The 72089-nt window shown below is 42.0% G+C and overlaps 1 protein-coding gene across 1 annotated transcript; it reads right to left on the minus strand.

Moving 5' to 3' along the window:
* Positions 1-4132: 4132 nt before the first annotated feature.
* On the minus strand, positions 4133-33255 carry LOC117045768 (amine oxidase [flavin-containing] A-like). Its single transcript, XM_033147134.1, has 15 exons — positions 33142-33255; positions 21193-21287; positions 20787-20924; positions 17485-17589; positions 16099-16190; positions 14197-14338; positions 13150-13299; positions 12523-12682; positions 11661-11757; positions 11183-11236; positions 10680-10737; positions 8192-8289; positions 6815-6926; positions 5824-5886; positions 4133-5291 (listed from the first exon to the last, which is right to left on the minus strand). The coding sequence occupies exons 1-15, from the start codon at positions 33185-33187 to the stop codon at positions 5130-5132; spliced, it is 1572 nt and encodes a 523-aa protein (XP_033003025.1). The 5' UTR covers positions 33188-33255; the 3' UTR covers positions 4133-5129.
* Between the last annotated feature and the right edge of the window lie 38834 nt (positions 33256-72089).

Consider the following 72089-nt stretch of genomic DNA (forward strand, 5'->3'; position numbering starts at 1 on the left):
ATAGTTATAGATATATAGATATCATCACCACAAAAATCAGTGGTGTCCTAGATAGGACAGAAAAACCTGCAACCAATCTGACCCTTCCCTCCCAGATTAATGTGTGGATTGGGACTAAGTTGTCCCCTGACTTTTCTACAGAATGTTCTGATGCAGTTCTCTGCTCAAAAGAGAGACTATCAAAATAAGTTTAGAAACGTGTATGTGCAAAAATATGTGTTTAAAATGTTTTAAAGCATGTATTTAAAACACGGTTTACTGTAGAAAAGGGACAACACAGATTTATGCATCAACAAATGTGAAAGATGCACGAACTGGAACAGACTGATTTGCCTACCCCTTTTCACAGTGTTGACAGAGTAAACACTCAGCCATGCCTATCAAGAAGCTGACTCTGGGAACATGAACTATGAACAGATGCCACCAGCCCGTCTGTAAATATGCAAAACAAATAGGCCAAACCTGCATCAGAGTCTTAGTACTGTATTGGCCTCTATGAGAAACAAGCCTTCTTGGTGGCTTTCCAATCCCTTTGGACGACAGTTCTCACCCCACCCCAGTCAGCACTGCTATTCGGTAACAAAGAATTTTGTAAAAGCTTGACAGCTTGTTCTTGCAATGCAAAGTGGAGAAGAGGTGGGTGGTGGCGGGTGAGAACCCTTCCCTCGCCTGTTGCTGAGGCAAGTCCCTTCCTGCAAAACTATAATTCCCCTAGTTCATGCATGTTTAGTTCACAAAGTTGCCTTTTTCTAAATGAAAGATCCCTGGATATCATAACTTTTCCTCTTAGAGCAGATGCTACATCTGCCTGATTTTTTAAGATGCTTGTAGCGGATGCCATAGTGGGGTGATGCCACTCATTTCACCTCCGGTTGGTTGCATCACTGCTACATAATGGGATGGAAAGGTGGCAGCAAGGTCAGCATGGTACAGACCATTGCTGTGTTCCAGGCACAGCATGCTTACTACTGATGGTTGCCAATATTTTTGCAACTTTTCTAGTTCTTTGATATCCTAATGTGCGTGAGGAGCCCTGCAATGTCACTGTAGAGTATTTTTAAAGCCAAAATTTACTATGCAACACAATGGGCTGCAACCAATTGTATATCTAGTAACCAATATGCTACACAACGACCTTGGAATTGTAATGTTTACACCTGTTCATAACCTGGTTTCAGCAAAAACAGAACCAGTCAACAGAATTAATGAAATAATTCCTTGGCTATTTATATCCCTATTTGCAGAGATAAACAATATGCAATTGAGCTGTTCCAGCTTATACTGCTGGCTTTTCAAACAACAGATCCATAATGTCACATCTTCTCTGACTCAGGGCACTTGTTCACACAGAGCAGTTCTATGGCAACAGTACTTGGATTCAGCCCAGTGTTCTGAGAAGCATGGTTTTGTCCTTGCAGCTAAAGCTCAGCATGTTCTTCACTGTATCTACTTTACAGAAAGATTTTAGTTTACTTCTGTAAGTTTGAGCTGGTTGTCAGAAACATCAAAAAGTAGAAAGAAATTGGATGTATAAATTTATTCCACAGCAAAAGAAAGATGTTGCTTCCAGCAGGAGCATCATGTCAGCAAGCAGCAGGACACTGCCAATTTTAATGAAAGTATTTTAGTCGAAATCCCATTTGCAGCTCCCACAGTCATGAGAAGTGCTTTTCTCTGTGTGAAGTTTTGGAACACAGCACAAGGCAATGTTAAGTGATTGAAGATAGCAGCTGCAGAACAATACAACCACTTCGCAAGCCAATAAAAGGTTCCCCCTAAATGCCCAAACCAGCAAGCCTAATCCACTTGCAGAAGAAGTGGGATGCACAATGCAAAAGGCCATTCTGCATTGGATCCACAACACACAAAAGGAACTTCAACCTGAGGTACTTCTTTCTGCACCAAAGAGAGAGATTTTGAAATGGATACTAATGTTGGGCATACAAAGTCATGTCTTCTCTGCAATGATTCTTGGAGCCAGAGCCAGCCCACCCATGAGTCGAGGTGAAGCACCCACCTCAGGCAGAAGCACAAGAGGCAGTGCTCCACCCACCCCACCACTTCCACTGTCGAGAGGAAGGCTCTCCAGCATGCGTCATAATAAATCTTTATTACGGTCATAGACCAGCAAAAGAGAAAATAAAATGATAGTACATAGTATAAATATTTCTTAAATATCATCTTTTAACAATACTATTTCAAATCCCGAATTAGATTAAAATTAAGCTAAAATTTAATGGGAGATAATTCCATTTAAGTATTATCCAGTATGGCTTTGGTAGACAGCTTTAACGCTGTTGTTAGTTGATGTCACGATGCGTCTCAGTCTTGTCGCATGGTAACAAAATTTGGCTACAGTCATAGTTCGCTCTGGGTTGGTGTCCTCAATTAAATATCTAGTCAGCATTTCAATTGAACGGCCTAGTAGATTTTTTTAACAGGGGTTCGATTAACTCTTTCCTCGAATCTCGATACAGAGTGCAGTGTAGGAGAACGTGGCTAATAGATTTGATTTCCTTGTAATCGCAAGGCCATAGTCTCTGTTCTATCGGGATCTGAAGATATCTACCAGTTAGTAACGCCGTGGGTAATGCATTAAAACGAGCCCTAGTAAAGGCCCATCGGTGTCTCGGGTTTTCTAACGTCTTTAGATAGATAGCTGGGTGGTTTGGGCGGTGCTCATACAGTTGTCTGTACGTTGAGGGAAGACGAGTTAAGGTGTTTTGGTGGTCGATATCTGCGATTCTTTCCCTAATAAGCTTTTTCGCCCTTTCGCTTCCCATAAAGCATGCGTCATAGATGTTCATCTTCCCTGCCCCTGGTGGACAAGCCAGGTAAGCAGCATTGTTTTGAGGAACACCCTGGCTCCTGCTGAGTTCAGAGAGAGCAGGGGCATAACAGTCAACTTTCCCTTTTTTTGCGGGAAATTCCCTTATTCCAGCACCATTTCCATTGCAAAAAAAAAGGGAAAGTTGACAGCTATGGCTGTTTCCCAATGAAAAAAAAAAGGAAGGTTGACAGCTCTGGGCTGGGACATTCCTGAGTGCCACAACATTCCTGAGTGCCACATTGCCACTTAGCTGTTCCTCCTCAAACACCCGACCCCAAGAAAGAATCTGGGCACCCAACTTCCCCAGAGTTGTGCACATATCATGCTTGCTTCAATTCAGAGAGCCATAAACACAGCAAAAGTCTTTGTGCACCCATTGCTGCACTTATGAGCGCTTCAGCCTTCTGTCCAAACGCCTCCCTCCCCCTCTCCCTGTGCCAAGGTCATTAGCATCTAGAGCTGTCACAACGTCCTCCTTTACAGAGCTCTGAAATGTTTCCTAAAAGCTGTGCGTATGTGTATTTGCAGAGAGGGTGTAATTTGCAGCAGGCAAATTGCCCTTCAATAGACATAAAAATGACACCGCTTGAATGATCTAGAGTGTTTTAAATGGATACTTTAATGGAGATTCAAGGAATGTTCAAAGGCACATTTCACTAAATTACACAGATAAGAGGCACAAATCATATCCACCATTTTATAAAGGTAGTTAATGATGAGAGCACCAACAGACTTGGATACCCTTATCACCAAATTGTCAGTTATCTACATACCTGTATAACATTACCTGAAGTAAATTGTCTTTTCCGGGAACCATTGGTCACATTGTCATTGGACATTAACAACATAAGAAAAAGCTGCTGGGTCAGGGCAGTGGCCATCTAGTTCAGCAACATATTCTCACAGCGGCTAATCAGATGCCTGTGGGAAACCTCAAGCAGGACCTGAACACAAGATAACTCTCCCTTTCCAGCAACTGGTATTCAGAAGCATCATGGTGGAGGCAGAGTATAACCATCGTGGCTAGTAGCCACTGATTACCCGTAGAGTACTGTGTAAGGCTGAGGAGAACAGGGTTCATTTGCCTGTCCAGCCACTATGCTCACTAGATGACCATCAGTCAGTTTCTGGGGGGTAGTCAACTAAGTTTTACTCAATTGAAAGTAATGGATCTAACTCAGTCATGCCCATCAATTTCAATGGGTCTACTCTGAGAAACTTAGTTTAATTCCACTCACTGTCTGTCAGCTTAAACTATCCCACAGTTATGAGAAATAAGGATGCTTAGCAGAATACAACCTATTTTCATTTAGCTGATTTATTTTTATTTGTTTGTGTCAGAAGGGAAGCATTTTGTCTAGCTTTCTACACAAATGTGACTCTACTTCCCTAGTTTCTATTTTTAATTAAGGGCTTTGTAAGTTACTCCTATTTCAAAAATGGCAAAGCAACATCTTATGTGTTCAGAACATAGTGAGGGATTCTACACTTGTTTCCTGTAAAATAGTACATGTAAAATAATTACCGGTTCGTATCATAACCCCACTTTTATTTATAGAGCCTTGGGAACCCTAAATTATCTCTCTTGCTAACTTTATTACCTTGCTTTTGTACTTAATGCTAGTTATTTATCTTTAGTCAAATCCATGCTGAACCTCATTTCTTATAATAGCTGAAACTACATTTACAGTTACAAAATTCACAAAATTACAGTTTTGTCATTTTAAATGGCAGTAGACTAAATACAACAGGCACTTGACAGCATAAACATCTAGTTTAATGAGCCACTAGAGTAAGCCTTTAACATTGATTTGTTCACTGTGAGATTTAAAAAAATTAAGACAGAATTTTTCCAAAGGCATTGTGAAATGTGCAAAGTATCTGTTCCGGCTTGTTCTCAAAAGGCATAAGGGATAAAAGGCCACTGACTTTAATCAATAAAAGAAAGTGAGGAATCATAGAATTCTGGAGTTGGAAGGGACCACGTGAGTCATCTAGTCCAACCCCCAGCAATACAGGATCCTTTTGCCCAAAATGGGGCTTGAACTAGAAAATAGAACCTTTGCTTCACTACTACTTGATTTTTAAATGGACACTAAAACTATTTTTGATGTGTTGATTCAGGTGTCCAAAAATACTTCTTTCCCAGAACAACATTTGTTCATTAAAAATATTTATAGGCAACCTTTATGGGTAAAACTCACCCACTCAAGGCCACTTATACAGCAACAGATAAAAATACAGTTCCCACGATAAAAATACAATACCCAGCATGAAGGGCGAAATTGAAACATTTTCTTCAGAAGCATTCTCGGAAGATAAGTCCCTTTTTATATGCAAGAAGTCCAGCTGCAACCACTGAGGTGAAGAAAGCAGAACATCCAAGGAAGCTCAAGAGGCCTGGGACAGATGGCAAGTTCCTCTCCAAAAACGTGGTATTGATTGGGAAAGCCGGGACATCCTAGGTAGAATGTGCAGTCATTTTAGAGCATGACAATTTCAACAACAAAGAAAGCAACTGTACAATGCAGTTAAACAGGGTCCCAGAAAATAACTTTTGCTAGATGAAAGCTAGAAGAACCCCTATCTGATGGTATCTCAGCAAATGAGTGAGACTACAAGACTATCGGGAACTAGAAGGAGGTGGAGACAGGTACTATGGGATAGAGATGGACAATTTGAGGAGCAGAACGAGAGACTTGCCAAGCATGGAAATAACTTTTCCCTCTGGACTTAACTAACTAGAAACTATTTATGTGCAATTTCCCAGTGGGAGACTGCATGGCTGTTTGGGCTTCTATTGATGAAATGTGCCCACCTTGAATGCACACACTAGAAACTAGGTCAATATTTCCATTTTAAGTTCATGGCTATTTTTCTATTAGGTATCCTCATAATCATATGGCAATAAATTATAGTGATGCAGTCATATAAGCTAGACAATGAAATGTTGGGTTCAGCCCTACAAAAAGAGCATGAGAAATCATACTTGCCTTTGATTCTGGTTCTGTTGCCCAAATTTCATTTTTTGAAATCCTTCCCATACTGCACAGTATCTGGAAGACAGAAAATGATACCCCACTAACAGTAATTCTTTTCATCACCATGCAAGCCATGAAGGCACAGATGAGATAAAGACAACTGAGGGCCAATTCTTGCATTGCACATGGTGGTCAGACACTGTTTCCACATACTAGAATCCCACAATGCAAGAGTGATGTCTAAGATCAGAGACAGATCATACACTTAGCTTCCATGCTTCCCAGAAGGTACACCACTGATGTGGTAAGCCCCACATTATCTGACCGTCCCAAATGATTCCAATTTCAAACATTACCAGTATGTTGGTGGTGCAAACCCAGACCATGTGGAAAAATAAACACACCACAAGGGCAACTCATAATTCAGTAGGACAATGAGGTGAGATATGAATTGGTTCCATGTTTACTTCCCACAAATACTGCAACCTAGGAAGATTCATAGATCCAAGTCCTCAGTATCTAGCCTATACAGAAAATACCGCAACATGTTTACAAAGGAGGTTCAGATGTCACAAGGAAGTTAACTGACACACACCTAATACCTTTATCGGTTGAGCCATCTGTAGTGGTTTACTTGATAGCTGAATGGTGCACATTTGACTACTAAGGCCTATTGTGTAAATTAAAGCAGCTGCTCCACGCCATTCAAGTTTATTCTGGCTTAATTAGCATTCAGTTTGAAAAAATCCTATTGTACATGAAAACTTTGATTCAGGCATTTCAAGGATACATTAAACAACAATAAGCTGGGATTCATTAGCAGCTGATTGTTATAAAAGAATGTTAGTTTATATTGTTCTTCTTTGGTCCTTCTGATTTGCTGAGAATTCTTTCTTTAGCACAGTGACATTGAGCTCTGAATACCAAGAAGACCCAAAATCTCACTGTTACAGCTATATTAGGTCTTTAATGAAGATGCCCAGTGAGTTCTGGCTCTCTTTACCTCTCTGGCCGCTCTCTCTCCAGCTTGCACTGCACCTTCCATGTAGCCACTCCATTGAGTAGCTGTCTCTGTGCCAGCAAAGTAGACCCTACCTACTGGCTGACGAATGACCCTGTAAAACAAACATCGCAACACATAAGTCCCACTTGGTAGGCACTGAGAGCAAAGAGCTTTAGGCTACTGAACAGTAGCTGGCAGTATAGCTTCAAATATTCATGATGTTCAACTTTTGCTATTGTTACAGATCTGGTATAAATATGTGTAAGCATGTGTAAAAAAAAATCATATTTCAAAGATATTGCAGACTCGACTGTGTCTCATTTTCTCCAAAGGAACATAACCCTGGTTGAGCGCCAAGACCCTCTTTGAAATCTCATGCACTGCTTGGCAGAGATTGGGGTGGCTAGTAACACTGTGGAAGTTGTTTCAGGGAAGGTGCAAATGTTTAGAAAACTCACAGAACCTTCCACTGCACTGTTCATTTTTTTCTCCTATTCATGATTACATCATTACCCTAATTGGCTATTGTTTCACATGGAAAGGAAAAGTAACTCTGCTTCCCAACTGTGCCACCCTTGACTGTTCTGTTGACAGCATCATTGTCAATTTGTGCAGTAAGACTCTGCCCTGCCTCCAATTATCACATTTAATTATGCAGTACTAATCGTTGCAGGATGTGGACTTGGTTGCACATTCAAATGTGCACCTCTGTCCACATTGTAGCCAAAATATTCTGCTACTGTAATTGTGACCGGAACTGGAGGAGAGAACATTGGGTCCAGTTGCCTAACAATGGAAAGATGCCATCTAACCTAACATAGTAAAAAATTACCAAGGGAATGAGTGGATGATGTGTTCTGCAAGAAACAAAAACGCTGTATGAAATTAAGCCTTCTCAGTTTGCCTCAGCACTAGTAATCCCCAGTTTCAGAAGTTTAAATATATCCAACATCTATTAAGAGGAATCAAACAAAGGGAAAAGGAAATATGTGGGCCATTTCGGGGGTGGGAATCTCCAAACTGCATCCCCCTGCCCCCCACAACTGTCTTCTTCTCCACAGGTCCCAAGCCACATATTTGCTAGTAATCTGCAGTTAAGCCCTATGGCTGTAATTGAACTGTTTCTTCTCAATGATGCCTAAATCAGGAGCATGTTATCTACAACCTTAAAATAGATTATTATGCTTTTACAGAGTGCTTTACAGCATATTATTATTTTGCCTACTGGCAATAGCTTCAGTTTTCTGGCATTTTTCTCACTTGGATAGTGTATTAGTATGCCTAAGTGCAGGCAGGCTTCATATCTAGAAGGTTTTATAGTTCAACAAATTTCAGCTAGCAACAATGAAACAAGAGTACATTATTAGCTAGTTTTACCTTCCATATTGGCAAATAATGCCTGGTGGCAAATAGGCTGAATAGCATCCACCAGAATATTGTTCGGCACCCCAGTTCTTTTCTTCATAATGCACTGGCTGCAGGAATAAATCAAACAAAGTGTTGTTGTTTTTAAGGCATTGATTCATGGCAGAACTAACATTGTAAATGTTTTCCAGGTTTCCATTACTGGATTACAGGGAGGTGTGTTAATTTACAAATGGAATACTATTCATATAAATCAGAGAAGGAGGTTATGATCCTACACAGTGCTGACTCAATACTTTGGACTGAGCTGGGTTTCACTGTTACGGGCTATGAACAAGGCTGTGATTTTTCAAGCATTTCTCTAACACAAAGCCTGATTCATATCAGAGTACTTTGAGGATTGATAGGTAAGAGAAATGATTATTCCTGCAGTATGTCTATGAAGAAATGGTAATAATGGAGCAGAACTTTAATTTCCAGAACTTGCATTATTTTCACATGTTGCAATCCCGTGGTATGGACTCATAGGTTATGCTTTTCAACCCCAGGGGTGGGGTCCTTGGTAGGAGTGATCCCCCTCTGCAATTCCCCCCCCCCAGGAAAAAGTGAGAGTCTTCATTCAAATGGGGAAAGTCTGCATTAATTTGCTCCTATCAGCATTGAACAGAATCTACTTTTTTCTAAACTTTATTGATTTGGCTTATTTTTATTTATTTAAATGATTTCTCTACTGCTTAACTATAATCATCTCTAAGATGTGTACAAGAAATACAGTACAGAAAATATAAAATGTGCTCAGGGCTATCTTAAAGGGATCGGCCGCCATGGCGCAATGATCCCTCGGCGCCCCTGGCGTGCCGCCTCTCCGCCCGCCTCCCTCCCGCGCTGGCCGCCCCTCGGGAGGGGGGGGTGGGCGAGCGGGGGATGGGGGCGTGGTGCTGGAGTGGCGCGGGGCTTTGCGCTCCAGCTGGGGCTCCAGAGGGCGGCTGGCTTGCAGCTCACCCGCCGGCGTGCGAGTGCCCGCCCGCCCATGGGGGCGGGGGCGGGTTGGGGCGGGGGCGCCTGGTATACTGGCAGGCTCGCGGGGGCGCCCCTGGGGGGCCCGGTGCCCTGGCGTGCCGCACCACCCAGCATCTATGACGAGATGGCCCTGAATGTGCTACAACTATAAAATCAGACTCCAATTAAAATGTCTTTTGGAACAACAACAACAAAAAAGTCTTCAACAGGTATTGGAAGTTCAATGGGGGAGGGGGGCCTGCCTGACCTCATCTGAAAGGGAATTTCATAAGATTGGAACCACAATGCTGAGTGCACAGCTCTTGGTGGATATGAGCTGTTTTCATCCAAGCCATAGGCAGTCGTTAATCTCCTCTGAAGATTTCAGTGATGGAGCAGAGATGCAAGGGATTAGGCAATACTTTGTAAACAGAGTGTTTTAACAGCACAAAATAATATGGCAGTTGCCTTCTGAAACAATTTTCTAAAAGTAATGGTTAACATGTTTTAAGAAAGCATAATTCCATCTCTCAGGATTGCCTTTGGATAGTCTATAAAATAGGCAAACAAGCTCTGATCATCTTTAGATGTATAGAGATTGGTATGATTGCCATTGAGATTATGGTTGCTTCCACATAGATCCAAAGTAAAAGTAAGTTTTACCAACTAAGTATTTGAAATTAATAAACTTAATTTAGCTTTGTTCTTATGTAAATATCAATGGAGGAGCTTTGATTAAGAAGTAGTTGACTACATGGTTCTTCCTGCATCAGATCCAAAAACAACATTCCTCAAAGATGCCTGCCTCTTTCTCCCTCTGAGATTCTAAGTAATTAAAGACAATCAAGCTTTTTTGCTAATCACCCATTTGATGCAATATAGGCCCATAAACATTAATCAAAACCATTCACATTAATCAAAACCATTAACAAGATTGCTGTCGTATTAGATAAATTACATTTCCCTATAACAGAAGCACTGCTTTCAAGTTAGATTTGTATTTTGCTTTACAAGGAAAAATAAACAAAAGAAGACCACATTAATCAATTACATGCTGTAAAATATATATTTTCAGTTAAAAAGAAAAGAATGCTTTCACAAAAAGGGGGAGTTTCCCAGCACCTTATTTTGTCTTGCATTCTAATATAATATAAAAGGATCTTCATTCGTTTTCAAAAAGATTGTTATCACATACCCTACTCCACCTGTAATGATTGTGCTAATTTACTTAACACACCTGTATCTCCTAATTTGTGGCATGCAATTCTGCATTTTCCCTTATTGATTCTGAGGGGTCTGCTTTGAATATGACTGGATATCACCTGGTATTTACATTTAAGGATTTCATTCAGATGGCAAGGGATAAAATAGTTGTCATCTATTACCTTTTCACCTAAGAACCAAATAATAATATGAACACAGACCCCAAATGTTCATATAGCTAAACCATAAAGTTGTAATAAGTAATACTCCACCAATTTTAGATGCTCTTCTTCCTTACATGTAAAGCTTCTTCTGATCCAAAGACTTTTGCATAGAGTTCACAGATTTTTCTCTTCCTGCATGAAGAAGGAAAAGGTACAGAGAAAATGTGAAAGGACCCAAATCCATAATCATTAGGTTTTTGAAACTAATAGGACAGCAAAATAAGATTTCAAACAACTATCAAAACCACTGAACAACTCAAATCTTCCAGTGAGTGTATTTACTCAAAAGACTACAATTTTTGTACTAAACTGAAGTTCATACACAAAGATGGCAGACTTTCACCTCTTCTAGAGAGTTGGAGCAAGCTTTTTAGTTGTTGCTCAGCTTGTTAAGTGACCTTGTCCAAGCTACTATCTCATAACAACCATGAAGTTAGGTTTGATTGTATATATCTTAAAAATCTGACTTCTGCATCTTAAAAATGCACCACTATACAATGATAAAGAATTAATTATTGTTAGGGAATACAAACAGACTTTTAAATCAGAGATATGTTTAGGAGTTGCTTATTCTTACCTCTCCTCTTTGCTAAGATCTGCTAGTCTAAATGCCTTTCTTGTAAGGATAAAGCTAAACAGGGAAGAAAGTACATGTCAATATTGCATACACAAAATGGGGGGAGGGGGGGATGCATGCCACCAAAATGTAAAAAAAAAGAACAGCAATACATAAGAGCTACATGCAACTGGTCTTATACTTCAGAAATTGTTAATTTCAATAATGGATTCCTGCAATGGCATGTAGATTCCCTTGTGGTATGTGGGGATTTGTGAGCACAGCAACAAGTGCTAAAAGTTAATGTTTACATGTGTGTGAAACAAAGGACAGAGCTCAGGACATGCATGATGGAACTAATAGCAAGGCAAAATACATTTTTCTATAGGGTTCTCTTATGTTACCTAGCATACATTCCATAACTTCACACCAGCTGGTCTTGCACAAGTCTTTCAGTCAATATTCTTTGCATCTAATATATAAACGCAGGCTTCATTACCCCATAATAGCAGGTACAGAGTCATCAGGTTTAGTATCATCTAAGGTGATTGAAATTGGAGCCTCTTCATCCAAAATCATTGCACAGCCACAAAAATCTGAAAGGAAAAATAGAATGGCCGCCAGAAATACTCAGTGTGGAGTACTATTTCCATGCACAAATGTACATTTATTTTAACATTAAATATCTTGTTAGCCGTTGCACATTTAGAACTCTTGTGCTGCATAAATCTTCCTGTTCAAACTTCCAAGGAATGCACTTTCTAATCTTATATGTTGTTCTTATATTCAACAAATAAAATATTTTTAAAAAAAAAATAAATATTTTTGCTCATTGCAATACTCAAAAACTCTTTGATATGCCTCCCTGTCTCCCATTTTCATATACAATGATATTTCTATTAAACACAGTTTTGAAGATAATACACTGCATATCTATGTTGTGATTAATATGTGTTTGAAAGGGAAAGTGCATCAACACTAGTGATTGTACATATTGACAGGATTACATAACTTGTGTACCCATCAGACGAGACTTAGAAGCTTGATAACTCCACCCTTATCACAGTTTTACTTTGAATGTTGTTCGCTTTCTTGAGCTCTGCCAGAGGCAGATTTAGGGCAGCATAACTGGTTCTGCTACACTAGATGGATAGGCTAGGGTGTGCCGCATGGCGCCACAACTATGACGTAGTAAATTGAGCAGAACGGAAGGTGAGAGGTGGTGGGACGACGATGACAAGATTTTGACCTTGCACAGTGTGCTACTCAAATTTGAAAGGCCAAAGTCCACTGTTTTCATAAGCAGAAAGTGGGATATAAATGAATCAATTCTTAATCGTGCCAGACTGAGGCACACATACCTGACTCCTTCCAAAAGGCTTCTTTGTAGTACATCATGCATTTGATAACAAAGCCCATGGGAATGCGCTGGATTAACTGGTTTCTTTTTGTTGGTAGTTCTGGCTTGAAATGGATCTTTGTGGTTAAGGCTGGTGGGATGGCACTAATCACGTACTTGCTCTGTAAAATGTAAAGAGGAAAACATAAGACACATATCCCAGAAGAGCAACCATGGCAGTTAAAGGCTAACGTTGCTTTGTTAAATGTTGAAAGAGTAACATTTATCGTGGCATAAGCTTTTCATACAGATTTGTATGAGGAAATGTTACACACTTTCGAGAGATGTTCTCTCAGTACTTCAATCATTCTGACATTTACATTTGTACAGATTAAAAGCTGTGGGCACTGTAGTGGCAGTCCAGTGACATAGATATAAAAGGTAGGAAGGAAGTGACAGCGAGGACAGGAAAATGTCAGAGTCTGATGAAGCTCTCATAAATAGATCAATAAAATAGATTTCAAAGATTTCCTCAGTACTGAGAGAAGCAGAGTAACACACAAGGGTGGGGCTGATTACATTGGCTTAAAAGCTATAGCGGACATGCCTCCTATTAAATGCATACTATGTTTTATTCTTATTGGATTACCTTATATGTCTCATGGTTCAGTGTCTCCACAATGACACTATCACCTGAGTGATCAATGTGGATTACAGGCCTCTCCAGTTTCACAGTGCCTTTGAGTAGTGCCATTATCTTCTCTGTTATCTGTCCAGAACCCCCGACAAACTTCCTCTCCTGGGAACACCAGCACCATCAGAGAAATAAGATAATGTTATTTTTATATATATTTAAAAAATGGTGTAGTCCATCTTTAATTAAGCTTGAGAGAAAATGACATTGAAAGCTGGATTTCCCAAGTAATCAAAATCAGCAAACATCTTCAGCATGTGCTTGACCTGGCTGACTACTGGCATAAGCCCTGAACCAGAACCATATGTGGAAAAAAGCATATTAGTTTTCTTCTATGGGATATGGTATCTCTCATACATTTAGTATAATTATGAAAGATGTGTCATAGACAGTCTTTTGCTATCATTTCTAGGTCAGAAGAATTCACAATTGGTACGAGCACAGGAAAAGCATAAAACTTCCAACTTATGAAGTATTGCTTTCACAGGGGACTGCAGTGTTCCCGACAAAGTATTCCTTGAAATAGTGTCTCTTTATTACTTTCATGTTCTCAGAAATAATAAAAACTGTTTTCTAAATTCTGCTCTAATTGAGGGACCTCTCCAAAGACCCTTGTGATTACGACAGGCAATAAGTAGTACTGTACTTTGGGTGCATGTTTATTAAACTAGAGACTCTGGGCAGGGTGGTGGTGGTGATGAGATACAGAATTCTTAAGAACACAGTAACTGGCTAGTAACCATAGAAACTAAACTGGATCATTATCGCAATAGCACAGTAAATCCTCTATAGTATGGGGTGTGTGAAAGTGGGAGAGGAAATAATATTAATCTAATTTCAACAGGAGTCTAAAATGTTCAAAAAACATGGTCTTCTATTTGTTTATTCCAGGACTGTAAAAGCACATTGAGTTCTTGTCCAATGCTCTTCCTCCATCAGTTAGAGAAGATGCAACAGCTACATTCCTCTCACAAGGAAGAATCCATGTATGATTTCACATACCTGCCCTCCATTGGTTACGGAAAATATCCTGGTTGTTCCTCCACACAGCTTCACATACCACAGGAACCAGAGAGCAGAGACCATGTGTGACTCTGAAGTGACGTTGATATCAACAAAGAGTGTAGCAAAATCCCTAGTGGTTCTTTATACAATGAAGAGGTACAGACAACAAAGATTGAGAGCTATTGATATTAATTTGCTATTATCAACAGTATTTTTCTCTACAATTTTTAAAATATATTATTATTAGGAAACCGAACAAATATTCTATTTAATTGGCCTTCTTGGTAGTTCTGTCACCCTCAGAAGCTTGAGGGGTGGTAATGTGAGATAAGAATAACCAACCACACAGAGGTGTGTCTCCAGCAGCATCATTCTTTGCCTTTCATCATGCATTGAAGATGTACTTATTTATCCAGGGCTTTGATAACTGAATAGCATTATTGTGGCCTACTTGAAAATTGTAAATTAATGTAATGATTTTAAAATATTATTATTGATTGTTGGTTTTCTTTTGTTTTAAACTCTATTGTTTCTGCCATTATAACCTGCCCTGGGACCTTATGGTGAAGGGTAGGTAAGAAATCTAATAAATAATAATAGAAGAGAGTGCAGTGTTTTCTTAATCTGATGAGGAAAGCTCATTTGAATGAGTGACAGCTCCTCCTTTGTTCATTAATTTTGTAGTGCTATTGATTTGTTCAGAATTTATTGCCTTTATTACATTCCTAGATGTTATCACTTCCACTAAAAATAAATTGCCCAAAATCTCTGTTAATTGCAAAGACCTTAAAACTGCAAATAGCATATTAATAGGTATTGGTCTAGACCAGAATTGAACAGCTGATGATCTGAGGCAGCTCCCAACTAGGCTGTTAGTCTACAAAAGCAATATGGATGTACAAATTCTATGGATTCAATGTACTGTAGACTTATTTATTTAATGGTTGCAGTCAATGATTGATATTTGCTTTGGGGAAAACTATATTTCATATTTAGTGGTGATGTTTACCTCTGCCCTCCAAGGAAGCCTCATTAAGCTCATCATTTATGTAGTTGAAAAGGTTTTCAGCATCTATTTGAAATTCTCTGTACTGGTGTGTGTGGTGAGGCATGGCATGGCTGGGGCGTCATGGCTTCTTGTCTGGACATGGTTGGGCTGGGGTGAGGCCGGGAGCATGCAGCAGCAGCTCTGTCCCAAATCCAACAGCTCTGCCAGTGCAACCCCGCAGTCTCAACCTCACCATGGCCCTGCCAAGATAGGCAGCAATGATGTCAATGTGAGGAGTCTTCCCTTGAAGTCCACCAAAGTTCTCCCTATTCCTGTCTCTCAATGCCTGCATACATTGAGATGTGGGGAAACAAGTGGAACTACCTATTAAACTGTGGGGAATGGTAATTGGTACTATAATACCATATCCCAAAGCCCCTCCTTTCACCTTCAGAATCAGGAACGTGTTTTCTATACATCTTCCAGTATTCATGTTTATTATTCATTGATGCAATGAATGAATTTAAAAAAACCAGATTTTACGGAAGTGATGGGGAAAGCACTGAAATGTGTGAGATGGGCCATTGTTTACCGGGAAGAAGTGTGAAAACCCGATGCTTAAGGTCACCTGGGGGTGCCCAAAGTGTTTGCATTCATAACATATGGATCTTCCAGCACATAAAATCTGTCAAGCATGTTCCTCACTTTAAGTATATTCTACATTTTTTACTTTCTGCTGCCAAATGTATTTCTCTAGCAACACTGTATATGTATGATTGGTTATTCTATGACTTGAGGAGAGAGGCAACATGAATAAGGGTTTGATGTATGTGGCCTGAATATGGCATGTAGCAAGCAAAGAAGCAAGTATCACATTAAGGTAAAATTTCAAAATGAATCAAATCACCTACTTGGTCCAGCAGTGTTTGTCAATGAATTCTTTCATTGTCATTTTGTCCCATTCTGCAGCATGTGGTGCATCCCAGGGAGCGTCAGCTGGAATCTGAAGACCAGGGGTGGGAGGTGGGGAAATAAGTCACTCTCCTTACTCACCAGACTACATATATCACAGTCAAAAGTCAACTTCCATCCATGTACCAAAACAGCATTCAGGCAATAGGTTCACTCCACAGCCCCAAATGCACACTAATGCAATTACGTGTGTGTGTGTGTGTGTGTGTGTGTGTGTTTGTGTGCGCATGTGCACATATATATGTATGTACACACACACACACACACACACACACACATATATATGTTCATGCTTCATAGATGCAGAACACTCCATATGGAATAAAATTAAATAGGTGAATTCTTCTATTCAGAACCAGTAGAACATTGTTTTAATCAGTCAGAACAACTGGAGATAGGACAGCTATTTGGAGCTTTTTTCCAATGTTCACTATATGTACATTTAAAACTTGCTAAGATTTCTAGTGCAATCCTACACATGTCTACTCAGATAGCACCACTGAGTTCAATAGGACTTATACCCAGGTACCCAGTGGAGGCTAATCCTTTTTGGCCTGAGGGTCCCATTCAACCATAACCAACCATCCAGGGGCTGCACATGACCAACTCTCCAGGGGCTGCACATGCATCTTGTCCATACACACAGAGAGAGAGAGACCACTGAAAGGCAGATGTACAGGTGCAAAGTCTCCTTCTCTCAGCTGATCCATGCAGATCAACTGAGAAGAAACCTTTCTTGTCCCATCTCTGCCCCTCAGATGATCCACCTGATCACTGAGGAGGGGGCAATTTGCATCCCTCTCAAGGCACTGGGCTCCACCCACTCCAACATTACGTCTGTTTTATTTTCCCCTTCTTTGCTGCTGTTGCCAAAAACTCTCAGGTGGAGGGAAAGAAGAAAAATTGGCTTGGACAAAATATAAACCACTAACTATGCTTCTGGGCAAAATAGAGTGAAGCTAGGCTGGGTCACGTCTAACAGAGCCAGCAAAGCTGAACACACAAGAGATTTCCACTATCTGTATTTCATTATTAAGATAGTGCCGGAAAGGCAGGTCTGTGCCTCTGGCACAATTTATTTTCCTAAAGTAAAACACACTTGGTTGTTAATCATGCCAGATGATACAAACTCATTTGGCCAATACATTTCACAACTGAAGATTTCAATGTCTACACAATGATTATACAGTATAAAGAACTCTTTTTGATTATTGATGGATTCTTACTGAATGCTATCTTCGTGTAGCCCTAATAATTTTCCATATGAGCTTTTAGAAATATTGCAGATATTGATACATAGTATCCCTTCATTGCTTCTAACATACCTCTTTTCCCAGTTCATCCATTGTCCTCCAAAAATTGTTAAAATCAAGATATACGATAGGATTCCACACTGGAGGAAACGCACCACGAAATGGATAGGACTTTCCCTGAAACAAATAAATATATGGAACAACGGATTTGTTTCCTGGCATGGATCTGAGGTCTCCATAGCAGCTATATCACTTACAATCCACCTACAAAGTTGGAAATGAATCCATAAAACAAAGTATAGAAAAGATGGATTTTTCTGAAGACATCAGCCAATAAGCAAAGCTAGTTAAGGTAGCTTTCATACACAGAAGATTCCAAAATGTAATGTCCACTTCCAGGGTGTGGGTGTGTGGGATTAATCTTTCTACATGTTCTTATACCACAGTCAAAACCAAAGGAAATGTATTCCTTTTAGTGAGAATATAATATAATGTTCAAATATAAGCCAGACAGATCCCAAAACAAACCTTTTACACTACATACAGATTAATCAGTAAATATTTAACTGGATACAAATATTGCTACATCATATGTCATTTATGTGATTTTATGAACGTTCTTAAGTGAATGCCACCTTTCTTACTTTAGGACTATAGGGCTCAGGACCACAAGGGAGTGGAAGGGTTAAGGTCTGCTATTTCCTTTTGCTGACTGCATAAGTGCTCTCATTTCTCATGAGAAGAAAATTAATTTTTTGCTGCTGAATCTACTGCCAATTGATTTAATTTTGTGTCCCCAAGTTGTGATATGGGCGTGTGTGTCCTGAATGTCAGCAAAATACATTGCAAAAGCTGGGTTGAGGCTATGGCAAGAAAAAGCTTTGTCCTGATTTGCATGCTTGTTTGAGTAAACCCTTTTACATTCATGCCATGTAGCTCATAAGATTGAAACGGCTCTTGAAACGGCTCTAAAAAGCAACATTTAAAAGTGTGCTCTAGGTTAGCAGTACGTTTCAAATATTCAAAAAGCAACAGCTAACAACCCCATTTATGCATTCCAACAAACTGAAATCAAAGAACACATAATAAATGCAATAAACAAAGCTCAAGTTCATTGTCCAACAGCCTCAGAAATGATGGTTAATGATTACTATGGGATGTGTATTCTGACCTCTAGGTATTGCAGAAACAAAATCTCCTACAGAGTTTCTTCTTCTTCTCTTCCTTCAGCTGTTCTCACAGTTCTGCTTTTGCAAACTGTCCTCAATTTGGTCTTTAGGACAGAAACCCAAAATTGAAAACTTCATCTCCTAAGCAAATAGAATTGCTTTCTTATACTACAGAGACCTGCCCCACCCATCCTGCCAATTGCTAAACTTCTACCCTTCAGAGAGCAGGGTCACTACAACACTGGTCTCAGGAGGATGGGTCTGATTAGGTACATAGGGACCTGCCTTATATCAAGTCTGACTATTGCTCTATTTAGTTTAGTAGTGTCCTCACAGGTTAGTAGCATCTCTCTAGGATCACAGGCAGGGGGAATTCTCAGCCCTACCTGCAGATCCGGAGGATTAAACCTGGAACCATCTGCATGTAAGGCAGATGCTGCTATGGCCCTTCTAGATCTCTGCTCTCCTATTGCATGGATGTAAAATGCAGTGTTTGAATAGGCACCTAAACTACTGTTGTAACTAAATAAACATAGTGTGAGGAAACCAAATAAGAAAACTGCAGAAGACTTTTGGGATATAGATACACCTCACTTAATCCTGTGTTGCTGCTCAGAGTGACAGGGAGATAAATGTGAGTGGCAGTGCTCTAATGCAAGTTTTTATCCAAAGTAACTCAGCAGATTTGAAGCTATAAATCCAATTGGATTTACAGAAACATGAGAAAACTTGTCCAGTTATCATAGCCAAGTAGGAAATGTTCTCAACTCTTTCTTAGCTCATAATCACAACATACACACCTTCTGGGAAAGGAGGAGCATCATCATTCCCATATAACTGAACAGGGAGGGGGGAAACATCATCAATCAAGAAAGCAATTTCTCTTCAACAGTTAGAAATAAACATTTTGCTGTATCTTCTAAGTGCTCTGTATTCAGATTTAAAACTCAACAGTGAACTTGTGCTTAAACCAGTGACTGGAACTATGGTCTGAAGGTTGGGAACAGCATGTAATGTAACCAACGTGGCATGACAGAAGTTTTTTTTATTGCATGCAATTTTGGCTACCACAGTCTGTTGCTTTATTATTTTTAAATGCTATCTGAGCTTCAAAAAACTGGTTTTTGTCTACAGTGTATGGGGGGAGGAGGGAGATCACGCCTTGTAACTATAGAAACTCATGCATGTTTATTCAGATGTAGTCCCACTGTGTCCTGTTGAACACACAGCAAAGGACACATAGACTTGCAAGTGCAGGGTTTTGTTCGGTTGTTCTGTATCCAGTTACTGATTTTCAATAATACAATGTGTATATAAGGAAACAAGAATTAAACTGACACACTCTTTCTCCCAACCCCTACCCCTCCTAGTTTAGGTGACTGGTTGCAACCCCCCCCCCCCTTTAAAGTGAATGTTTGGAGGAGCAAGAGCCTGGATTTCTGCTACTATTAGTAATTGTCATTTAATTATTCAATTATTATTATTAAAAAAAGATTGTGTTGTTTTATGGAATGAAGAGACAGTTCCTCCTCAGAAAGCATTTCCACTGATAAGCATTCTCTTTAATTTCTGAAACCAATATGGGACATTTTTGTTTTGTTGGAAACACAAGAACTCATAGCACTAAAATCTGTGGTTGTCCAAAGAAGCTGGATGTTGGAGGATTCAGAGCAGACAAAAGGAAGTATTTCTTCACACAGAGCAAGGTTTAACTATGTAATTTGCTACAACAGGAGGCAGTACTGGTCAACAACTTACCAGATGGCTTTAAAACCAGGCACAGACAAACTCGGTCCTCCAGATGTTTTGGGACTACAACTCCCATGATCCCTAGCAAACAGGACCAGTGGTCAGGGATGATGGGAGTTGTAGTCCCAAAACATCTGGAGGGCTGAGTTTGCCTATGCCTGGATTAAACAAATGCATGGATGTTTTATAGAGGTAAAGGCTACCAGTGGCTGCTAGTCAGGATGGCTATGCTCTGCCTCCACGGTTGGAGGTATTCTGCTTCTGAATGCTTGTTCTTGGAAGGCACAAGAGGGGAAGGTGCTCTTGCACTTGGATGCAAGAATGCATAAGAAACATTTCCACTCAGCTGTCAATAAACGAACAGAAAAGAGATCTATGTCCTTCATATTACAATGCATCAAACGTCTTCCTGTGCACACCGATGACAAAAGGAGATGTAGAAAATGTAATTCTTACATTTGTATGCAGGATAACTCTCTCATTTACATTTACTTTGTATGTTTCTATGCCGAGTTCTTTAGCCAGCCGCAGAATTCGGTTCTGGGTAGGTCCCACGTAAGCACCACCAACATCTACATAGTTTACTTGCTTGTTCTGTCAAAAGAGGAAAAAAATGCAGGAATAACAGAACCTACTGGATGTTCCACACTGGAAGAGCCAGGAAGTGCTTACGTTTCATAGCAGCAAACAAAGCTCCACCTCAGAATTAGGCCCAATTCACACATGCAAACTTAGAACCACAGTTATGTGTTCTACATAACTTTGTGATTAAGCAGAACCTTTTGCAGAACTGGAACCCTCTTTCAAGAATGTCATATGCTACATTTACATAAAATATGGTTATAGGCTACTTGTTTCTTACCCTAATTGTGAAAGTCCGCCCTCCAACTCTGTCACGGGCCTCTAAAACCACAACATTAACTCCAGATTCAGACAACAACTTAGCTGCTGACAGTCCTAAAACAAAGACAAAACAGTATTTTATTTTATTTCCTCTACCATTAAAAAGTACTGGGTTGTCTCCAACAAAGTTTTTCCTTTCATGCAAGGACCTCCTCTCCTCCCTGTCCTCTCAAGCCCCCTGCATCTTCTCCAGAGGGTTAGGGAAACCCCAGTAGAGATTTGGGGAGTAAGGTGCATGGAGGGAGGGGGGAGTAGGAGGGGAGGGGAAGTTTATTGAATAAGTGCAAACAGAACAACCCTGTGAGACAGTAATGACCTCTAAACATATCTTAGAATCTTTTTATGTTTACCCAAACTTTCCTAGACTCAGTTAATTTTTAATTTTTAATTTCCATTTTATACACTACTCCAGGCATCCCCAAACTCGTCCCTCCAGATGTTTTGAGACTACAACTCGCATCATCCCTAGCTAACAGGACCAGAGATCAGGGGTGATGGGAGTTGTAGTCCCAAAACATCTGGAGGGCTAAGTTTGGGGATGCCTGCACTATTCAGTTTGATTTGTGATATACAGTAGCATTCAGTTTGTATATCATTTTAATCTGGTTTTTAGGAATTTTATTAAATGTTGAATGTTAATGTTTTTATTGAAACCACTTAGATATAGATAGATGATAGATAGATAGATAGACAGACAGATACACACACACACACACACACACACACGCACGTCTGCTCAGAAGTAAATCCCATTGAATTTACTTAAACTTAGTCCTAAGTAAGTGTATATAAGACTGCAGTCATAGTTATGTCCCACTGAAGTCAATGGTGTTTGTTACAGAGCAGGTATTCTAGGATTGTGCTGCAAGATGCCAAAGGGAAGCAATCTGGATTGTGCTGCAGGATGTCCCTGGAAAATGGGACTCAACCTGGCAGAATGATGTACCCTCAATTTCATTTCCAGAAAACGTGGAAAAAGAAAAGGCTGCCACCTATGAACCCAGGAAGGTACATAATCCTGCAGGGTTATTTCCCAATTCCCAGGTCATTTGTGGTTTGGGAACACCTGCTGCTGAGCTCCCAGCTTGCCTTTGGGGGTTTTGATTAAGAAAACAAACTAACTAACTAACTAACTAACTAACAAAAAGACCGCTATCCCCATGCCACCTTGTAAGACACACACACACTGCAGTTGTGGGGCATGAACTGAAGATGGTTGACCGAATAATGCAGGCCAAAATTATTGAATAGTTCATTTGATCGGGAGGTGAGAAACAAATCAAATGAACTCTTTCGGGGTAATCTCAAAGTGAAATAAATTATTTTGCCTGCAGTTAAATTTAAATTCTAACAATTATTTCTAAATTTGTACCTACACATAAAAATAGGCAAATGCACATTTAATGCAAATTTCTGCCCTATTCCCCCCTTATGATGCATATTCTCCATTTGGGCAATGTGCAAATGGACACTCTCGAAGTGGGTTTAATTTTTTTTCTTTTTTAAATGTATAACTGCATGACGATGGAGCTAAGTAACACAAAGAACCCCTCAAAATACAAAAACCTTCTTAAATACAAAAATGGCTGGATATGCAAAGTGTTAACTAGCCATATATTGGCTAGGAAAATACTATGAGTGAGAAGGGATTTCTAAAGTACACAAAATGTCTCAGCGCTCCCAACAATCTGAGGAAGGAAATAGGTGTACTGCCAGTCTTATATGTAATCCAGCAATCTGCTCTCTGTACTATCAGCTAGCACAGAGGCAGGAAGGAAAAGCCCTTTGGAGCCCCATATGTCTAGTCTCAAGGCTTAGGATCACAAGCCTGGAAAGGACCTCAGGCTCATGTGACACAATGCAGTCTTACAACAACCCAGAGTTCTAAACAGGAAAACCGAGCAAGCAATTTTGGAATTTTACCCTTATGCCATTTGTTTTTCTCTGTTCCAGAATCTCACTAGTTCTTGGAGGCTCCAGGCAGTAAGGCACTACTTTGCCTTTTCTATGGAGAACAAAGACTCCAACTATGATGGGGTGGGCAGCAAGCTACACATGAGAAACAGGTGCATGTAACGTTTCTTTAAAATCAGAAAGCAGCTTCAGGAAGAGAGGAAGATGGGGCTTTATCCTTTCCCTGCCAGCTGTTTTCTGTTTCCAAATTCATTTGCCTGCCACACTGTTTCTCTTTTGCAAAGTTCCAAGTATTTCAATGCAGCTGGACACAGCAGGTGACTACTGTATATCCTCTGTGCTGACTACGTGACAACTCACAACCATGTGGAGTCTGGCTACAGAGAGAGCTGGATTTTACCATTACCCCTCCCAGTAGCGGCCAGTGGGGCTGTGCAGCTGGGATTGGATTGCTCTCCTGGCTTCTCAAGGTTGCACATTGCTGTAGACTAACAAGAGGGTGAGGGAAGGGAAGGCAGCAGGAAGCTCATAGTGTGGCACAGTGGCAGGAACATTGGATTTGCTTCCCCACTGCACTGCACTGAATACAACCCCTTCTTCTTTCAACATGACTTTTAAGCACAGAAAGTTCCAAGGCACCTCATGAGAAGAGCAGACTCCCTGGAAAAGACCCTGGTGTTGGGAAAGATTAAGGGCACAAGGAGAAGGGGACGACAGAGGGCGAGATGATGTTCTCGAAGCTACCAATATGAGTCTGACCAAACTGCGGGAGGCAGCGGAAGACAGGAGTGCCTGGCGTGCTCTGGTCCATGGGGTCACGAAGAGTTGGACATGACTAAACAACTAAACAGATGGTGACAGCAGTCACGAAATTAGAAGACGCCTGCTTCTTGGGAGAAAAGCAATGACAAACCTAGACAGCATCTTAAAAAGCAAAGACATCACCTTGCCAACAAAGGTCCGTATAGTTAAAGCTATGGTTTTCCCAGTAGTAATGTACGGAAGTGAGAGCTGGACCATCAAGAAGGCTGATCGCCGAAGAATTGATGCTTTTGAATTATGGTGCTGGAGGAGACTCTTGAGAGTCCCATGGACTGCAAGAAGATCAAACCTATCCATTCTCTTTTTTTTTTTTTGCAAATTCTTTTTATTTTCATCAAAAGAAATAAACACTCACAAGTCATCATACAAATGTTCACAATGTTACATAAACTCCGCCGAGTTTTTTGGACTTCCTTCCTTCTTTACTCTGGTTTTCTAGTTTTTCATCTTTCACTCGCTTTACCTTCTTTTATACATGTTTTGTTTTCTTGTTGTAGTTATATCTCTTACCATATTTTCCCTCTGCTGCAAGATTTCTTTCATACCTGTAAATGCCTTCAGATTTTATATTCTTTCATATAGTTTATAAATTTACTCCACTCTTGAGAGTCCCATGGACTGCAAGAAGATCAAACCTATCCATTCTCAAGGAAATCGGCCCTGAGTGCTCACTAGAAGGACAGATCCTGAAGTTGAGGCTCCAGTACTTTGGCCACCTCATGAGAAGAGAAGACTCCCTGGAAAAGACCCTGATGTTGGGAAAGATGGAGGGCACAAGGAGAAGGGCACGACAAAGGATGAGATGGTTGGACAGTATTCTCGAAGCTACTAACATGAGTTTGGCCAAACTGCGGGAGGCAGTGAAGGATAGGCGTGCCTGGCGTGCTCTGGTCCATGGGGTCACGAAGAGTCGGACACGACTGAACGACTGAACAACAACAACAACAAACAACTAAACAACAACAAGTTCCAAGTCTGCAACTGTGTTGGAATTTTAGGTGCTTTAATTGTGTGTTTGCCACCCTGGGTAACTTCAGGAGGAACGACGGGATTTCTTTCCTTCCTTCTTTCTTTCTTTCTTTCTTTCTTTCTTTCTTTCTTTCTTTCACCAGCACTGGTGAACAGTACTCAGCTGTATCCCTCATGTCTTCCAAATGTATCCCTAGTTTCAAAAACCTTCATGTCATTACAATTTATTATAGACCTCAGCATTTTCTGAAGAAATTAAGCCTTTCCACCCAAATGTCACAACAAAACATGACTATCACAAATTTGACTTATTTGCAAGCTCCTAGCAAAGTAGAGTCTGCTTATTATTTGGTCAGGGTAAATAAGTCATAGCCACTTGAACAGTTTGCCCAGGCATTTCCATAGCAACCCAACTCAAGCTTGGAGGTGCTACAAAGGGGGGGGGGGCTGCATCCTAGTTTGATTCTACAGTGCATTCAAAGACACTAAACTGCAACTGCCACATTCAGCACCAGAACTGACCTACTTTTAGAAAAAGCCCTCAATCTCATTGCATCCAAACACAGATGCACAGCGATATATACAATTTGTGCTACGATCCAATATGATAAAAATGAAGATAAACCAATGTCAGGCTAAAGATTACAAGCCAATTCTTCACAGCTGCCCCCAAATTTTGCTAAGATTGTAGCTAAAAGTCAAAACAAAACATCAGCAAAATTCTACAAGAGCTGTTTGTTCTCATCCCCAACAAATCCTAAGTGTGTGAAGAATTGTGGGTGCTAAGTAGAAACTATCCATTTGGCTGCAGTCCACAATATGCTCTATAGCAACCCCATTAACATTAAATTGACTTCTCTTGTGTAAACCAGCTGTAGACTGAGGGCTTTATCTTAGCATTACTTTTTTAAAAATGCATAAACTGTTAGTTAGCTGCATTCCATTTGCAAGGCTCCCTACTGGAACCAACTCAACAGACCCAAACATGTGAAACTCGGGCTGTTGTTGCAATACTCCTCACAATAACTATTTAATATGTGCAGGTTTCTCTCAGCTGGAAATTGTTCTAAATGTATTTATTTATGTCAAAGCCTGTAGAGATGTAGCAAGGTGCAAGTCGACAAGAAGGATGTTAAAACACTTATTCATATATGATGTGTATGGGACACTAACCCAAAGGAGTGTATAATATACCGGTACATTAAAACATCATGTAGCACTCCTCTCCACCAGCTTGGGGGGGGGGGGAATTAACCCACCAAGGCCTGTGTTGGCCGCTGAGGCTCCCCCTGTGCAGGCTGGCAGGAGGCTCAGAGCTGTGGGGAGGCAATCTGCACCTGGTCAGGCCTTAGGGGCTGGGGTGCGGGCAGTGCCTCCTTCTCCTCATGGTCAGCTTAGGGATGCCTGAGCATGGCCTGACCCTGGGGCTGTGGAGAGGGAAGGAGGGGTAGGGTGCCTGGCCCCTCCATGTGTCGGGGCTCTTGGAGCCACTGCATGCACATGCTCCCTTCCACCCGCCAAGCCGCCTCCACCTTCCTGCAGTCAAGCAGCATAGATAGATAGATATTTATTATTATGGCCATTGGCCCATCGCGAGTCAAGCAGCATATAAATTTTGTTAAATAAATAAAATCAATGGTTACATCTAAGAATGGAGGAAGGTGGTTTATATGATTTTCCTGTGCAGTTCTTTACTAATTAAGCAAGATTTTAAAAAAAACTGCTAAAGTAATGAACAGCCAAAGAAATACATCATGAATATGAGTTTTATGCTAGAATAATAACACAAGCATCCTCCATGAGATTATGGTTATCGTGGTGTATTTAAAAAAAGTTATTGGCCCATTAGAGCACTGCAGTCACCTTGCTAGTTAACGCTGAACAGAAAATCCCTTTATGGTCTTGCCTTTGTATTTTATTTGTGCATTTATTTCCCAACATTTCTCCTTTCTTATTCACTGTCCACATCAGTTAGTGGTAAATATGGCTAATTATCGATGTATCTTTATTACATTAGAGCTCCACCATAATGATGCACTTTTGCCATGATTTACTTTCACTGCTTCCTTGATGGGGAATCTAATTATTCCTACACACAACTGAGAAATGAAATCTGGCAATGGCCCATCTTAACTTCAGCTCTCATTAGTCAAACAGGAATCTCTGTGCCAAGTAAAATGTGGAGCTGCCAATATGGGCCAGATAATACTCCGGAAATCCCCCCAGGGATAAACTTTCCTGCCCATTCTCCCCTTTTCCAATATGCAGTTGTGTTTTAATGGTCTTTTGTTAGAGCAGCTTACGGTACTTAAATGTATGGACTAGACTTGTTTTTCCAATGCATATTTAGGTAGCCACCAATAGTCAAAATCCCTTTCTTTTAATTCCCAGTGATAAACCAGTCATGAGGATGTACAGACACTGTGGACAGCCCAAAGACCATAGGCAGAATGTTTACCACACAGAAGTAATTGCATAGTAAATAAAGTTGTTGGTATTCTATCAAGATGACTTTGAAATTGTGGGAAATTGCAGTCAAACATAGCAATACATGAGAGCTAGCTAGTGTATAAGGGGTGTGTTCTGTTCCTAACTAGGTCACTTTCCCTTACCTCCATGAGGAAGAAAGTGAAGTTTCTTCCCCTTCCTTCCTCTCTCTCTCTCCTTCCACTGCCCCCAAGGTATCAAAGAAGGACATGGCTATGCTTGCTCCCAAGCTTAGAGCATGTTTTTGGAACTACAGTCTGTATTTTCTACCCAAGAGTATTTTTCCTGTCTGCAAAGTATATATGATATTTGCAGATGCTGTCATTGCAGAATTCACAAAGCACACCTATATTTTCCATTTTTCATGTATTTCAAAACTAGTTAAAATTATGATTTAGCTAGATGAGCAATTCTATGAAATGGAATAGGATTCAGGTTTGGTTTTTCCCCCTCAACTACCTGGTCTTGTTTGATAGATAAATATGGTAGGAAGCACTTTCATTTCCCACTGCTACCAGCAAATTTGAGAAGCCAATTGTCTTGACAACATGTTTTTGATGTTCCAAGCAAAAAACCACTTACTACTATATTCAGTACTAATATATTCAGAGTCCTCTGTACTAGATGAGATGATTCTAATTATGAACATAGCTTAGAGTTTCTATGTCTTAAATTTACTTAGAGATATACCTGACTGCACGGTTCTTTTTGATGTTGCTTACATACTTCCATTATAACCCCTAGAACAAATACAAGATCACAGAATCCTGACCAAGATTAAAGCAGCCCACAAATGCATCCAGATACTTCTTCACCAATATTATTCAGGGAAGTGCCCTTTATTAACTTCCTCTGTACTTTGATCACATTGGCTCAAGCTGATGCTGCAGGATCAGAACCAGGAACAATTATTGAAACACTCCCCATTTTATTTGAACTGTGAACAGGGTGTGCTGCCTCTCCGCCCGCCTCCCTCCCGCGCTGGCCGCCCCTCGGGAGGGGGGGTGGGCGAGCGGGGGATGAGGGGCGTGGCGCTGGAGCAGCATGGGGCTTTGCGCGCCCTTCCAGTGCTCCAGCTGGGGCTCTGGGAGGCGAGGGCAGCTGGCTTTCAGCCCACCCACCCGCCCGCCCGTGGGGGTGGGGGCGGGTTGGGGAGGGGGCGCCCGGTATGCCGGCAGGCTCGCCGGGGCACCCCTGGGGGGCCCGGCGCCCTGCCGCAGTGCTCCACCAGCCCCTATGGACGAGACGGCCCTGACTGTGAAAATAATCAATACCACATCATGAGTTGGGATACATGAATGATAGGAATACCAGCATCCAATATCCCATCAAAGATCAATACAACAAGTTCCCAGTTAATGCATTTTATTAAGATCTGTGGTTATTGGCCAATGTTATGAGGTCAGAAGCACCCCATTCAGATTTCACCTCAGTCATGAATTGGTGTTAGGCAAGCCACACATCTTCACCCTTAGTTCACCTCCCCCATCTGTAATATAGAGTTACTAACAATAGCCAACTTTGCTGTAAGGGTTACCAGTAATAGGGATATGAGTGGCCAAAACACTTCATTTTCATAAAGCACAGTATAAATGTATGTATTTTAATTATGCAATAGGCAGCACCTATCTCCTGGTGCTTATCCCTAGTAAAATTTTAGTTTTATTTGTATATTTTTATGGGGATTCCTTGTGTTGTTGTTGTTGCTGCTGCTGCTGCTGCTTTTAAAAACAAAACACACAACCCTAATTAGCATGCATAGGTTTTACACATTTTGTGATTTTTAAACTTTTTTGGGCTCTTTCACTAAAGGGCACTTGCCCCAAACTTGGACCTTGGCATCCAGGGAATTCTCCTTTCTATATGCATTTTATTTTCCCTTGCACCAACACAAACTAGCACACGAAATACATGAATAAAATGTACAACAGGCAGATAAGAACTCTCAGAAATATGTAATGCTTGGAGGGGGGGTTGTACTCTTACTATTATTAATTAAGCACCTCAACTTAACTGGATATGTTTGGGGATGCTGGAGGGAGTAGGTGAGATTGCTGTGCACTTCATGTAGTGGAAAGGACATTAAGACAAAGCTTTTTTTTATTTGGTCCTGGCCCCTAACAAACCTGGAACTCCCTTCTGATGGATGAAAGCTCAAAAGTGATTTGAAATACTCATCTCCAAGTTCATGGGGAGGGTCATGTGAAATGTGCTTAGGGACTGAGGTGTTAGATTGCAAGTCTTCATGGCTGGGGCGATCTTTTGTGCTGTGTGTCTCAAGACCTTTATCAGTTCACTGAACTTATAATTGCTGCCATAAAAATACAGCATAGAGTAATAATGAAATTATGTGACATAAATGACAAAGAAGGCTGAATTCGTATCCCAAAGCCAAAGTACAGGCTAGGCTGAAAGATCCATGATTAGCTGATTCCCAAGCCTTTTTTTTTAAAGTCAGCCATGGAAGAGAGGAGGTACTAATCTGATTGGGGATACAGAGAAAGGACTTGAGGCGTTTAACCCTTGCCCCTGAACTGTCCTTCCAACCTATATCACATACACATGGAGTTTGCTCTGTCTTGAATAAAAATTCAGACATGAAAATAAAGGGGCTTATATCTCTCCCCCATCCCCACCCGCACCCCCAGCATGGAGCAATATTTAAATTGGAAAAGGGTTAAATGCCCCCATCCCCGCACCACTTCCTGATCAAATTAGCATTCCCTTCTCCCCCAGCTGCATTTAACAAAACAACAGCATATCTCCCATTATAACATGGAACTTGGACCTCACCCTGCTTCAAAACAGGTGACTTCTAATTTTAACAAAGCATTGCTCTGCTGCTGTAAAATAACAACATCAACAGCATGCGGTATTGTACTTTTTATTTGCACATCCTGCCTTATTCTATCCGGGGGGAGTGGGTGTGACATAGCTGGTATAGGTGTGGAAGGTCCACTTCACTACTTTAGCAGGTTTATTGGGCTGGGGAGGAATGGCTAGCACCATTGGGGGTGGGGAAGACATTAATCAAATAATAAGCAAAGTGCTTATACTCTCTTTAGAAGAGGCAGGTTTATGGAGGATAAGGCTACTAGCCACAATGGCTATGTTCTACCTCCACTGCCTCTGAATACAAGTTGCTGGAAATAACAGCTGGGGAGGGTACTGTTGCACTCAGGTCCTACCTGCGGGCTTCCCATGGGCACCTGGCTGGCCACTTTGAGAACAGGATGATGGACTTAGATGGGCCACTGGCCTGATCTAACAGGCCCCCTTTTATGTTCATTTAAATTTGATTGCCTATTACTATCCATGAGATTTGCATGCTTAATTTCTCAGATGAAGTGGACTGGGACTCCAGCTTGTTCAAAGTTGTGCTCTGTAAACCCTACAACCATAAAACCTGTTGTTTTGGGGCTGGCTGTAGCTAAACATTGGGACTATGTGGAAAGCACTCTGTACCTTCTTAGGGTGCTTAGAGGCACCATCTTTATTCGTACTCCACATGAGATCTGGGCCCTGAAAACAAATTCAGCAGCCATGTTCTAGCTACAAATAAGCACCACTCCCACTATTATTTAATAAGAGACCTCTGTCCTTTAATTTAGAATAATAGTGCTGCTCTCAACCTTAAGGGCTCTGTCTGATTTTTGGTAGCTTCCTGAGATAGAGGCTTGGAGAGAGGTCAATCAAAGGTTTTCCACATGCTCTCGCTGTGGCAAGCATCCAAGAAAGCAATATGATACAGCCAACTGCTACTGAAAAACAGGAACAAGGCTAGCACTGTGTCTGTTTGCTCCCTTGGCTAATACATCCCTTCTTTTCTGATGTCAACTCTGAAGTAAGTTGTACTGAATTCAGTAGGGCAACTTCCTGGTATTTGTACACAGAATCATGGCCTTCCTTATTCTGTTTATATACTACTTTCCTATAGATGTGTTTTGTCATCATAATTTTACAATTCCAAGCTGTAGAAAAGGCTCCTCCTCCTATGTATATGTACATTATTTGCTTTGAAAACGCCCATGCTGCCATTCTGTAAAAGCATTCAGGGTGCTGAACAGTCTGCTCAAATAAACAATAAAAACATAAAACACCACATAGGGTTTGAATTGCATGGGTGTTCACTTTGGGACAACATTCATTTTTTTAACATCCTTGAAAATATAATACAAGAGCTGGATTATATTTCTGCAAGTGCAGGCTTGTTAAACAGGACAGAACTCTTAGTGCCTGCAGGGAGCATGTCTCTTTCTTATAAGGCAAGTAGGTGGGTTATAGTTCTTCCAGTGTTATATTTCTAGTGCATAAGTGATTCTCAAAAGAAGAAGAAGAAGAAGAAGAAGAAGAAGAAGAAGAAGAAGAAGAAGCCATGTGTTTGAAGTGGCCAAGGGAATTAATTTTAAAGTAACAGACAGTAGCTGGGGAGCACATATTGTGCAATAGGGGTAAGCACTGTACCTTCAAGCAACCTGTTAACTGAGCATCCATCCGGACTTGTTTGCATGGGAATTAGATGATACCAGCTATTTAAACAGCATTGATTCTGATTTGTTCAATGGCTGGGTCAAAACAAGTGCTACCTCACACTTTCCAGTGCATTTCCCTGTCAGTTTCCTTAATGCACAGAGTCTAGTCTTTGTGTGTGTGTGTGTGTGTGTGTGTGTGTGTTTCACAAGACCTGCCAATCAACTATAACTCTACTGCCTAACTCAGTGGGATGTACTTCTGAGAGTAGACACATGTAATGCCAACCCCCTTGGCTGAGATACATGTATTCCATATCAGAATGCAAGCGTCTGCCTCAGGTAGGAGAAAAAAAAAAAAAAAAAACCAGAAGAGGAGCTCAACAGGTGCCAGTTTTCCTGGGGAGCAATGCTGCAAGTCAACAGTTTGGGTAAATTTTGTGTGTGTTTTAAAGGGGCAACTCAATTTATTGCTTTCGTTATCCCTCAATGAAGGCTTTCAAACACACACACAATGGATCACATTCACAGCATCCCATCGTGAGAAAGTCTTCCCTAGCACCTGCCCAGGTCCTGTCCTCTCCTCTTTGGCGAAACCCTCTCACTGCTGATATGATCAGCCTGGGTGCAAAGCGCGCTGGGCTGGGCTGGGCAGAACAAGCTCCTGGATTCAAAGCAGACCAGAGTAAAACCGATCGCGGGACAAGAAGCAAACAAACGAGACACTGCGAAAACGAAACCCCCTTGTACTCTCTCGGACCGCAAGAACTTCCATCTCGCGGTCCCCCTCCTGGCAGTCGCCAAACTGCCTTACGAAACCCCTTTGGATCCTCCGGGTCCCGAGCCCAAAGGAAGTGGAGCGCGGCGTGACCAGCCTTCTGAATCAGAACAGAAGCTGGCTCCGTCCGCGCCAGCCAACGCCGAGCCTCGGGTGGCCCTGGACAGGCTTCACAGGGGGCGGGGCGAGCGCCCCTGTCCGCCGGTGGCCAGGCGCCTCCGGAGCCTCCGCCACCAAGTTCCTCTCACGAGCTCGGCCGACGACCTTTCCCCGAACTCGCCGCACCCTGGACGCCTTTCCCGGGGTCACCACAGCCACCAACGCGCCCAGCCGCCCAAACGGTCTCCCGTGACTGACAGCGCGACCCTTTCCCCGCCCTCCTCCCCGCCTTCGCCTCCCGCAGCACCGCGAGGCCGGTTTCCTCACAAGGGTCACCCGCGCGGGCAAAGAGCGGGGATAGCTCACCGACCTGAGATGCCCGCGCCGACCACCACCACGTCGCAGTCGAGGCTCATGGCTGCTGCTGCTGCTGCTGCGCCCTTCGCGGCTCCTGGCGCCGCCAGCCTCCTCGCGCGCCTCTCCTCGTCCTGTCAGCGCCTCGCCCGCGCAGGGCTTCTCCACTCGGGCAAAGCGGTCGCGGCGGCAGCCCTGGGAACTTCCCAGCTGGGTCTCCCTCTACGAGGCCCCGCCCCCTCGCCGGCGCCGCCAATCAGGACAGAAGGTTGGTGCCCGGGCCAAGGGGAGGGGCGGCGCTGCGCTGCTCTTGGCCAGATAGCGGGTCTCTCAGGCCCTTCTCGGGAAAGGAAGAGGGCGAAGTCCCCAAACTGGCGGGATCAGACGGTGGGAAGGCGGCCCAGCCTCTTCACACTCATGTACTAGTGGGCAAAGTTGTGGAAACCTTTTGGAGAAAGTGTATTTCCGAGGTCTGATGGCTCATAACACCACTTTTTTTAAAAAAGTAATAACACACTGACAAATGTCCTCCTTATTTATGTTGTAATAAATAATCCTTCATTACATTATTGCATTACATTCTTCATTAAATTATCTTTCCACTGATATATAATTTTATGGAGCAATAACATTAAATTATATAGCAATGGTATATAATTGGTAGGCAGGTCGGCAGGTCAAGGAGCGCCCACACTGACTATTCTTATTATCATAGGATCATAGGGTTGCAAGGGACCATGAGGGTCATCTAGTCCAACCCCCTGCAATGCAGGAATCTTTCCTCCAAAATGGGGCTCAAACCCACAACCCTGAGATTCATAGTCTCTTCCTGACATCTATTGGCTGTCAGAATATCAGTCCTTTGAATCGGATCAGCTTTTCAGAGGCCCATCTATCTTTCTTTAAAGCATGATCTTCTTATCTTTCGAAGGCCATCGTTTGCAACATCAATGAGATATTGATAACCGTTTTCCTTTGCAAAATTTATTATGATGTAATGATTTACTTTTAAGTATGTTCAAAGTTCTTTTACATAGTGAGAAGTAAGGCCAAGCTCAAACTGCTAGTAAATGCCACAAACAGATAAGCAACTTCATGAGAACTGACAGAATCAGCTTTATTCTACCTATCATAAAAAGCGGTGCTGTATTTCCCCCCCTTTCATGGGTTCAAATGCTCATTCAAAATTGGCAAAGTAACTGGTGAAGCAAAGCAAGAATATACCCTCTGTGCAATCAGGAGACAGGTGTAAAATGAATGTCTGAGTTCACATAATATATTGACAGTTGTTAAATACATAATCATAGAACCAAAGAACCATAGAGTTGGAACAACCATAAATGCCAAAAACATCATTTCAGAGCAAGTTGACCATGGAAAGGTGTTGAGAGCCCAAGAGTAAAAGTAGGAGGACAATAGTATCTCAATGAGCCCACCCACTCCCTCCATAATGCTACCTGTGTGTAGCAGCCTTTACACTTGCATTTATGTATACTGGTTTATATATAACTGTATCGGTTAATAATAGTTGCAAATTCTGCAACAGTGTTAGAAAGGGAACTCTGTACTGTCTGCGGCATCGCTGTGATGTTGTCACTGAGTTCTTCACAATTTTGTATGTTTTAGAAGGACTTGTTTCTACATTTTTGCTTGTTTTGCATTCTCCAAATGCTGCCTGTGATACTTATGTACACAGAATTTATATTTGTGGTGGGTTGGGTTTTTTTGGTATAACAATATATATTTTGATTGTATCACTTCATAGTAGTTGCTAAATGAGCAACATTGTTATATGAGAATGTTATAGCAGCTGCATGGCAAGCAGAATCTGAAAAGGTTTGTGTATCTCCATGACCAGCTTTGGTTGTTAATTATTATCTGATGAGATTCTCAAAAAAATGAAAGATGCCTCCAACCTTAGCTTAGAAAACCACATGCTAAAAATAACCAAGGCTTGCATTCCGGCCAAAGATCTGTCAGTGCAAGGATTTTCCTTAGTCAAGAGAAACTTCTCCGCCTCTCCTCTCCTCTCTTTTGTGCCCTCTAAACATTCTCTGGGGTTTCCCCAACCCTCCAGAGCAGATTTGGGAATGGTGTGGGGTACTTGGGGAGAGGGGATTCCCATTGTGCCAGTGGGAATCCTTGTACTGGCTTCTGCTAATACAACAGTAAGCTGGTTACGAAGCCAAGATACAGAAGAAGCCAACTTGCATTCATACAACCTCCCTTGTCTCAGCTGATGATGTATCATTCACAACTGCAGGCTCTGGGATCGCACTTTAAACTGAACAAGGGCCAGCAGTGTTCGAATGGGTCTGCCCTCTAACTCACCCCTGAGACTCCTCAAAGAGCTCTCCCCTCCATGGGAGCAGTGGCACAGGAACACTGGCGGCTGGTGGTCTTTGGATTGTGTGGGGGTGTTTGCTGGTCAAAGAAGTCATCAGGATTGCGGACAAGGAATTTTCCTGGCCCTGCCTGGAAGTGTCAGGGAACTATAGCCCTTCCAAACAGATGCTTTGGTACAGTTTCCCCCTTATCATGAGTCTCAGCTGCTCGCTCCCATGTACAAGCCAAGACACAGGAAGAGGGAGAAAACAGCTGAAGTGCACGAGCAGGAGAACTCTCGGGATTTTTTGTATGTTGGAGTTGATGCTGGGGAGGGAGAGAGGCCAGTTCAGGAGCTGTAACAAAGCTGCACACTCAGGGTTTAATGGCCCCTATGGGTGCTACTCTTGCCCCAAATGGCATCATGGAGGGCTTCCACCATTAATCTTGGCCATGCTTCCTCAGCATGCGGCACATGTGGAAAATCTTTTGCTGCAGTGGAGAAAAGTGTGCTAGCTTATGCAAATGTGAAGGCAGTGTGGTGTAGCGGTCAGAGTATTAGACTAGGATCTGGGCCAAATGCCTGCTAAGCCCTGAAGCTCACTGGGTGACTTTGGGTCAGCTATTGTCTTTCAGCCTCACCTACATAACATGGTGGTTGTGAGAATAAAATGGGCTGGGCATCATGTATGCCATCCCGAGATCCTTGGAGGGAAGGAGGAATAAAATGCAACTAAAGATAGCCAAAATTAATACATGTGACGTGGATGGTGCTGTGGGTTAAACCACAGAGCCTAGGGCTTGCCGATCAGAAGGTCGGCAGTTCGAATCCCTGTGACAGGGTGAGCTCTCGCTGCTCAGTCCCTGCTCCTGCCAACCTAGCAGTTTGAAAGCACAAAGTGCAAGTAGATAAAGCGGGAAGGTAAACGGCGTTTCCATGTGCTGCTCTGGTTCACCAGAAGTGGCTTAGTTATGCTGGGCACATGACCCAGAAGCTGTAAAGGGAGATGAGCGCCGCAACCCCAGAGTTGTCCGCGACTGGACCTAACAGTCAGGGGTCCCTTTACCTTTTTATTATACTTTTTAAAAATCAACACATGTGATATATATATATATATATATATATATATATATATATATATAGAGAGAGAGAGAGAGAGAGAGAGAGAGAGAGAGAGACCCCAACAGTCAACACCAGAGCAAGGAAGGCCATCTGAATAATCCTGGTACTACAGTATAGGACTTTTGGGTGCCCCCCCCCATACCAGACTTGAATGTGATTTTTATTCTGAGAATCTTTTGTACAGTGTTCTGAAACCCTCTTTTAAAAGCATTTTTAAAAATCTATAAAACAGAAGGATAACTGAAGTTCTGATTCTCTGCCAACAATATTGAAAGCTAGCAGAGTGGAGATTGGAGTCATTAGCTTTCCAGATGGCTGGCTGCCCTTCTTGACTGGGGAAAGCTTGTTTTGACATCAGAGTGCAGAGAACCTGGATAAAGGATGTGGAGAAGAGACTTCATAGTAAAGCCAAAGACCTTGTCAATCACAGTATCACAGATTTCTTTTTTACATATGGAAAGCCATAATCTTCACAACAGTTAAAAAGCATGACATTATTCTTGGGATGCATCTGAGGCAGAGTCTAAAATAGGTTCTAATATCTTCTGTTTTCTTTCTTTTTCATTCTTGACTTTCAGAAACGCAAGGCTTTACCATGGATACCCAACAGAACACTTGCCTTTTTATCCCACCTTTTCCTCCAAGGACCTCATAGTTCTGTTCCTGCTAATTTTATCTTCACCCTGTGAGGTTAGACTGAGAGGCAGTAACTGTCCCAAGATCACCCAGTGAGCTTCATGGCTGAGTGGGGATTTGAACCCTGGGCTCCCAGCTATGCTTCACACATTCAGACATAATACGGTCTCAAAGCACTTTACCCACATAAGTACAGTACTTTATTTAAAGTGCTCTCCCATTCTGGAGCTCAGTAGTAAGACAGTCCCTGACATCAGGTTTACAGTCTAAAAGACATGACACATAAAGAAAAAGGGAAGGGGACAGAAGAGGATAAAAGCAAACATGAATACCAGTTTTTATAGTTTGAGGCTATAGTTTTGCTCCTTGGCTGGAAGTTAACATACATAGTGTGAAAGGCACAGAGCAAAGCAAGGAGGGCAATTGGTAAAGGTGGATGAGTTGCGGGGTGGGGTGGGGTGGGGGGTGGGGTTTGAAACTGTTGTTGTTTAGTGTCATTTAGTCGTGTCCGACTCTTTGTGACCCCATGGACCAGAGCACACCAGGCACTCCTTTCTTCCACTGACTCCCGCAGTTTGGTCAGACTCATGTTGGTAGCTTCAAGAACACTGTCCAACCATCTCGTCCTCTGTCATCCCCTTCTCCTTGTGCCCTCAATCTTTCCCAACATCAGGGTATTTTCCAGGGAGTCTTAACTTCTCATGAGGTGGCCAAAGTATTGGAGCCTCAGCTTCAGGATCTGTCCTTCCAGTGAGCACTCAGGACTGATTTCCTTCAGAATGGATAGGTTTGATCTTCTTGCAGTCCATGGGACTCTCAAGAGTCTCCTCCAGCACCATAATTCAAAAGCATCAATTCTTCGGTGATCAGCCTTCTTTATGGTCCAGCTCTAACTTCCACATATCACTAATGGAAAGCTAATGGAAGCCCACTGTGATGATTTTGCAAGGGACTTTGAGGATGAAATCACCTGTCTCCATGTGGATTTGAGGGCTGCCCCTGATAGTGTCTGTTGAAGGGTCTCTGATGCCATCCTATCTGATTTTGAGTTTAAGTTACTGGTGCCCAGGGTTGTGGACATTTGTAGCTGTGTGCCTTCCTACAGTTTTACAGTGGTGTGAAGCCTATGTATTCCGTGTAGTGGATTCCCTTAGTTACTGGGCAAGATGATGAGAGCATTAATACCATTAATACGGTGTAAAATAAGATTAGTCAGAATACCCACCCACCCCTTTGCCCCAGTTCAGAACTTACAGGTTAACCAAGAAATAAGGTACTGTCCCAACAAAGGAAGAATGGCAAGTAAAGTTAATGGACTATGTAGAAATGGCAAAACTCATGGGAAGATTAATAAATCAATAAGAAAGAACTTTAAACAAAGAATAGGAGATTATTGTGGATATGTGGATTACTATTTTTTAAATGTAAACAATTAAATACATTAGCAGGATTAATTTAAAATCTAGCAGTTTAAAGGTGGCTTTGGAAGAAGTGTAAAGAGTAATTAACAAAAGGAGTTAAGGAAGAGATGCAGCTTTGCAAATGTTCATATAGGGAACCAAGGAAGGGGAGGGGGGAAGTCTAAGCAACTATGTATGCAATCGTATTTGATTATTCTTATTGTTAATTTGAAAAACTGAACAATAGAATCGTAAAAAATAAAAAAATAAGGTTTATTAACATACACAGCAAGCATAAAATTGCAGTCAAAGGGAAAAAAGGAGCAAAACAGGAAGGTAAATGATAGCCCAGGGGACTGAGATAGCTCTCTGGTAGAAGAAATATGGCAATGCAAGTCTGAGCCAATCCACAATCAGTGTCAAAGGTGAAGCAAAGAACACTCCTCATATATGATGACTGGAAGGTCAGAAAATGCAACGTTGCCCCTTAGGAACAGGAGGCTGGCTGGACTTATGGAGGATTCTGTGCTTCATATATCTTAATACATTCCATTTCTAACTCTCCATGGCAGGTGCATGCCCCAAGGAATAACAGAACTCGTGCTGACATCAATGTAGGCTTGAAATATTGTCCTGCATTCCTGAGATCTGAGAGGGCTTAAAATCATAGCATTGTGTAGTTGGAAGGGACCCTGAGGGTCATCTAGTCCAGTCCCCTGAAATGCTGGAATATCAACACGTGGTCCTCCATCCAGTTTGAAACCATACTAGACCCTGCTTAGCCTTGCAAAAGTGGTAGCAGTTTTATTGTTACACCACTAGGAGGACAAATTTGTGCTGATTGGATATGATCCGGCCAAAGTTAAACATTTGTCAGGATACCGTCTTACGTACACATGTTTGCTCAAGTCCCCTTGAGTTCAGATGATACTTTTGAGGAAACATGCATCGAATCAGGCCACACTGATGTGCTGAACCAGGGGTTGGCAAGGTTTACCTCACCTGGGCCGGTTCACTCTAGCAGAGATCCCTCCATGAGCACGCATGGCCGCGATTTCCGGCATCTGCCTCTGCGCAGACGTGATTTTTGTTGTCTGGGCATGCGCAGATGCAATTTCCAGCAGGGACTGGCTGAGCGGGTGGCTCGGTTCGGGGGCAGCTCGTGGGCCAGTTAAATGACCCCTGTGGGCTGCTTGTGGCCCATGGGCCTTAGGTTGCCTACCCCTGTGCTTAACTCTCTCATTGAAATCAATAGGATTTCAAGGTGCTAACCCTCTGTTCCTGTACCAAGCAATATTATACCCCCAGAGCTTGTCCCAAGAGGGCTGAATGCTCACACAACATCTTCCACTACCAGAGACCCTGCCAGGGCTTTGTCCTGGGTGGAATTGTCACAAATTGTGCCAGTTCCTGCCAGTTCTGGGATTGCATTCCCAGGTGCAATCCCAGCAGGAAAAGAAGGTGTTATGAAAACCCACCACTGCCTTCTCCTGCTCTGTCCCTTGGTAAATTACATCTCTCTGGGGTGGGCATCTCTCGTCAAGAATATTCTCTTTCACAGTTGCACAAGTTCAACCAGTTCTCTCAAAAAGAATATTTTGGGAGTGCTGCATATATGCTAATTGCATCTAATGAACTGCGGAATGAACAGAAAGGGTTGAAGACCAGGAACTCCAGTTCAGTGAGCACTATTAATTCATTAGTGGACAGTGCTGATTATTTGATGCTTGAGTAGGCATGAAATTTCTCTAATAACCCTTACTTCACATTTATGCCTTTGATTGTAATATAAAAGAAAAAGAAAAAGAGGGGGGGGATTTACCCTGAGAGAGCAGGGCCTCTCATCTAATTAGCTTAAATTTCAAGAACCCTTGTAATAAATTGATGCCAAGATCAATGAGATCTCTAGGACTAGATAATAGCCTTTTGCTTTAATATGCCTTCATTAAGTCTGCCTCCTTCAAATGCAATAAAGCACCAAAGAATGCATGCTGAGCCTGGTGTGTGATGCAAAACACCATATATTTTAGTCTCATAACTTTGTCCTTCAGTTTATTTCCTTAAAACATTTTAGGCAAATTAAACAAAAAAGAAAGAAAAGAAAAAGAACTAATAATAATAATAATAATATTTATTATTTGTACCCCGCCCATCTGGCTGGATTTCCCCAGCCACTCTGGGCGGCTTCCAACAGAAACCAAATACAACAATATCAAACATTAAAAACTTCCCTAAAAAGGGCTGCCTTCAGGTTTTTTCTGAATGTCAGGTAGTTGTTTATTTCCCTGACCTGTGATGGGAGGGCGTTCCACAGGGCGGGCGCCACTACCGAGAAGGCCCTCTGCCTGGTTCCCTGTAGTTTTGCTTCTCGCAGTGAGGGAACAGACAGAAGGCCCTCGGCGCTGGATCTCAGTGTCTGGGCTGAATGATGGGGGTGGAGACGCTCCTTCAGGTATACAGGACCGAGGCCGTTTAGGGCTTTAAAGGTCAGCACCAACACTTTGAATTGTGCTCGGAAACGTACTGGGAGCCAATGCAGATCTCTCAGGACCGGTGTTATGTGGTCTCGGCGGCCACTCCCAGTCACCAGTCTAGCTGCCGCATTTTGGATTAATTGCAGTTTCCGGGTCACCTTCAAAGGCAGCCCCACATAGAGCGCATTGCAGTAGTCCAAGCGGGAGATAACCAGAGCATGCACCACTTTGGTGAGACAGTCCGCGGGCAGGTAGGGTCTCAGCCTGCGTACCAGGTGGAGCTGGTAGACAGCTGCCCTGGATACAGAATTAACCTGCGCTTCCATGGACAGCTGTGAGTCCAAAATGACTCCCAGGCTGCGCACCTGGTCCTTCAGGGGCACAGTTACCCCATTCAGGACCAGGGAATCCTCCACACCTGCCCTCCTCCTGTCCCCCAAGAACAGTACTTCTGTCTTGTCAGGATTCAACCTCAATCTGTTAGCCGCCATCCATCCTCCAACCGCCTCCAGGCACTCACACAGGACCTTCACGGCCTTCACTGGTTCTGATTTGAAAGAGAGGTAGAGCTGGGTATTGGGGCCCCTACGGATTAACAAGGAAAGTGTGCAATCTGGGCAGGTAGTGCATTTATAGTTGCACACTTACGCTGGCTATTACTCAGATTTCAAGTTAAAAACAAGCTGTTCTCAATGTGGCCGCACACTGCGTAAGGCTTATAGTTGCTTCCAAATATTTGAAATGCTTTCACATTTCTACCTCTTTTAAGTAGCATTCATTTTGCACTGATTTCTGTTAACAAGTCCGCTTCACTTAACCGTGGGGACGGGGTTGCGGCCGGCCATGCGGCTCTCCACCGACTCTCCTCCAGGGGCAGGGGGCGTTGTCCCGCGTTGCCCAGAGGATCGCAGCCACATCAGCAGCAGCAGCTGGCCAATCGGCTGGCTGGGGGGGCGTGGCCAAGACCCATTTAAATGAGGGTGCAAGCTAGGGGACTTCCTCTTGGCCCGGGGCTAGGGCCATGCCACGACCCCTTCAGGAACCCAGGGGGAGCTCGAGTTGGTTTGCATCGATGGGGCTCTCCTTACTGGTGGTTTACCCTTACCAGACTTCCTGCCCAGCAGGCAGGAGTCAGATATAGTCTGGTCTATCCAATGCCTAAGCCAATTACCACTCACATTCTGTAACCAATAAAGTTGTGGCCAAAATTTGCCCCAAAACATTAACCATATATTCTGTGTCCTGGTGTCTTTATTCATCTTCGAGGGGGTGGTTGTGGGGTCTCGACACTCAATAGACACAGTTTAGCCACAGTTGAGACACTTCCAAGTCCCATTGATTACCATGGAAGATATTTAAGCGCACTGCTTAAAATCCCCATTGAATAATTAGCTTTAAAAGCACTGAATATTGGCTAGATGAGATCCTACCCAGTAATCTGTGCACTTTTAGAACAAGGACTTTTAAGGTTGGTCAAAGCAAGCTTCCTCCTCAAAATGCCGCTAAAAGAAAACAACAGAAGGCAGCTTAGTGTGTATAAATGGAATTTATAAAATGGAATTCAAAGTGGGGAAATGTGCTGTATAGGGACATGTCTCCCTGACTGTCCATTACAATCGGTCAAAATCTACCCAAGTATATTTTTCTTCTTGATTAAGGAAAGGCTGTTGAACAGGCAGACGCAGCCTTCTGGCAAGGATGCACCTTTCCTACAAATTAATGCCTATGCTCCTAACTGAGGTTTGATTACATGTTTGGTACCATTCTATCAGGCTACAGAGTGCAGGGAGAAAAGAGAAGCAGTAATTGCCTCTATTGATGCCAGATGCCATTAGTCCTCCTTCAACTGTCACCCAGTTGCAGCCATTTCATCAGGCTGCCATCATGCTTCTGTCCTAGCTGGAGATGATAAGAACTGTAATTTTAAGAACTGGGCCCTGAATTTGCCCCCCCCCCCCGCTTCTGCCCACCACCCCTTTTTTCTTCTGTATTATGTTTTTTAGAATGCAGGCCTGAGGTCAGGGATTGTCTTACTAGGAAGCTTTTGTTTTGTTTTGTTTTTGGTTAAAGAGCAGCATAAATGACCATTTCATTAACTCATGAAATAAATAATTGACCTGTTCAGACAATTGTATGCTATTGTGTATTTAGTTCATAAAATAATGTGTGCACTGCTTGATTGCAAAACAACAACAATCCTCAAAGTACTTAACAAAAAAACCCTGAAACAATATCATTAACAATAAGAATGAACAACCATAATTTTAAGACTTTCAAAAAGTTAAAATAACAACAAACTAAAAACAGATTAAAACTAAATAAAAAATATTCCTTCCAGTAGCACCTTAGAGACCAACTAAGTTTGTTCTTGGTATGAGCTTTCGTGTGCATGCACACTTCTTCAGATACACTGAAACAGAAGTAACTAGATCCTTATATATAGTGAGAGGGTGGCTAAATATTCTCTATTTTGGACAAACAGGCCAAACCCTACGCCAAAGGATAAATGGACATACCGGTAAATCTGATATCAGGAATCACAAGACAGAGAAACCAGTAGGAGAACACTTCAGTCTCCCAGGACATTCTATACAAGATCTCAAAGTAGCTGCCTTAATACAAAGGAATTTCAGAAATAGACTGGAAAGAGAAGTTGCTGAATTGCAACTAATTACGAAACTTAAAACCAAGGAGAGACCTGGACTGAACAAAGACATTGGATTCTTATCTCATGATACATGACAAAGCTATCTTTAGCCATCTCACCCCTTGCTTTTTCCTGTAAAACCAATTGCAGTCGTCAACAGGTTTTCCACACCTATCAGCCAATCACCCATTCCCACCACAATTCTGAGTAATATCCCTCCCCATTCTCTCACTATATATAAGGGTCTGGTGTCTTCTGTTTCAGTGTATCTGAAGAAGTGTGCATGCACACGAAAGCTCATACCAAGAACAAACTTAGTTGGTCTCTAAGGTACTACTGGAAGGATTTATTTATTTATTTTTACTATGGCAGACCAACACAGCTACCTACCTGTAACCAGATAAAAACTCACATCAACTTTCTAAATTTCTGGGCAGGCTTGTCTAAATTTAGCAGACGCTGAAAAGAGCGTAAGAACGCTAAAAGGTAGTATTCTTACAAATGCAGAACAGGCATTATGTGGTACCTGTTAACAGGGCCAGTTCCACAAATTGAAGCAGTCAAATGTGGTAAGGTGATTTCATAGGCAAAGTGGACCCAAGTTGTAAAGTTGTTACTATATACTGAAAGTAACACCTTGAACCTAGCCTGGTAGCATACAAGCAACCAGTGCAGATCCCTGAGCACAGGTGTTATATCCTGACAAGCCTCACTCCTGTCAGCAATTATGCTGCAGCATTCTGCACTACCTGCAGCTTCCAGATCAAGTGTGAGGGAAGCCCCACATGGAAAGCACTGCAGTAATCCAGTAATTCATTGCTATAGATTTCAGGAAGATTGTACTGATTTGGTGTAAATTTATGTCGGTGCCTGAAGTTTGAGAATTGGTAAAATGGGAATATTTTATTGGCACCACTAAAATCAGGGTTAAACACTCACCTGCAGAGCAGGGAGTACACACTGACAGAGCAAGGATATCTGCTGAAGCTGAAATAACAAACTCTGATATTAAGGCCATTGTAGACAGGGCAAATGTCAGGGGGCTGAACTCACCAATAAATAAAAAAAAGTGCTATGCCTTTCGGTTCAGTTCTTGGTAAACCCAGGCAGAGCTGAAAAGGAGACTCCTTCCTTCCTGCCACCCTGGAGAACGTTTGCCAGTACATGTTGACAATGCTGAGCTAAATAGATGAATAATCTGAGGCAACTTTCTATATGGCAATTGAATGCAGGATCAAAACTGCAGAGGCTGAAACAGAGTCATTTAGAGGTAGCAGGAATGTAAGAAATTGCATGTAAAGCACATAAAAGGTAGTAGTAGCATGTTGTAGTTTAATCCAGTCAGAAGTGTGTGTGTGGGGGGGGGACTTTGGAAAGCAATTCTATTATGCCTGTAGTATTATGGATTGGAGCGAAGACTTCACCCTTAAGCTTGAGATTACTTTCATTTTCCTAAATAGTTGTGTGCTAACCTGTTCATCAGTTAACAGCCTCTTGTTCTGGGCCTGCAAAGTGCGCAACCTTTCTGTGTATTAAATGAATAAAACACCACCATTTAACAATGCCGGTATTTACCACATGAAGTGTTTTACAAAACACAATATGCACGAGCCATTTCACCCACAGGCTGCTTCTGTGCTTAAATACCAGAGCCATTTCACCATTTATAAAGCTGATGCTGCAGGGTGAAGCGAGATGAAGTTATGGATTAGGCTTATTTATTTATCTTTACATTCCTATCTTGGGCTTCCACAATTACGCTTAAGGCAGTGTGCAGCATGGAGCTAATAAAAAACCATAGTGACATTAATAACACAGATTATTAAACCAAGAAACCTATGCACATTAATCAGGGAATCCTAGACAAGCAACAAAATGCCCAAGTGCATGGGAAACACTGGAAATTGTAGTCCCAGGCATCTGGAGGGCACCAGGTTGGCAAAAGCTGGTCCAAAAACTACCTTACAGAACTGCCTATTGGTGTAAGAGCAAAACCAGAAAACCCAATTGGTACTCTTCCTGGAAAGTCAGAAGGATTTGATGGTTAGCAGTATCAAAGGTTTCTGGGAAGTCTGGAAATATATCAAGGGGGTCATATCCTTCCTCTGTCTTTCTGCAGATTCTCCACCAGGGCCAATTAATTGTTTCTCTTCCACAACCAAAAAGTATATGAATTGAGATCATCTGTTACCTTCATGAATATTTGGAAATGTTAAGGACCAACATTATACCCTCCAAGTGTCCTGATTTAAGCAGGACACCACAGACTTGACAGAAGCCTCCCTTGCTTCTGATCCACATCCTGAATGCCTTCTTTTGGCTCCCATGCTCTGGCCATGCCAGGACCAAAAGATGGGTGTTTTGGGGGTTCTGTGCTGTGGTGTAAGTCAGTTGGCTCACACCAGAGCATGGGACCAAAAAAACAGAAAGAAAACCCTGTGCATCACCACTTTTCTTCCTTCTTCTGTCGTGGCGCCATCTCCTGACACTGCACAGGCTGGTGCAAACTTCCAGTAGGCCATGCTTGTCCCCGCAGCATCTCCTGATTCTCCCCCTAGGCTGCGGAGGAGGATGGCAGGCAAAGGTAGGGGGCGAGTTGGCAGGTGAGGAAGGGCTTGGCAGCAGGAAGGGGGCAAGTGGGGGGGGGGTTGCCCTGAATTGCCCTCCAAAAATGTTGGGGGCTATGCAACATGTTTTACTATGTTATCCCAAAAAGGTTGACTGTAGTAAGCCTGTACGGCTGCAGCTCACATCACACCATGCCATATAGGTAATGATATCATTGATGAGTTTGATTTCACTGCCTCTGCTCATGGTGGGGTTGGTTTTGCCAACCCATGGGAACTCCTCTGCTTTTGTCTGTGGAGTGGATGCTCTGTCATTGACCTCCAGCTCTTACTCATCTGTACCTTTGGCTGTGCTGAGGTCAGCAGTGTTGAGCAGGATTCTGACTTACAGAAAACCTGCAATTAAGACTGCCATCAAATTACCTGAAATTCCATCTTACAAGTGTAAAAGGAGCCACCATCAAAGCAAGATAAGCCATATAGCACTGTAAACTGTCTTTTTCATTGTTTAAACATACAGTTTACAGCAGAAGCCATTAGTGAGTCATTCTTATGTGTGTTGCCTTCATAATGACCAAATAGATCGTTAAAAGTTGATGTCAAGCTCGGGTCCTTATCACCTCCCTTTGGCTATTAATGTATAATGATCAAAAGAGGAAAATGAGATTTCATTACAGCTGGTGGTTAGTTGCCAGCTATTTAGAGTCAAACAATTGTGGCTATTAATACCTAACTGCATATTCCTAGTACAAGTACTGTAAAAACAAGCTTATTTGTTACAGAATCACTTTGCTATTTAAATTTCTCATGTTAATGATCTTGGGATGAGAATTGCTCCTAGCATAGTGTGCTGGTGTCCAGGGCACTTAAAAAAGCCATTTTATTGATTGCATGTAGGGGTGGGGCTGGGAAAGTGGTGCAGGACTGCATATGTATGAGCTGTACAGGAAAGCATCTATAAAAGTAACTGCTAACAAATTTATTATTTCTATATCTTCCTTTCTTTCAGAGGCACCCTCTTGTTCAAAGACTCTTACTCCCCAAGCGTAAACAAGTCTGCAGTGATTTTTGTTTGAGTTTATTATAATATTATAATCTTGTTTGCAATGGGTGGCACTTCCGCAATCATTTTTTTTGTTGATAGAGTAGGTAGCAGAGTAGTGAATTGTTGCCAGCCTTTTACAGATGAAAAATGTTGAAATGCAAGGTCTCCTAGCGAGGGGAAGGTTGTACAGTGGTATCTCGGGTTACAAACACCCCGGGTTACAAACTCTGCTAACCCGGAAGTAGTACCTCGGGTTATGAACTTCGCCCCAGGATGAGAACAGAAATCATGTGGCGGCAGCAGGAGGCCCCATTGGCTAAAGTGGTACCCCAGGTTAAGAACAGTTTCAGGTTAAGAATGGACCTCCGGAATGAGTTAAGTTCGTAACCAGAGGTACCACTGTACTTTGCATGCAGAAGGTCCCAGCTCCAGTGTGAACAATACACAGCTAGATGGAATAATGATCTGCATCTATGACCCTGTCATGGACATGTCTACAGTTGTCTGGCAAGTGTTCAGTTTGTATAGTTGAAAATACAGGTAAGCTCTGCCCCCCACAAACAATCACATGACACAGCACACACACACCATTTGAATGGCAATGCCCATCAACTTTTTTGGGGGGCCTGCCTCCCTCAAATATTTTATTGGGGAGGCCAAAGTGTCCTCAGCCCCTAGAAGTTGGCCCCATGGGCCTAGCACAGAACATGACCATGCCAAATAAATATTAAAATTACCTTCAGACCGTAAAATAAATGAAAAAACATCACAGTGGTACCTTGGTTCTCAAACTTAATCCATTCTGGGAGTCCGTTCGATTCTCGAAACTGTTAAATAACCAAGGCACAGCTTCCAATTGGCTGAAGGAGCTTCCTGCACTCAAGCAGAAGCCACATCAGATGTTTGGCCTCCGAAAAATGTTTGAAAACCAGAACACTTTGCGGCATTTCGGAGCTGATTTGTTCAGGAGCGAAACCACTCAAGTACCAAGGTACCACTATATACTGAAGAAAGCTATTATCTGTTTTTACTGGTGCATCTAAGAGAACATCACATTAAGTATCTTGAGATATGAAAGAAATTCACCAGCCGAATGAATGCACAATAATTTTTAAATCTATCTATATATATATATATATAATTTTAAAAACCAACTTTTAAAGGAAACACAGCAATGTGAATCTACATCTAGGGGTGTGTGTGTTGCTGCCTTGAGGAATGAATGTGCTCTGACCTAATTTTAGTTACTTTAATTCAGCAGGAGGGTGAATTTAGGGGTTAAAGGCTATGTCGTTGTCTTTTTTCAGATTTGTAATGTGCTTTGTACAAAAGTCTGAAAAATGCATTTGGAGACTGTGAGTGGTCTTCAACTAACTGGCTCCATCAGAGCAAGGGTTTTCACTCGTGCAATGGAACTTCCCCTTTCTCGGCACCCCACACCCTCCCCAAATCTGCTTTAAAGGGTTGGGGGGGGAACCCCAGTACAGATTTAGCGAGGGTGGGTAAGTCTCATTGTGCGAATGGACATCCTTGCTCTGATGGAATGAATTATGTGGAATATGACTAATGAAACCATAAGGTAAATATACATTTCCACAAATTGTTTTCAGGGGGCTCAGATTCCATATGTTTATCATGGGTACCGGTAATCTGGGGAGGGTTTAAAAAAGAGAGATGTATTATAGTGACTGAGCATTAGAAAAACCCAAAGGATCCACAATTGCATAAAAAATAATAGATGGATTAGATTAGTGCTCATTCTGGAAGATCCCCTTTCTTAGGAAGGCTTGAAATATTTATTGGTGGATTAAATGATTGTTAGTTTTCCATGTATGTTTGTATCAAACAGCAGGTGTTTACAGCTGGAAATGCCTGCTTGTAAGTGTTCACTTAGGAAATTCCACCAGGGGGCAATAAAGGTTTAGGAAACGTTGATTTTGCACAATACAAGTTCAAGGAGGAAAAGGGGTGGGAAAGTGAACCAGGATTTTTGACAAGCTACGGTATATTGGAGGCCTGTAGAGTTACTAAAATCAATTGGAATAGCAATAGGTCAAAATGAAAGTGGTTTTTGCTTTTTATTTTTAATTTCTCCAGTCCCAGAATTGAGCATGCAGGCAAGTCACCACATATCCAATCATTTACAGTGCCAGATAGCAAACAACTCCGTTCCTCTTGTTTCTGAGAATGGTTAGGATGTTAATCATATGCATAGCTACTGGAAGCATGAGTCATGCTTCTGCATTTGCACATACTGTTAATGCCTGAAGCAGGGACTCCCTATCTCCCCCATAGGGAGGTGTGGGTATTCACTGTGTAGGCATAGCACATTCAGTTCCGCACATGGGAGATGGCAAGGCTTCATTTCATATGTTAATGATATGCACAAATACAGAAAGTGCAGGTGAGTATTTTGCATATTATTAATTCCAGGATCTGCTAGTTTCGACAGACTTCTAAAGCCCTTTGTAGTTTAAAAATACTCCGCTTTCTGAATTAAAGGTCTGTTGAGGAAACTTTGCAATGAACCTCGGAAAAGTCTGTAGGATTAGAACAAAACCATTCCAAAATACTGTATCACTTTCTGCCTTGTCATGAATGCTATTTCAGAATTCAAAGAGCATTTATTGAAGCCACCCCATAGTCAAAATTGGCACCCACACCTGCCGATCAGAAGATCCACCCACTGCAATTACTTCTAAAACATCGTTGGGTCAAGCCCCTCTGAATGGCTTTTACCAGTCCAATTCAATGAGCTATTTTATCCTCAAAGCACCATGCAAATTGCTCACAGTGCGCTGCTGAGTGGTCCAGAAGCCCAACCACCACTTCTGGCACAACCAGTCTCCGGTTGTCTTTTTTGTCTTGTGACTCTGGCAATCTACAGAACCTAAAAGAGTGCCAGGAAAGTGACATGGGAGATACCATTTCTCAAAAGGAGAAAAATCTCAGATAACCCTATGATGAATATAATTTCAGCAAAGACGCCATTCTCAAAATAATAATACTAATAATAATACTAATAATACTACTACTAATAATAATAATTTTCATGACCTTATACCCCATACAATTGACTCAAATATCTAAAACAGCTTCCCCAAACTATTGGTGAGTGGCGTAAATGACCATATTTCCACCTTTGGATGAGAATGTCTTGGATGAGAGTCTTCTTTTGGGAATCTGTGCTCACTGAAATCAATCAAACAACAGCACATGACTTGTTGCCAGTGCCCCCATTGGCACTTGTAGGAATATGGAGCAATCAAAACAAAGATGGGAAAGGTAAAATTTTAGTCAGATTTTTTTTATAGCTGCAAGAATATTAATCGTTAGCTATTGGAAATATTTGGAGAGCTGTTCTATAGAGGTGTGGTATGAAGGGGTATGGTTTTTGGCATTTTCAGAGACACTGACAAAAAAAAATGACACATTTTACACCATTTGATCTGACTTCATTGATTATATAGCAGCAAGATCAGAATATCCCAACGGAATACCAGTTCATATGGAACCAATAATGTCAGCTACTTTTATTCAGAATCTGGATGCCTCTGATAGGCACAATGAGTTGTGATGAGTTAGACATTTCTGTGAAACAGCAGACAGATAACAAACTCATTTTTAATTTAATTAATATTTGTAGATATGATTAATATGTATATTATGAAATGTGGTTCTGTGGAAGATGGTAAGCTGTTTGTAATCACACACACACACACACACACACACACGTGAAACTCGAAAAATTAGAATATTGTGGAAAAGTCCATTTATGTAAGCAATTGTTTTCATTAGCTACTGGAGTTTAATATATGAGATAGACTCATGACATGCAAAGCGAGATATGTCAAGCCTTTGTTTGTTGTAATTGTGATGATTATGGCATACAGCTGATGAAAACCCCAAAGTTGAAATTGTTAATTTGGGGTTCTCATCAGCTGTACGCCATAATCATCACAATTATAACAAATAAAGGCTTGACATATCTCGCTTTGCATGTCATGTGTCTATCTCATATATTAGTTTCACCTTTTAAGTTGAATTATTGCAAGAAATGAACCGTTTCACAATATTCTTAATTTTCAAGTTTCACCTGTATATATATCTCAACAAAGTTTTTTGGGGGAGGGGGAACCTGGAGGGCACCAAGTTGGGGAATCCTGCTTTAAAGGGCCATGGACCATTTGTGGGGGTGGGATGTCCAACAGGGCTCCTGCAAACCAAATGTGCACCTCAGAACATGTGGCACTCCGTACCATTACCAACCAGTGGACCCCCAAAGCTAATTGCTCAACTCAGCTACAGAGGTAGGAATAGAACCACTGTAACACAGTCAGGGGTGAAGGAAGGCGTTGTGACACCTGGGGCGGGCATCACGATATAGGGCGCATGTGCGGCAAACCACTATACAGCGCATACGTAGCGACGCTGCATATGCGCTGTATAGCGGTTTGCCACCGACGCCGCTCCAGCGCCATACGGACGGTGCCAGCATCCCTCCGTCGCCGCTACAGCGGCAAACGGAGGATCCTCAGTTCGCGGCTGCAGCCACAAGCAGAGGATCCCAGCACCATCCATAAGGCACTGGAGTGGTGCTGGCGGCAAACCACTATACAGCGCATGCACGGCGTCGCTACGTACAGCGCATGCGTGCGACGCTGCACATGCACTGTACTTAGCGGTTTGCTGCCGGCACCAGGATCCTCTGCTCCTGCAGCCGTGAACGGAGGATCCTCCACATACAGCTGCAGTGGCGCGATGGCTGCTTGTGCCCCCACGATCCCCCATGGGGTGACTTATTGTCACCTCACAGACATGGAACCTGGGGCATACAGCCCCCTGCCCCCTGTTGCGATGCCACTGAACACAGTGCTTCCAATTCCCATCCCAGGGAGCCAGTCCAGGAGGATACCATGCTCAAGAACATCAAAGGCTGCAGAGATATTACAAATAAAGAGCAAGGTTGCACTTCCCTAGTTCTGTTTTCGATAGTGATCATCCATCGGAGTGAATCAAGGCTGATTCAATTCAAGGTTCAGGTCTTAAACCAGATTGGAAGGGGTCTAGATAACCCTTTTCATTCAAGAATGTCTGCAAGTGCCCTGCCACGACCCTCTCCAACAGCATCCCTGGAAAGCAGATATTATTGTATCTTATATTAATTTGACTCACTGTATTTGCCATCTCTGTGCTGCCATATGATACTAGATATTCCAGTGCCACTTATGCTACCAATATTATGCAATTAAAGTAACCATTCTAATTACTGCAGTTGGTCTTCAGAAGGATGATGAACCTGGGCTACAGAGATTTTAAGGGCTGACACCATATCTTGTTTTTTAATTGGATTGGTGCTTTTTTTTTTTTAAAGCATTGACTGGACTGCTGGAATTGCAAAATAGCTGAGCTCATGTGAAACACGCTACCTTTCCCCTTTGTAAGTCTAGATCAAAGAATGGCATGAGCTTGCTAGACATTATATTTTATGTGGCTAATATCAGGCATAGTGTGTTCTGAAAACGCATTTGACAGGCCTCGTTGATTACATGCCTCTTGAAGGACTTAAGAGTTATAGGACTCTCTGGGAATTTCAGTGTTTGGCCAATGGCCATATATTTATTCTAGTACAGCTCAGGTAAAAGTCAATAGAATTCTTCTCATCTTTTTAAAGCCCTTAATAGGAAGGGATCAGGGACTGAGGTATAAACTACTGGCCAAAGCCTGTATTACCATGACTAAACAGTCATCAGCATTAGAGCAATTTAAGACAAACAGTGACTGCATCTGGCCATTAGCATACTATTTCCAGCAAAACTGGGTCCCCAACAGGAAGGGACAGATTTGTCCATTTCATTTTTTCTCAGTTTCTCTCTCTTTTTTAAAATCTTAAGTGCAGTTGACCCCATTTCCATATCAGTTTGCAATTTTTTGCTCCAAAGGAAAAAAGGCGTGAATTTTCATGCTGATTTTGCCTAATGTCCCCTATTTTGTATGCAATTATCCTTAATATGCACTATGCTAGTCATACTCAGAGGAGACCAATTGAGATTAATTTCAATTATATTCTGAGCATAACTTAATTGTATATAACCTGTTAGTTACATTTTTAAGGCATAGCAGAGTTAGGTGCCTATTGATGTCAATGGGCTTCAGCATGTCTCATTGAATCAATGGGCTTAAGCATGACCAGGTCTGCTTTAGGCCCTGTGTCACAGACTTGATTTCTCAAAGCCATTTCACACATGGCACCCTACATCCTTGTGTTGCAAAAATTATGTATCCCTGTGCATGCTTACAAGCAAAAAATGCAATGAATTAGACTAATGGGAGACTGAACGATAAACCATATAACCTGGAACTTTACCAATTTACACATAAAATCTTACTAAACGTTCAGTGCAGCATTAGCCCACAATGAGTCCTTAAATAACGTTTTATTTTTATTTCCAAGCTGCTTATATCACAGCCATTAACGAAGAGTAATGGTGGTTGCACCAAAACATCGCCAAGCCAAAATGTCAGCAATAAATAATAATGAAATTACATATATAGGCCAATGCTCAGGGGGTTAATTGTTAATCTAAACATTAATCCTAGCTATACTAATTCTTCCATGCAACGAAAGTGATAATATTCACCGTCTATTTTTAGTTCTGGTTTCTGCCAAGTCAAGTCATTAAAACAGGGTATCCTGGAGATCACATTAATTTCTGCACACTCATTATAAATTTCTGTCTTATGGACAATATCTAGTATACTTACAAAAGCCCAAACAGGAATACTTTGAAACCTAAATGGCAAAAGGGTCATAGAATCATAGAATCATAGAGTTGGAAGAGACCACAAGGGCCATCCAGTCCAACCCCCTGCCAAGCAGCAAACACCATCAAAGCATTCCTGACAGATGGCTGTCAAGCCTCTGCTTAAATACCTCCAAAGAAGGAGACTCCACCACACTCCTTGGTAGCAAATTCCACTGCCGAACAGCTCTCACTGTCATGAAGTTCTTCCTAATGTTTAGGTGGAAACTTCTTTCTTGTAGTTTGAATCCATTGCCCCGTGTCCGCTTCTCTAGAGCAGCAGAAAACAACCTTTCACCCTCCTCTATATGACATCCTTTTATATATTTGAACATGGCTATCATATCACCCCTTAACCTTCTCTTCTCCAGGCTAAACATACCCAGCTCCCTAAGCCGTTCCTCATAAGGCATTGTTTCCAGGCCTTTGACCATTTTGGTTGCCCTCTTCTGGACACGTTCCAGCTTGTCAGTATCCTTCTTGAACTGTGGTGCCCAGAACTGGACACAGTATTCCAGGTGAGGTCTGACCAGAGCAGAATATAGTGGTACTATATAGTGGTACTATTACTTCCCTTGATCTAGATGCTATACTCCTATTGATTCTGTCTTTATAAAACAGAAATTTTGGCTGCTGGCAGCCTGTGTATGAAGTCAAGCCACTTGAGGGGAGAGTTATGTGCCATCTCACAGCTGCTAGCTCCCCTTCTGCAAGCACCATGAATGGATGAAGAGAAATGTCCAGAACTTCCATGTTCTTGTCTGCCCTGACTGCTCCCAAGTGTATAGTGCTTTTTTTTTTTTTAATTTTTAAATATAACTTTATTGATTAAAAGAGAACACACATTACATCTTATACATTTCCATAGTACCATACAACATCGTTGATCTCATCCCATTCCCGTTATTCCCACCCTCCCCACCCCCCCATATCCCTCTGACTTCCCTCCAGCACTCTATCGACTTCCTTAAAGCTATATACATCTTATTTGTACGTTCCTAATTACTTATTTATACCTTATTTGTACATTCATAATTACTAAATTGTTCAATACTTCTTTTATTAAGTCTTTCGATTAATTTGTTAATCCTAGAATTCCTTCATACCTATTTATTCCAAGCATATCAGCACTTCTTTCTTTGAGCAGTATTTTTCCATATACTCTTCATAGCATTTCCATTGTTCTTTCAACTTTTGGTGTGTTTGGTTTCTTATTGCTGCTGTTAACTTTGCCATTAGTAAATACTCATTTAGCTTACTTAACCACTCATTCTTTGTTGGTACCTGTTCTGTCTTCCAGAACAGTGCTTTTTCAACATCTACATGCAGCAACTGGGAAAGATCATCAGGGGGTTTGGGCTGGGTGTCCATCAATATGCGGATGATACCCAGCTCTACCTCTCTTTTAAATCTGAAAATCTGAACCAGTGAAGGCAGTGAAGGTCCTGTGTGAGTGCCTGGAGGCGGTTGGATGATGGCTAATGGATTGAGGTTGAATCCTGACAAGACAGAAGTACTGTTCTTGGGGGACAGGAGGCGGGCTGGTGTGGAGAACTCCCTGGTCCTGAATGGGGTAACTGTGTCTCTGTAGGACCAGGTGCACAGCCTGGGACTCATTTTCGATTCACAGCTGTCCATGGAGGTGCAGGTCAATTCTGTATCCAGGGCAGCTGTCTACCAGCTCCATCTGGTATGGTCTGCTGGACTAGCTACTACAGAGAAAAGCAGAAGACTGACTACATTACAATGCAAGAGGGATCAGATTTTTGTAGAAAGATTCTTTGCTCCGTGAAATAATGAATTGCCTTAATTTGACATTAATAGCTTTGATCTGATTTGCTTTGTGACTAACCAGTGTGTCTGCCAAGCTGGAGTGCAGATGGGAAGGACATCTTACTCTTTTTTTTTTTAAAGTCCCTTCTACTACATTACTTGCTCTTTTCCCCCCAGTGGAAAATGATTGTCCCATATTTCTAGAATGTCAGAACTCTTAGACAACACAATAGGTGACTTTTATTTCAGAGGCACTACATTTTAGGGGTAACATTTGGTTTGCATATTTAGGATGAAATTTCGGTGTGGGTGTGTGCTAGTATTCAGTCTCTGTCAGTCCTGAAGGATTGAATATACATTATCTCAGTGCTTCTTTTATAAGGTAGGCATGTATTATTATTCACATCTGGTGTGTGGATGAAAGATAACAGCATACCTAAAAATACCAAAACTGAGACGAGATTTGAATCACGGCATTTGAGGTCATATCAAAGCTATTCACCAACATTTTATACTGCCTACTGTCGAAAGCTACCTGCTCTTGTGGCGAAGCTGCATTATCATACCCAAACATTAATTCATCATTTGCAAAAAACTTGCAGCAGCATTTACAAAATAATGATGAAATGTGACAAGAGGAGATCCTACAGGGAAGGAAATGTCAAATATGAGCTTTGGGGATAACAGGGGCAAGTCTCTCAAAGAAGTTTTTGAGGGGCTGATATTGGCTGAGGATCCTAGTGGAGCAGGAAGCAGGCAGTGCATGGGTTGCAAACATGCTAGCAGCAAGGACAGCTGAGATTTGTATGTCTGGTAAAACTGGTACTTGAAAGGGCTTGGGGCTTGTAGGCTGCTGGGGACTACATAAGTTAGGTGTAAGGCAAGTTCCTATCATGTGTGTTGTAGTACCAGCCCTGTAAGCATCTGAACCAATAATCTGGTGGACCTTATTTGAGCATGCTGCACTCTGTGTGCCCTGCTTTATTCTTCCTATCTTCCAACCTTCAAAAATGGTTTCTTTGCCATTTCTTGTGCCTCGCTCATTATCTACAGTGTTTGTCCATGTGCATGTTGGGTCAGTAGGATAATTGTGACAAAGCTCTGCCCTACCATATGTACATTCATGTGCATGTTTGCAATGTGCCTAAATACATCATTTGGTCGTATGTGCAGTTGCAGGACTGTGCTTTTTGCAAATCCCCAGGGAGCACATGCAAGCCTAAGGGTGTTCATTGTACATGTGTTAAAATGCCTGAGCAGTGTTGGTATATCTCACAGTTGCTCATTTAAATTCCTCTCATTATCCTGCCCAGTTCTTTATCAATCTCCTTACCCTGAGCAGTTTCAGCATTTATATTCATGACAGCTGACCTTGTATTCTCTTATTTCTCAACTGGTTTTTTTTAAATATTATTTGATCCTGAGCACCATATTAACTCCCTCATCCAACTCTGCAGTGCCACCAAAAAGCCCTTGGTCTTTCTCAGATCTTTCATTCTTTCTGATCAACACTTGATCTCTGACAATTCTGACACCCCTTTGCTAATCTCTCATGCAGTTCTCAAATGCTTACCCATTCAATGTATAAAGTAGAGTTCTGGAAAAAAATATTTTTCACACAGTCCATCATATTTATATACCGTATTTTTCGCTCCATAGGACGCACCGGACCATAGGGCGCACCTCATTTTTAGAGGAGGAAACAAGAAAAAAAAATATTTTTCTGGTTTTCTTCCTCTAAAAGCCCTGGTTTTGTTATTGTTGTTTTTTTGAGGATCAGCTAAAAGTTTTGCAGCTGTTTTTGCAAAGGCAAAAGGCCTTTTTTTTAAGGATCAGCTAAAGGTTTTGCAGCTTTTTTGCCAAGGGGAAAGCCCTGGGGTTTTTTTTTAGGATCAGCTAAAGGTTTTGCAGCTGTTTTTGCAAAGGCAAAAGGCCTTTTTTTAAGGATCAGCTAAAGGTTTTGCAGCTTTTTTGCAAAAGGGAAAGCCCTGTTTTGTTTTGTTTTTTTTTGTTTTTTGAGGATCAGCTAAAGGTTTTGCAGCTTTTTTTGCAAAGGGAAAAGCCCCGGGTTGTTTTTTTTAGGATCAGATAAAGGTTTTGCAGCTTTTTTGCAAAAGGGAAAGCCCTGTTTTGTTTTGTTTTGGGGTTTTTTTTGAGGATCAGCTAAAGGTTTTGCAGCTTTTTTTGCAAAGGGGGGAAAGCAAAGCTCCTTTTGCAAAGGGGGAAAAGCAAAGAGGAAAAGCCCCATTTTTATGGGGTTTAACTCACATTTCTGAAAAAATCTTAAGGAAAGGGAGCCATTTCTACTGTTTGTAGACAGATAATCTAATCAGCCAGTCACATGTCCTGGGGAAACAAACAACCTCCCTCTGCAGCACATTCAACAAAGGAGGGCGGGGCTGAAAGGGAGCCGGGACTCTTATCTCTCTCCCGATCTCTTGCTGATCAGCTGCTGAGCGAGGTCCTTTCAACACTCCCCTTTCTCTTTGTAAAATAAAAAGCACAATCTGCTTTTGGCCCCTGGGCAATTCAGCTCCAGGGACCACCATTCGCTCCATAAGACGCACAGGTATTTCCCCTTACTTTTTAGGAGGAAAAAGTGCGTCTTATGGAGCGAAAAATAAGGTAGCTTTAAAAAATATTTTGGGATTGACAGATGTCTAAATTTGGTCTATACCATTTCTAAAAATGTTCCTTTCAAACTCCCTTCTATGATTCTATTCCATCCCATTTGCATGTTAATGTGCATATTTTATCTAATCTACCTACCTACCTACTGTATCTTTCTATCTATCTCTGCCTGCTATTCTCAAAAAAGAAATGAATTTATAATCTGATTAAGCTATCTGATAGCTGCCTTTAAAATTCATTTATTCATTCATTTTATAACATTTATACCCCGCCTTTCCCCCCAGGAGCTCAGTGTGCATACACAGTTCTTCCCTTCCTCATTTTATCCTCACAACCAAACCTGTAAGGTAGGTTGGACTGAGAAACTGCGACTGGCTCAAAGTCACCTCACAAGGATTCGAACTATGGTCTCCCAAGGTGCTAGTCCAACACACTAAATGCTGCACTACAGTGTCTCATCGCTGCTTGGAGTGGCTAGGGAACACAAGTTGCAAAGGAGTCATAAGTAAATTAGGTCCATTAATTTTAGTAGGTCTACTCTGAGTAAAGCCTAATTGACTACCTGGGGCTGCTAATGCTAGCATGGGAATACTCACATAACCACACGAAAATGAAACAATATGCAACTGCTCTTGTAGAATTTTAATCAAGATATTGTGTCTCATGTTCAGATCCCAAACTAGGTTAGCCCTGAAGATGATGCACAGGTTTCCCTAAGTGCTGAGCCAGTTGCTGTAGGATCACCTGACAAATCAGAATTGCTAGGGCACAGCAGTTATTGGAATTCCCTCACATGCAAAGATGCAAACAGAGGTGGGCTTGAAAATTACATGTAAGCAGGATTAACCTGACCTTCTGTTAAATCAATTCTCCTATCGCACTGCTCATTATATTCTGTTATGAGATTTCAAATGTCCGGGAAGACAGATTGACTGTCCTAGGTAGTGGGCTGCCCAGTGCAGAGTTTGTTGGGGCAATGAAGCTTTTCATTTTGATTGCAGAATGTTTTTGTCTGAAATATCACCTGTCAGATTGCCCTAATTATGGGGAGACATTTGCTAGTTTCAAAGTCAATCTGCTACGGAAGCTTTCTGTGAAGTGAGTTCTGACAAGAACAGTTCAGCTAAGTCATGACTTACAGTATATTAACTAATACTGTGAAAACCAATGTCGGTTTACAAATTACATTTTTGTTAGTATTCTGTCATATATTGATTAGGGTTACAATGCTTAGTTGATTATACAGTATGTTTAGTTAATTATAGAATAATCCTAGCCATCACTATTCAGAAGGATGTTCTACTAAATTCAGCGGGGGCTTGCTCCCAGTTAAGTGGAGATGGGATTGCAGCTTCAATCTATTAAAAAGCTGCCCCTGGTATAACCAGACTGTTTGGTTAAAGTTCTTAATGCAATAGTTTACAAATGCTTCTGTGTCTTACATATGGAAGGGCATGCCTCTTCCAGGCAATGCAATTGTAACATGTGTTTCAGCCCTTTTCAGCTCCCCCCAGCTGTTGTTTTTATATGCAAATTTATGTTAATTTAATCAATAACGAATTATTTGTCAGCTAAAATTTCTTGCATGACAATCTTAATATTGATTAAATAGATTTGTTGTTGTTCAGTCGTTCAGTCGTGTCCGACTCTTCGTGACCCCATGGACCAGAGCACGCCAGGCACGCCTATCCTTCACTGCCTCTCGCAGTTTGGCCAAACTCATGTTAGTAGCTTCGAGAACACTGTCCAACCATCTCATCCTCTGTCGTCCCCTTCTCCTTGTGCCCTCCATCTTTCCCAACATCAGGGTCTTTTCTAGGGAGTCTTCTCTTCTCATGAGGTGGCCAAAGTACTGGAGCTTCAACTTCAGGATCTGTCCTTCTAGTGAGCACTCAGGGCCGATTTCCTTGAGAATGGATAGGTTTGATCTTTTTGCAGTCCATGGGACTCTCAAGAGTCTCCTCCAGCACCATAATTCAAAAGCATCAATTCTTCGGCTATCAGCCTTCTTGATGGTCCAGCTCTGGAATGATACAGCATGTATTATTCCAAATATTCAGAAATATAATGCTACCTGTTCTCAGTGAGACTAGATCGAGAATAAGCTTTAACTTGGAGCCATTTCATTTCCATCCAGAGATATAGGGAAAATTTCTTTGCTGACCATAGAAGTCAGAAGTAATCAATCAAAGCCGCTGATAGTCAGATGGACTCAATACATTTTGCTCTTTGATCTGGAAACTAAGCAAGGGAAGGCTTGTTTTATCTACATTCATCATCTTCTCTTGTCAGGTTTGGCGGGATGGCCTACTTTCATAAGTGAACTAATAGCCTTTCTTTATTAACATCATTAAGTCAATGTTGTCTTGTAAACTATCCTTTTATCTCAGTATGTAATCTTGCCTGCCCTGGAGAGTTTTTTTCCCTCTTTTCTTTTTAGAAAGAAGTTGCTTCCCAGAAGCATGCACTTTGCATTGTGCTTGAATACACACTGAAAGAATTGATTTTGGGTGCAACACTAATGTACAATGTGTGTGAGAGAGTGAGTGAGTGTGTGCATGTGTTCGTGGGAAATGATTGTCTTAAGCTATGGGTGAAATCCAATTTTGCTATCCTGCTCACATTATGAGCTTTTGAAGAAGCGTAAAAGGATGGGAGGCATTTTCCTGCAATTGTTCTCTTCCCATTACAGCCTACTGTGCTCCCACACAATCTGGTTCGGAAGGCTGGGGAGGAACCTACAGAGCATCCTATTACATTAGTGCAGGGATGAGGAACCTCAGGCCTGGAGGTCAAGTGTGGGCCCCTAGCGCCGTCTAAATAGTTGTCAGGACTCCTCCCAGGCCAGACACCATCCTGAGGTTCACTCATACTGACTTTGCTGTGCACCCTTCTTTAGTGCTTTTGCTTGGCTGGAATGCGCCCTGGAATTCTGATAAGAATAGCAGTGGTAGCAGAAAAGAAAGCTTACTTTTCCACCACTATTGTATCTCTAAGTAGCTGTTTGGCAGAGCTTTTCCAAGGGGTGAATGAGCTTTTGACATCTGGCCAGAGAGTGTTGCCAAGTGTAGTTCCAGTTCATTTCCAGATCTAATTCAAGGTGCTCATGTTAGCATTTAAAGCCCTAAATGTGTACCCTCCAACATTTACCTGATGAAAATAGGGACGTCCTATTCCATAATAATTTTATTAATAATAATTTTACTATGTGTACCCCACCCATCTGACTGGGTTGCCCCAGCCACTCTGGGTGGCTTCCAACATATATAAAACATTAAACATAAAAAAATCCCTATACAGGACTGCTTTCAGATGGCCCCAGGTGTCAGATAACTCACCAACGTTTCTCCAATGAAAATAGGGGTGCCGTAAGAAAAAATGGGACATTTTAGAATCAAATCAGAAACTGGGATGGCTTCTGTAAATCTGGACCTGTACCTGGAATATAGTGGCACTTGGAGGGTCTGTAAATGACCTAGGCCTCAAATATCTGGGAATGGTCTTCCTTCCATACTGACCCTCTCAGGTGCTAAGATCAAAAGAGATCTGGAGGGCAGTGGCCTGATACCTTTCTGTGGTAGTCCCTAAATTGTGGGATTTCCTCCCCACAGAGGTCCATCTGGCATCTTCATTCTATAGTTCTTGGTGAATTATAAAGATACAACTCTACCCTTCCTTTGACACTTGATATTTATGCTTTCAGAACCCACCCTATTCCTGTGACTTTAATATGTTTCAACTGTTCTTAATTTCTTAATTTTAAATGACTGCAGCCTGCCCTGGGGCAGTCGTAATACTCTTGCTTTGCCTGGATGGAGGACCATCCAGTGTGTATCGAAATTACTCTACCATGGAAAAGTAAAATTAACTTCATTCTTCACCTCTGGCCCCTCCCTCCACCAGTGTCTGATGCCTGGAAAGTAGCCTGGAAGGAAATGTGTCCCTCAGCTGGCAAAGGTTTCCCCCCTCCTGTATTAGTGGACTCCTCAGTTGCACCAAAAGCCATTCAATGAGTGGAACCGCAGCACTAGTTTTCACCCCATAGCATTATGTCTTGTTTAACATCCCCTTCTCTCTGTGTCTCTTTGTCAAAGGCTGATAACGGCTGAGAATAATTTTTGCTGCTGTTGTTGTTGTTTAGTTGTTTAGTCGTGTCCGACTCTTCGTGACCCCATGGACCAGAACACGCCAGGCACTCCTGTCTTCCACTGTCTCCCGCAGTTTGGTCAGACTCATGTTGGTAGCTTCGAGAACACTGTCCAACCATCTTGTCCTGTGTTGTCCCCTTCTCCTTGTGCCCTCAATCTTTCCCAACATCAGGGTCTTTTCCAGGGAGTCTTCTCTTCTCATGAGGTGGCCAAAGTATTGGAGCCTCAGCTTCAGGATCTGTCCTTCCAGTGAACACTCAGGACTGATTTCCTTCAGAATGGATAGGTTTGATCTTCTTGCAGTCCATGGGACTCTCAAGAGTCTCCTCCAGCACCATAATTCAAAAGCCTCAATTCTTCGGCGATCAGCCTTCTTTATGGTCCAGCTCTCACTTCCATACATCACTACTGGGAAACTGTACTGAAAGCCAAAACCCACAGTCCTATTTAACTAACTTTACGCTGAGAATGCAAAGAACGTCTATCCCGGGAACCGTGTGCCTCAATCCACACTGCCACAGGGGGTCTCAAGGCAAAATGAATATTTTTCTGTTTGCTGGCTTGTTTGTACCTAAGAGGATGACAAGCTGAATATACTTGCTGGATTTGATTCCTGCCTCTGTGAGTCTGCAATTTGTGAGGCTGCTGCCTATTCATGGTACATTTTGAAAGGAAGAGCTGTTACAAAGGGGAGAGATTGTTCTGCATAAATGGAAACACTGCAAAGCAAATAAATAATTGAGGACTCAATCCTAGACCTAGTGCTTTTTTCTGGGGGGGGGGACACAGGCCTAAACATTTTGTGAATCTAAGTTTGGCCCCATTGAGGGGCAGTATTTTAATACAAGTAGAAAAATGAGAGTACCCCCATAAACAATTTTTTTAAAAGAAAAAAGCACTGCCTAGACCCATTTACTTGGTAGACAGTCTCATTGAAATCAATGGGACTTACTTGTCGGGAGATATGTATAGAATTGCACTGTCAAAAATAGCATGTTGTGCCAATAATTTCAAGCTTGATAGATTTTTTTAAAAAATATGTGTAATAATTTCTGACATAGCAGCATATAGATATGCTGCTAAATTTTTTCTTTCGGTGTGGCATGCTATATTCTTGCTCACAGAAAGTGGTGCAGCTGTACATTAGAAGACACAAAAGACTTTTGAAGTTACTTAGGGGTGTGACAACCTGTTCCAGAACCACAACACATTTCCTTGGAAACAAGCCTCATTGATTTTAGTGAAATTTAGTTCCATTGAAAACACAGCCTAAGTCCCATTTATTAGGCTCATAAAAGTGAAATGATGAATTTATGCAATCATTTTAACAAGGAACTTATGAAGCTGAGTTTTATCAAAGTAGAGCAGTGGTTCATCGTGCCAGGTGTTATCTACTGTGACTGACAGCAGCTCCAAGGTTTCGGACAGAGGCACCTGCTATGAAATATCCTGAAAATCAAAGATAGTAAATCTGGGACCTTCTTTATGCAAACAATTCCATTTCTTCCCCATATTGGAGACACTAATTTGCCTCTGTCATGTCTTTTTCATCTACTTCACACAGTTGGGTGTTTGTGTGACTGGAGTGGTGTTTTGTTTGAATTTGGCTAATTGGCATTTGGAGTATATTGGACAGAAGCTTTACACAGGTACCATGAACACTCAGAGATGTACCATGTACACATGCCATGTACACTTAGAGAGTGCACCAGACAGGGAATTTACACATGCTCCATGTGTACTCATAAAGCTTTTCCATACCAGAGGAAACATTGGCTTGCTCCATTATCTGTGCATTTAGAGTACATTGGAGGGGGGATTATGATGACTCCAATGTATGTACCTGGAGCTTCTTTATGTAAGGTTAAAACCTCTTGTGAAGGACCTCTGTGTGTGCACTGATGATGGGCATCTCCTTCTGAAGCACTCCAAATCGCCAGTGCAGGGACAGAGCTGGCCCATGTGGCTGCAGCAGTCTGTGGGGTGGCACAGGTAGGGCAACGTAACTCACTTGACAATGACAAACATCAGTTGGTTAGAGCAGGCTTCCTCAAACTCAGCCCTCCAGCTGTTTTTTGCCCTACAACTCCCATGATCCCTAGCTAGCAGGACCAGTGATCAGGGATGATGGGAATTGTAGTCTCAAAACATCTGGAGGGCCGAGTTTGAGGAAGCATGGTGCTGATAATACCCAGCATGCAGGTTCAATACCCATATGGGACAGCTACATATTCCTGCATTGCAGGGAGTTGGATCAGATGATCTCCAGAGTCCCTTCCAACTCTAGGGTTCTATGAATCTATGAACATTTCTGGTTACTGGGAAAGGGAGAGGCAAGGGGGCCTTGCTGCAGTGTGGCCACACATTGGCGTATCATATTGGCACCACACTGAGCTCCCCGTGCATCTCCCCCTCTCCCTTTCAGCAACCAACAGTGATTCTCAGCATTGGGAAGCCTGGTGAGCAATCCCCCCCCCCCGCCCCACCGACCACCACTGCCATGTGGCCCACTCTTTCAATGTAGACCCCTTCCTTATATCAAACCATGCCATCAAGCTGCATTCTCTAAATGCAGAAACAGATGGCAGCCATGAGATTTCCTCTTCATGACTGATATGCAACAAAAAGCCTTGAGAACAGATTCATTTTTTATAGCAGTGCTATTCTAGAGCAGCAGGGCCCTTTTCTGATTTTTCAGATTGGAGATTATACCAGTCATTTTCTTTGCCAAAACAGAGCTCCTAGCAACCATGCCAAGGATGAAGGCTAATTTTCAACCAGTAAATGTTAAGCTGAATGGCACCTTTTTCAAAAGCTACCCATCTCTGGAGTTGCCATGTTGGAAAATGGCCATTCCTGCCCAAACAAGGCCAAATTAGGACTGGCCCCATACCCTATTTTGCTCAGCACGACAAATATAGTATTTGATCCAAATTGCATGCTTCTGCTTCAAATTGAGCAGGATTCTGGCACTGGAGTGAGCCATCTCATCACTGTGATTTTATGATGGCAAGAATGAGCATGGCTTCTCCTAGAGTGACTATTAATTTCACAGTTGCTTCTAAGGTAGTAAAATGAAATACTGCAGGAGACAAAACTAGAAGGACTTGGTGAATGCTACAGGTGACGATTACAGACCTGCTGCTCACCACATCCAGGAAAGACAACAACCCTAACCATTCTTTAGCCCTCTATGTTGAGGGCTAACACTTGGAGTGGGAGCGGGACTGTGCCACCCATCCCTTCACCCAGCATCAGGTTACCCACCTGCCACACTTGCCCAGCTCCACCCCTCTAACCTCCAGAGGTTTGGGAAAGGTCTGAAGGGGTGAGCATCCTGCAGTTCCATGAGTTTAGGAGCCCTGTACAATTAGAGCTTCCAGTACTGTGGAGGAACCTACACAAGTACAGAATTCTCTCCCTGCAGACCTCTGCCAAAGGCAGAAAGGTCATAGGGGTAGAATTAGGCAGACATAACTTTAGTGGGTGGGGCTAGCACTCACCTTAATTTACATGTTAGCCCTTAATGGCTGAATACACTTTTCTTTAATCACCCCAACAGCTGGTTCTGCCAACCTGATTGGTTCCTTCCTGTCTGCTGCTTGAGGTCCAGGTCATGACACCATGATTTGGTAGAATCATTTTGTGAAGCGTGATGAATAGCATTTGGAGGATCAGAAAGAGAGAGCACAGAGGGCGGAAACACTAATTAAAAATGAGGAAAGTTATGCCTGGGAGCTTATGTGAGTTTCCCAGCACCCCTTCCAGCTCCATTTTTATCTCCAGAATTTCAATTCGCAAAAAAATGTGGTGTCGCACAATATTTAGATGTAGCGAAGCATTATTCATCATAGAAAATAATGCTTTGGGACAATATGCATTGTTGAACTGTGTCATATGTCTTCCCTGCTTAACTCCTCTATTTTTACTAATAACATTGGAAAGCCTATCTGCTATATTAGGCAGTTGCCTGCCAGAAAAGAAGGAAGAAAACCCTAGCAGCACCAGAATGTTAAGATATTGCATGGCAAAGAAGAAGAAGAATATGGGCCCAAAGACTATAACATATGATTAAAAACAAAACTTCAGCTTTTAATATTGCAGTGGATTGTACCGTTGCTGCCAGAGCATTAGGCATGAATGCACTATGTTTTCTGCATTATAAGTCTTTATTTATATACAACTGATTTGCCAGTAAGTAAATTTGTCTCTTGGGAAATGCAATTCAGGTGTGGAAAAAAATAATATCTTCTGGCAGTTCAAGGACAGAGCATCACTTTAACTGGAGAAGGTCAGTCAGATTTGCTTAAATAGCTTAAGATGCCTTGATTACACTAGCAGGCAGCACTTTCCCCTCACTTCTGAGAAGAAATACTGATTCAACCAGTGCTTTCCTGTGCGTTTAATTACATTTCTCTTGATCTCTCTGTAATCATTTGATTTTTCTTCTTTTCTTGTGTCATCAACACCAAACATATATGAGCATTAGCTTGATGGAGCTTGCCGGATGTTGTTCCTGAAGTCAGCTGACTGGCTCTTTAAGTTGGAATAAAATGCCCCTTTTAATATGGGCTGCAGGTAGCTTGCTCTTCAATCAAACAATCATAATAGAGGCACAAACATATTGCAGTGGAAACTAGGGAAAAGATCAAGATCCAAAGCTTTGTGCTTTGGAAAAGATCAAGATTCAGTCAGAAGCACTTGGGAGGCTGTTTCATTTGGTTCGGGGTACGACTCTGAATCCCTGTTAGGGGAAAAATAAACTTCATGGCTCCCTTCCTCCCTATTATGGGTTTTAAAAAACAACAACATGGTTAAAACTTCCCCCCTCTTGGCAGAACTGGATGGAATTTGCAGGCATATTAACCCCTTCTGAATGGATAACAAATGCCAAATTACTGACAAATAGGTCCAAGACTTTTTGTGATTAACACCCCCCACCACTAAAAGTGAAGAATTAGAGGGAATTTTCAGGCATGGCAGTCCTGAATGAATGAATCCTGCCAACTTTCAGGAGGATAGCTGCAGTGTTTTTTTCCCCTGCCAAGGCAGCATTTACTGATTGGGAGTTCGTTTATTCTCTCACATTGTTTTATGGGTGATCTGTATGAAAATAGCAGAGATGGGAGAGATCTTCCAAGGTAAGAAACCTGTCAATTCACAGACAAAGCTTCAGGCTGGTGTTCTGCTAAATTGGCACAAAAAGTCACAGAAAGTAAGTGCAAAGGTGATTTGCCAGGGTGGGATATGTGGTCATGTGGCACAGAGGCAGAAGGACTTGAATATCAAGCATTTTCCAAGCAAGTACCACTAGCAGAACTATTCCCTCTGAACTTCATCTGTTTTCTTCATATGAGAAACTTTGAAACAAAGTTTTCACTTTTAGAACACACACATATTTTTAACATCCTAATATCCAAAGCGCCTCAGAGATCCTGTTCCAATTGAGCCTCACAAAATCTTCCTGGCTTCTGGCATTCCTCTATCCTTTGACTGTCCTTCTGTCCGACTTGTTCCTTGATCCTGCCACCGGATTTGCCATGTGGTTCAAACTTACTCCTTGGTCCTTCCCTCTGGCAGCTCACACATGTTCCATGTTCCTGGAAATTTAAATGTGTCAAGGCAATCCCAAACTACATATTTGGGAATAAATGAATTATCACCAGAACATGTGCCTCCAGTATTCACTCTTCACAAGCACCCTGAACCTGACAAAGTGCCCTGGAATATCTTGCTGTGCTGGGACTGGGAAGTGCAAAACAGGCTTCATTTTTTTCCTGCTGTGTAAAGAGAGAATTTGGAGGGTTCTTTAAAGAAATAAGCAAATAAGCTGCAAGCAATGTGTTTAGAGTCAGAGAGTAGAATTGCTTCTACTCTGTTTCTGACAGTTGGGGATATTGTGTTATCTCTTTTTCAAGATTTACACCAGAGGCAAGTGTGCATTATAATTCAGTATTATTATGCAGTACATGTTGGATGCTCATATGTTTGTGAGGAACATACTGCAGTAAGACCAGGAATACCAGCCAGAGCATTTGGGAAGCTGGAGGAATAGGGCTTGCCATTGTTGCCTCCTCCAGCATGTCCGTTTTGCTGCTGCCTGCCTCCTCTGGAGGAGAGATGAACTAGCCAGCTATGGACCATCTAGCCTGGTAAGAAGATTCCCACTCCATCTGAACTGTATTTGACCCAGGCTGTTGTGGCCGCTTGGAGTACAGCAAAGTTAGAGCACTTGCATTTAGGGCTGGTGGTGGTCTGTTAACTTATGTTTCCCTCTCTACTTATATTGAATTTATTCTGCTTTGTTGAAATATTATTTTGTCTTATTTGAATTTATTGATAGGCTTTGTGACAAACACCACATAGGTTTAGTGTACACAATTGTTTTGTATATTGATAATAAGATGATGATGTTGTGAGCTTCTTTGTGCACAGTAGAAAACTGGCATTTAAATGAACTAAATTCAATTAGCTACTTTGGAAATGAGAGGTGTCAACAGAATTGCACTTCACATTTTTGTGAAGCATGTCCGTAAAGATGCAATTAAAAATCATACAGCGTCTAGCATTGCACATTGCAATTGCTACAAGAGGCAGAAAAATCATTAAGTGATCTACCAAGACCTTCAGCGGTTTTCAGGTGGTCCATCAGAAAGCAAATGTTTGGGAACCAATGGAATAAATGAACTTACATTTTTCATCCTTGGAAGGCTCTCTGTGGCCAGGCACCTGCATATACCACATATCACACAGCCCTTATTTATCCTTCTATATAATAAAAGGTTACAAAATCAATAAAAATAAATGGAATCTGCACAAACTCATGCTAGTACTCTTGTTCTGCTCTCAATCATTTCCTTGGTGCCTGGGCAGGAGAATTTCCAGGTATTTGTACTCATTATTCCCATAATTTTGGACATTAGCAACAGTGGAACTATTCTGAATCTATAAAAGTTCCATGGGAGTTTGCCAGTACCATAGGCAAGACTCAATTTTTAAACTGATGCATCTTTTTCTTTTGTGTTTAAGGCAGATATCATTGGCTGTAACTAGAATTTGGATACAGAAGATCTTTTACTGTTGAATCAACACAGAATAGAAAGCCTAATGAAGCTTGAACACATTATTACAAGGATTTTCTACTTCTCTTTCATTCATTTAAAGTAAATATTATTGTAGCATGTATTGAAGGCTTGCTTTTTGTTGTTAACGTTTAATGTTCAAAGCCTGAGATTTGAATACTGCCTATCCATGCATATATAGATATCTTTTATTTTCATTTTATTTTCATTTTCAGTTTTTTTTTTTAAAGAATGCAAGTATAATGTGCTTGAAATAGATGCTTGTTTTATTGCCTATGCAGTGCAAACCTAAGTAAGTTTATGCAGAAGCAAGCAAGCAAGAATATTACTGGCATGGGATATCTGAATCTCTTTTGCAGCTTTATCGGTCAACGCAAATGTAAAGGAAGCACAATTCAAAGTTCATAGTAGATGGTGCATTGCTCTTGTCAGGCTTCACCGAATGCGTACAAGCTACAGTCAGTATTGCTAGAAGGATTGTGGATAGATGGGCTTATTCTTTTCACCTTTGGTGGGAATGTCCAGCAGTTTTCCAGCATGGTTTCTGATTCCTGCCAGGAATGACTCCACATTAGACCACAGACTGCCCCTAAAAGCTATGCTTCCTCATCATTTCGAACCTAATGACCCTGGAATCCCAATTTTAAAATAAGATTTCATGGCAGCATGGTTTCCATTTCTCTCCTGTGTGGAAGCCCTTCAGGCTTCTGATCACACCCCAAACTAAAATAAATCTCCGTTTCAAATGTCTGTTAACCAGAATTTGGTGTGGCCAAGTAGTTGGGCCACACCTCCTTGTGTTTTTCAGATGAGGGCCTCCTGGCCAACTTGGCTACAGCAGCTGCTGGGAGAGATTAGACAGGACTATAAATACCAAGAGAGCTCCAGCTAACATAGTGCCAAGGGAACAGATAATTAGGCAGCTGGGGGCTATCAAATGTATTGTGCAGAATGTAACATGCATGACTATCTGCCTGCAGGACTTACAATGTTCACCGCATTAACACTCCAACAGATCTTGCTCCCCCTTTAGGTTTTGTAGGGGGTGGGCAAAGCCATAGCTTGAGATTCAGCACATAGTTAAGTCAAGCCTCTGTGTATCTTCCTGGCTCAGTCCAAGACAGAACTGGCCCCATGTCTCTTGTTCTCTTACACTCACTGATGACATCACCTCCAACTTGTCCCCTTTACTGGAAGAAGAAGGTAGCAGTGAGGTCTGCACAGTGCAAATGCACTGGCAGGAGCACCAGATTGAATCTGCCAGTGCATTTGCACCATGCTGACCTTGCCACCACCTCTCTCCCCCTCCTCCTCTCTGTCCCAATATGCAGCAGTCACACAGACAGCGGAAGGTCAGTTGAGCAACCCCACCCTCCTATCTGCTTCTGAACATTGTTAAATGACAGAGTTTGCTGCTGCCACATTAATGATAGATTTGAAAGGGATGTTGGTGGATTCAGGGAAGATAAGGCTACTAATGGCTACTTGCCTGTTGGGGTCAACCCAGAATATCAATTGCTGGGAATCACCAGTGGTGATTGCACCAAGGTTCTGCTTACAGGCTTCCCATGGACATCTGGTTGGCCACTGTGACACTAGACTAGATGGCCCTTTGGTCTGATTCATCGGGGCTCTTGTTATGATTGCATGGAACTTTATGCAAGAGCAGCTGGTTAAGCTAAGACCTGTATGATGTTGCTAGTCCATGCCAAGGCATGGCCATCTGTGGGTAGGGCTAGCAACAAGCCTGAATCTGGTGGTGGAACCAGCAATGGAGCCTCACTCCCAGTTACCATTTGCTGTAATCTTTCACACAATATGCACATGAAAGGAACATGAGCAAATAATGCATACATTACATCAGGCTTTGGGGAGAGGAACCATGGCTGAGGTTAGAGAGAGTCTGACAAACAAAAGATGGGCTACACTAAGAGCACCAAAAAAAAAGCTTAGTGAGGCCCCAGTAATGAAACAGGGTTTTGTTTTTTGTTTTGTAAAGTAAAAGATAGACACAGAGCATTAGGTTGTACTGACAGGGAGCTGCAAAAAATATCTCAGAAATATACCCACATTTGATTTATTTTAACGTAAATTAACCAACCACATCAGGGACGAGTGATAATATGAGCATTAAATTGTTCAACAATGCTAACATTAATGAGGATGAACCTGCCATTGTGCTTCTTGCCTTCTGTGCTGTTTTACCTACAGTTTTTACATAATGAGTTTTTGCAATAAAGGGGGGGGGGAACAAGTATGGACTAAGTGCATCTCAGACATAAAAACAGAAGTTGCACAGAGATTATGAAG

Source organism: Lacerta agilis, chromosome 4, assembly GCF_009819535.1.
Source record: "Lacerta agilis isolate rLacAgi1 chromosome 4, rLacAgi1.pri, whole genome shotgun sequence".
Taxonomy (NCBI): domain Eukaryota; kingdom Metazoa; phylum Chordata; class Lepidosauria; order Squamata; family Lacertidae; genus Lacerta; species Lacerta agilis.

Excerpts from the sequence above, each read along its gene's own strand:
- LOC117045768 (XM_033147134.1), bottom strand. The coding sequence starts at position 33,187 with ATGAGCCTCGACTGCGACGTGGTGGTGGTCGGCGCGGGCATCTCAG. Across the intron at positions 20,925-21,192 it reads GGCGGACTTTCACAATTAGG|AACAAGCAAGTAAACTATGT; the intron begins GTAAGAAACAAG and ends CTCTTTTGACAG. Across the intron at positions 5,887-6,814 it reads GAGAGAGAGCGGCCAGAGAG|ATACTGTGCAGTATGGGAAG; the intron begins GTAAAGAGAGCC and ends TCTGTCTTCCAG.